Source organism: Nicotiana attenuata, unplaced genomic scaffold (assembly GCF_001879085.1).
Source record: "Nicotiana attenuata strain UT unplaced genomic scaffold, NIATTr2, whole genome shotgun sequence".
Classification (NCBI taxonomy): Eukaryota; Viridiplantae; Streptophyta; class Magnoliopsida; order Solanales; family Solanaceae; genus Nicotiana; species Nicotiana attenuata.
Window position 1 is genome coordinate 1,610 of NW_017675177.1, and position 72,089 is coordinate 73,698.

The 72,089-nt window shown below is 39.4% G+C and overlaps 2 protein-coding genes across 2 annotated transcripts; both read left to right on the top strand.

The window, feature by feature from the left end:
- Window positions 1-2,519: 2,519 nt before the first annotated feature.
- Window positions 2,520-31,426, top strand: LOC109219774 (putative ABC1 protein At2g40090). Its single transcript, XM_019384247.1, has 12 exons — window positions 2,520-2,833; window positions 9,867-10,021; window positions 10,133-10,258; window positions 10,420-10,515; window positions 10,594-10,694; window positions 24,300-24,336; window positions 25,900-26,118; window positions 26,594-26,705; window positions 29,129-29,220; window positions 29,305-29,484; window positions 30,068-30,181; window positions 30,820-31,426. The coding sequence occupies exons 1-12, from the start codon at window positions 2,650-2,652 to the stop codon at window positions 31,018-31,020; spliced, it is 1,617 nt and encodes a 538-aa protein (XP_019239792.1). The 5' UTR covers window positions 2,520-2,649; the 3' UTR covers window positions 31,021-31,426.
- A 22,210-nt stretch (window positions 31,427-53,636) lies between these two features.
- Window positions 53,637-58,122, top strand: LOC109219775 (GDSL esterase/lipase CPRD49). Its single transcript, XM_019384248.1, has 6 exons — window positions 53,637-53,926; window positions 55,508-55,585; window positions 56,050-56,190; window positions 56,433-56,509; window positions 56,638-56,787; window positions 57,730-58,122. Exons 1-6 carry the CDS (start codon window positions 53,816-53,818, stop codon window positions 57,941-57,943), a joined length of 771 nt encoding a protein of 256 aa, XP_019239793.1. The 5' UTR covers window positions 53,637-53,815; the 3' UTR covers window positions 57,944-58,122.
- Window positions 58,123-72,089: the final 13,967 nt, after the last annotated feature.

A 72,089-nucleotide genomic window follows, 5' to 3' on the forward strand; every position in this document is an offset into this window, starting at 1 on the left:
CATTTAATAAGAAAAATATTTTCATTATTAGATTAAAACGCAATTTGTGCAAATTACATGATAGAAATTAAAGAGTTGTCTTAGCTTCCAGGAAATGAATATGTTGATCAACTAAATAAAAGGTTGATTGCTAAGTTTTATGGTAAAAATAAAATATTTTTCAGTGTTGACTCAGCAGAAGATGATAGTAACAATAACTACCAAGAAGAATACTTAAATACTTTAATACAAAATAGTCTTCTACCGTACATGTTTGTTGTCAAGTTCATTATTATCTTATGTGTGTTAGTGTCACCATATATATAATAGACTAAGTTAAAGTTGATCTTCCATTGCATATAGGTTAATTTTGAAGAAAAATATGTCCGTCATGTTACTGAAAATTTAGATCCGCTGAATAGCTTATGTAATAGTACGCATATGGTATATAGACGTTTTGACAATAACGTCATGCATGCAGAACTTATGATACTGGTCAATGTGCTTCTAAGTATGTGTTTATCCCCGAATGCAACTTTCGTCTTCCGAAACTAAAGAATACCCTTTTAAATTTGTGTGAAAATAATTTTCAGTATGTTTATGTTTTATGGTTATAATAGATAAAGCACAAGGATAAACATCCTAAATATTGAACTATATTTACCACAATATGTTTTCTTACATGAATAACTATATGTTGCACTTTCAAGAGATTTATCAATATCGACAACTAGAGTTCTGGTTATGGTAGAGTATGTGGAATATGATGTTAAGCATGATTTATGCAACAATAAATAGCATGTTGTCAAGTATTTGCACATAAAAAACGATATATGCGGTATTTAAATAATTGAAAGACAGTTACAAAAGGAAAACAAGGAAACAAGTCAGTTTCAGGCAATAAAAGAAATCATAAATACTTGAAAAATAAGCAATTAAATCCACATAAGGGGAAAGGGAAAGGTCGTATCAACAAAAGAAAGCATGCTTGGAACTAATCCACAAAAACAAGTTCATTATGGTAAGAGCCTAAAATATCCCCAGCTAGGGGTGTGCATTCGATTTATCGATTCGATTTTGACCCTTATCGATAATTAATTATCGATTATCGATTTGTACATATGATTATCGTTATCGTTTCAATAAGGTTTCGATTTTTTCGATTTCGATTTATCGATTTTTGGGGCTTATCGATTCGGTTATCGATTACACCAATAAAAAAATTTGCGGGATTCAACGGAAAGTATATCGCTATAAACACGCCTAACTAATATGGACCAAAAGAAGCTAAAATAAGACGAACACCGTTTATAACATAAAAATTGTGTCAACAAGCACATGCAAACGAAACTAAAGTAAGGGATCAAATGTATGCCACCAACACTCCAACGATATAAAAAAAATATACATCATCAGGGCTAATTCTATTTTCCATTAATTTGAACTTCATTCCCTTGAGCTTTAAGTATGATCATTCCTTAAATGTGGTAGATGAAATAATAGGGTTAGGGACTTGGGGTAAAGGAAAGGGTATTATAGAATAAGGGTAAAAAAAAATTGAAAAAAATTAATTTTTTTTTTTAGTATTTCTTATCGGTTTATCGATAAACTGATAAACCGAAGAGGACAAAATCGAAATCGAAATCGATAACTCGATAAGGAAAATTTCGAAATCGAAATCGAAATCGATAAATCGATAAACCGATAACAAATAATCGATTCGATTTATCGATAAACCGATTCGAATGCACACCCCTATCCCCAGCAGAGTCGCCATGCTGTGGCACCGTCCTTTTTCCTCATGGAGTCCGGGTTTCAACATTCATTGGGAACAACTCGTTTCCTTTTGGGAATTGGGTATTTGAAGAGTCGCCACCTAACGGATTAAGGTGCGTTAGGGCACCTAGAGTAATTAACTCATATAGCTAGTTTGCATTACCAGAGATTAGGGTAAGGGCTCGAAATAACCCTGAGGGGAAGGTGTTAGGCACCCCTCGTGGTCCACAACGGTAGGTCCCGGCCGAACTCAATTATGTGAATTAGTCATTTAACAGATAGGTAGTCTAAGCACATATTTGCAAATAAAGGAAGTCTAACGGATAGGCAGTCTAAGCACACATATGTAAATAAGGTGAGGGAAGTCCTAGGTTTGTTGGCATATGGGATCATATCTGTATAATACCCGGTAAGCCTTCCTCAAATAGAGGGGTTACACGTGGCATTAGCGCACAGGTCATCATATCCTCTACTACCCAATTACCCTCCCCTTGATCATAACCTAAAGCGTTCTAGCAATCTTAAGATGTATCCTATGCGTGCACTATCCGTCCCTTTACTTATATAGTGTGGAGGTATTTGGGACTTCTAGTAAAATAAAAAGAGCGTAAGTAACTTCTAACAATTAAGAAAAAGAAAAAAAATAAGATCAAAACAGAGACACGTCACACGTAGGTTGGAGAAAAGGGCAGAAAAGAAAAGAAAGGAAAAAAGGAAGAAAAATATAGACGGGGAAGTTAGGCAGTTGGAGCGGGCATTAAAGCGTCGTAAAGACCAAAAAGCGCAAAAATAGCGGGGGCTAATGTTAGAAATAGAATATAGGAGAAGGTAACAGCAACATTTAGCATATTTTTCTGTTTACATTCTCCGTCGACAGGGGCCCCACCAAAAAAAATGGCTGGTAGGTCTCTGTGGCGCACCATAAACAAGCTGCTAGTGGCCAGCACCGCTCTAGGTGGCGGAGCTGCCGCCGCCACAATTGCCAGCTCCGACGACCCAGCCATGGCCCTCAAGCTTTGCACAATTGTCCCTCTCCGCCTCTATCGCGATGCCGTCACCGCTGCCACCATTGCTTTCGGTACGCTTCTCATTCAATCCTCACAATTTCTCCTTTTTTTTTCGTTTTCCGTCCTATGAAGCTTGTAGCCTTGGCTGGAAACATACAGCTTTGTTTATATTATGAAAATTTCTCCTTCTACAATTAATGCTGGATCGTATGCGAGTTTCTGAAAATTTGAAGCTCTGTATAGACACGCAAGCTGATGGGTTGCGCTTCATCCTAAAGTTTAAGAACGTGTAACTCTTAATTTTATTACTATCATGATGTTGGTGTGATCTTAGCGGCAAAATATGATTAAATTTGAGCTATTTTGTTTTTGTGGGTCCATAGTGCTTTGTCCCCCGCTAGTCGCTATATTGGCCTAGTCATGAACAGAATTAAGAGTTTATTGGAAGCGTGATTTTTGCAGAATTTGCTACTTCCGAGCCATTTGCTAATAGATAAAAGACAACTGGGGTGCACATTAGCTTCATAGCCTGTTGAATTTCTGTGGCTTTAATAACTTGCAAAGGACTGACCTATACAAAGAAAAATACTTGCGAAGGACTGTCGTTTCTTCACTCGGTCCCATTTATGTATTTAAGGTTGTAAGAAGAAGGACTCTGCAGTCTGTTCCATATGGCATGCGTTTCATTTGATTAAATGGTGTTTCTCTTATATGTGGATTCAACCCTTTCAGAATATACATGGAACCAGGATGTTAGGTCACTTAAATCAAGATTACAAAATTTGCTGCCATAAGAGGAATCAGGAGTATATGAAAGCACTGAGATTGCACTTTTGAGGCTCCGTTTCATGCTAAAGTTTATCCAAGGTGCCCAGCTAAAGTTTCCAGGAATATTTGGAAATGGATCACATCTCTATATGAAGCGCACATTTCACTCATGATATAAGTTGTATTTGGATCAAATGAGATGATTCATGGTGCCCAGCTATCGTGGGTAGAAGATCATTGAGTCAATTAATGTTTCTTTTTGTCGGTCAATAGTGTTTCACTTATGAGGAGCAGGTGAAATAAGTCATCTTTTAAGGAAACCTTGTGGAATAAGATGCATTTGGTGTTCCAGTTAATTTGGACATTAAATGATAATGATAGCGCATACGATATGATAAAATAGGTAGGAATGAGAACAATAACATCAGAAGTGGGGGCAAGAAGAACAATCAAATACATGCAGTTTTATTATTTGCTAGTATTATTTTTTATAATGGTGGTGTTCAAGCTTGTGTTTCCATTGATTGATCCATTGAGTAGACTATTATAACGTTCAAACATAGATATCAAAACTTCCCACTAAAGTTGGAGTAAATGGGCTCATACTGAACGTTGTAGTTGGTATTTGAATTTGAGTTCTCCAGATTTTTACTCATATCATATTATTCCTCAACCATTTAGCCAAGATATTAACAGAATTTGAAATGTACTTAAAAGATAAACGGAAGGAAAAGGATTATTTTTAGCCTTTATGGCTTTTGGGTTCTGCACATTACTTTCTTTAGTCTAATACTCGTTACCATTTTAAAAAAGATTTCTTTCATCATTAGTTTATGAATATAGGGTATGAACCACATATACCCACAAAAAAAGTGGTTGGATCACATAATTTAAAAGGGAGGAAGCTAGGGTTTAATCCTCTTCTGAAACTATTTTAGTTGGAAGCTGAGTTTGAACCTTTTTTAAGGGCCATTTGCTTCAGATCTAATTCGGTCTCATTTTAGAACCAAACATGGTCTTTCATAATGAGTTTGAATTCTTGCGGAAGGAATATGAAGGGTTTAGGAAGACCGTTATAAGTTTATGTACATTGTGTTTTATATTAATTATGGGAAAGAATTACATAAACCTCCAGTGAGGTTTGTACTTGTAACACGTCTCCCTTGTGATTCCAAATATTACATACAACTCTGCAGTCATGTGACCAGAAGGTCACAAGTTAGAGCCGTGGAAACAGTCTCTTGCAAAAATACAGGATAAGACTGCGTACAATAGACCCTTGTGGTCCGGTCTTTTCCCGGATCCCGCGCATAGCGGGAGCTTTGTGTACCGGACTGCCTTTTTTTTTTTTTTTTTTAAGTTATACTGTGATAAAAAACGGATAAGTCTTCCACCATGTGGTGATTTAGTTTTGTTCTATTACATGTATCAAGATTACTTTATTAGGCTGATATCATATTATTGGATGCATATATTTAATCCTCTTATGCCACTAAACTTTTCTATTACTCCCCCTGGTTCACTTTGTTTGGTTATGGTTCGGAGTGCGAGGGTCAAAGTACTTAATTTTCGATGTGAATTAAATTATTCAAGTTTCTTAAAATAAAATTACGCATTTTAAAACTACACAAAAGTAGGGCTGCTTATAGGGCGGATTGGGCGGTTATTTACTCTTAACGGTTTGGCTTATCGGTTATCGCTTTTAAATGTATTAATCCGCTAGCCACCCGATAAGCTATCGGGCGGATTGGTATCGGTTTAGCTCTTATTGGGCGGTTATCGGGCGGTTTATCAGCCTAATTCAATCTTGCGTGCATTAGCATACAAATTCAGAATAGGAAATTACACATTGAGTCCAGGCATACATGTCTGTTAACGCCATGTAGTGTGTCATGTGTTGTAGAGTGAAAAAAGCAGAACACATTGCATAGAGAGTGGCAACCATTTTTTGTTAGGCTGGACAAGAAAGTTCCGTTAACTTTTTGATAATTTTTCATCAGTCTAGCCATTTGTTTGCATGAGTTCATCTTTGTCTATCATTCTTTATGTAGAAATTATCAGCCAAGAAGAGATCTGACAACACGAATGAAAATACCATCAAGAAAATTAAAAGACTATTTCTGATATCTTCTCTTCTTGTTTCAAAAATCATGAGGAATAAAAGAACGAGGGGCAGAGAACTGTTTTCTGGTCTTTCTCATCAATACCACTTCTTTTGCTTACATGTAATTTCATCATAAACTACAAAAGAAAATGTTATGTTACAACAACCTATGGAAGAGCGTCTTGGTATACAAGATGACTCCCAATTTGGAGCTGGACAACAATGGAAATTTACATTGGCCTCAACAAAATCAAGCCATAGTATACAAAAGTAGTCACACTCTTCCTCAACATGGCCAAAAAATCTGAATATCGAAAATCAAGATAGCATTCTTACCCTGTGGAAGCAACGTTAAGCTCAGAACACATTGAGTCCAGACATACATGTCTTTTTGGCTTTAATCCAAGTGGGGAACTCTATCATTGATAACTAGATCGCTTGAGCATCTGTTGTTACGGTCCCTAGACTAGGGTTAGAGATAGAGTACTGGAAGTGGAAGGGTTTTTGATATTTAATATATATATGGATAAAAAAAATTTATATATATATATATATATATATATATATTCTTAACTGGTTAACGGATTATCCGTTAAGAAAATTGAATAATCCGCCCCCAAACCGATAAGCTGTTAATAAAAAAATTTCAATCCGTTCCCCGTCCGTTAAACCGTTAACCCGATACCAATAAGCCATTAAGCTTCGGTTTCGGTTCGGTTTTGAACACCCCTAACAAAAAGTACCATAAGTCGGACTGGTTAATAATCCAAAATGTTAGAAAAATACTTAAGAAAAGCATAGTCTAAGAAGAATCTCTTTGACTCTCCAAATAGTATATGTGTCAAACAAAGCGGAACAAAGAGAGTATATTCTTACATAATAACAATGAAAAAAATAGACTTAAAAAAAAAAGTAGAAAGAAATGCAGAATAATTTCATTCAAAAGAGAAAAGTGCAGAAGAAATTAGAAATAAACTTATTGCTTTTCTCTTTCTTGTCTATTTTATTTTGCAAATTTTAATAGTTTTGTTATTTATTTATCTTTTTAGTAATGCAAAATCATCTGAAGAAGTTGAATGGAGAATGGTTTGGTTAAATTCATGATCCAATAAAATATGATAATGTAGTTTTGTATGCAAAAGAATAATATTTAAGTATAAGGAACAAATTTGTCCGTTTATATGTTAAATTGTAGTTTGGGTACACAAAATCTGAAAGAAGAATTATTTTTTTATGAGTAAAAAGTTTCATTGATTGGCGTCAAGAAGATGCAAAGTAGTAGAAAAGAGGTTACAAAAGATATTAAGTTAGCTCCAAAACATAATTGGCTATTGTAAGGTCAGGGAGCTAAAAAAGTGCCTCTCGGAGGAATCTACAGGAGACATGTTATGCCAGCAAAAAAGTTACAAGAGACATCTAGCCTAATAGAGTGATTAGGAGTTAATAAACACATAAGAACATTTTCTGTTCCTTCCTGTCCATAGACACCAACAAATACTTGCAGGGATCATTTTTCAAATGTTCCTGATGGCTTTACCAACTTTCCAACAGCTCCAATGTTCAAAGGCTATAATGCTTTTGGCATGACCCTACTAACTCCAAAAATAAATAGAAACATGTTCCACAAATCAGCTGCAACTGTACAATGCAGAAACATGTGATTGTTGGTTTCTATACTCTAAAGACACATATACAATCTATTCACAACCTGTGTGCTTTTACTGAGATTATTTTGTTGTCCATATTAACTTCCGTGGCCAGCAGTCCCACCATTTTATTTTGTGCACAAAATGATGCATATCCAGCTTTGACCGAGTATCTCCCATCTTTGGAGTTGCCCCATTTTACTTGTCCATTGCCTGAAGATTGATAGCACAGCTTTCCAGTTTAGAGAGAAGGTTAAGTAGTTCTTCAAACGCCCAATCTTGTTTATTTCTCCTGAAAAGTACATTCCGGGTGCTACCTTATCTATCTTGGGGAATAGAGGAATCAGGATCACAAGAAAATCAGAACGGATTAGGATGATCATCCTTTAGCTTACAGCTACCTATCCATTTCCAAGTTCAAAGTGAGAAATTTTGGAAGAAATCTCCCCAAAGTCTGCATATGCCCTTCCAAAGGCCAACTCCATATGGGGCTCTCCATAACTTGGGACACCACTGATTCTAAATAACATGTTTAGTGTTGACTACCTCTTTCCATAGTACTTGATCCCTTGCGTATACCTCCACAGCAATTTCATTAATAGTGCTTTGTCATACATTGCCAAATTTTTAGTGCCCAGGGCCCCATTAATTTTTGGCCTTGCTCAGACCAATTCCCTAGATGAAATTTATGCCCCTTGCTGTTACCTTCCCACAGTAAGGATCTTCTGAACCTATCAATCTGCTACAGGACCTTGTTTGGAATGGGAAATAGAGTTGTATGTTTGAATGCTGTCCAGGACACTATTTATCAACCNNCCCCCCCCAAACCCCCAAAACCCCAACCTCCAAACCGGAGATATTGCATTTGCCAGGTAGCTAATCTTTTTTCAAATTTCTCAATCACACCATTCCAGATAGCAGCAGCTCTGTAGTTAGCACCTAATTGGCCAGATAAGTAGTTGGGAAGGAATCAATACAGCAGCAAAGTTTTTCAGCCAACTACTACGTAACATTTGAAACGTGGAATAGGCCCGCGCGTGAGGAGGCGTGTTGAAGACATAATTAATCAGTAGATGTGTGCTCTCTCTAATAGCTTAACCTTTTTGATGAGATGGTTATACACTTCAAGTTCCCATCCCACAACCGACGTGGAACAAACTCAATAAAAAGTAATACCTTCTCCTTTCTGCCTTGTTTCTAACAGATTGAAAAAGTTGACAAGGAGGGGAACCAAACTCCTCTCTGTCTTTATTTACTCTTTTGCTTCACTTAATCACCTCCTTGTATTTTCTTACAAACAAGAGGAGTCTACTGCTTCACTATACTTGTAATCTTTGCAACCCCTCCTCTTCCCTTAACCGAACGCAGAAAAAGTCCATATTAGCTAAGCAGGGAATGAAGGTATTCCTAGCTGACATATTGTTTGAAATTTACGTGATCCTTTTTCACATACCCAAGTCTGAGCTCAAAGCGCTCTACAAAGATAGGAAAAACATAATGTGAACACTTTCGGTCTCATACTCATGCTATTTTCTATATGCTTTTCGGCAGAAATCTTTAACCAAAGAATTAGTTCATCTCATCTTATTGTTGTACTTGCTTTTCTGAAAAATCTCATGACTAACTTTTCGTATGCATGATTGGTAGGGCACTCATTTTTGTGTTTCCGGTATGTAGGCTTTAAGTCTATTCTGTCAAACATGGTGAATAAACCCTTAGTTGTAGCAGGGAGGGAATAGTGGGAACGAAGGGTAAGTTCTATAGATGATGGCTTTTGTGTAAGTAATACATATAAATTATTTGGGTGTATTTTAGATGATCAAAATGGTTGCTTGTATTGACTTATACATCCTTGGAGTAAATTGTCCGTTTCATATTTAACAGCTTAACATGCATGATTTAGTAGGTTCATGAAGCGTTATTGAAGGCTTGATTGTCATTATGTGGTACCTTCATATGCTTTCCTTGCATATAAGTTAACGGTTGGTTTTAGACATTTGAGCAAATTAATGACAGACCATTTTTGGTGCTCATGAGGGAAGAAAATACTAAAATGCATCTTGAAGAAACTTGACTGGGATTGTGGCTTTTATTAACCATCATCTTACTTCGATCATTATTATGTAGCGCTCTTAGTTGAAAGTTCAGTGTGTTATTCGGAATGTCAAGTAATGGAGCTATGAGTTGGCAGTGCACATGCAGACTCATTCTGTATTTTAGCTGTTTTTCTTTTAAGACCTACCTGACAGTTAGACAGTTTGGATATACATGCTATGAGCTTCGTTGGAGAATTTCCTTGCCTTTTCCTTTAACCTCGTTAACTTGCTATCATAAAGCTACAGAGGGGATGAATTTTTTGCGTTCTTTTTGGCTTTGTGGGGTGATTATCTTTCAATATAAGCTATTGTAAGATTTTCAGGTCTCTGATGAGATCTTATGAAATAAACACGTGTACACATAATCATTGCTACCCCTTCATGTGATATTAGGATAAGCTTGATAGTTAAAAAGGTCTGCTTTAGGAATTTTGAAGGGGAAGTACTTTTTGATATACTAAGATATGATCCAATTGTGACTTTTTGTTAGATTATGAATATTCACTCTGGGGACTGCCAGAAGGTAGCGCAGAGAGAGCAAAAGTCAAACATGAAGTTCACATGAGGGGTGCACGCAGACTCGAAGAACTTTGTTTCAGAAATGGTGGAATTTACATTAAGCTTGGTCAACATTTAGGACAGCTGGTATGCTACTTCTCTCCTTAGGTTATTGTATAGATAACTGTATCATATTTATATTTATTCTGAGGCACTAGAGGCCTTGGGCTTATCCAACTTGACCTTTGGTTTGCTCAGGAATACTTAGTACCAGAAGAGTACGTTCATATAATGAGGGAATCCATGTTAAATAGATGTCCTCATTCATCTTTTGATCAAGTTCGTGAAGTTGTCAAAAAAGAGCTTGGAGGTGCACCTGACGAAGTATGTTTTAACTGTTAAATTATCAGATTCTCCTCAAAACGGATGTTATGGTTTAATCTACCAGCACAGTGAATCTGATATTTGGTGAATAAATGGCTTATAATTTCTTGGACTTCATTGCTTTATTGTGCACTCAACTAAGTTAAAACTTTTGTCTACAGATCTTTGATGAATTTGATCCGGTTCCAATAGCAAGTGCTTCTCTTGCTCAAGTTCATGTTGCTCGAACGCATGAAGGGCAAAAAGTTGCTGTCAAGGTCCTAAATGTTAATATTGTTATAAATTGGAGTGGAGAATTTTCAAAACTTATTGGGATCTCATTTCGCTAATTTCAGGTTCAGCACACACACATGACAGATACTGCTGCTGCAGATTATGCAACTGTGGAGTTGATAGTAAACACATTGCATCGATATTTTCCTTCCTTTGATTACAGGTTATAAATATTCTACTTTTTACTAAGTTTCATGTAACTCCTAATACGATTTGTTCCGGGGGAGAGTATTTTTTTGATAACCGAGAAATGTCACGAAACACTGGCACACGGTTTGTAACTCGATGGATAATGGGCCCCACCCCTTCACTTTTCGCATGGAGAGTATTAAGCACTTAGGATCATGTATGTCGAACAATCAATAGCAATCAACTATTCCTCAACCCCAACTACTCCATACCTTTATAGGGTATCTTTTTTTGATAAGATAAGTAAAGATTATTAAGGCTAGTACCAAGATGGTACTGTAAAAACAACTTTACAACAGTACAAAATCACCATATAGCAATTAAGTGCACTCATCTCAATGAATCTAAAAAGTCTATGAACATCAGAGAAGTCTTCTACTGTCCTCTCCTTACACCATTGAAACAGATTTTCTAAACAATTATACTCTACAACTGCTATATGTTTCCTCTCTCCATCAAAACACCTCCTATAGGGTATCATTTGAACCACATGTTTTTGTAACCTTTAAGAAAGTAGACCTTAGGCCTAATTCAACTTCAAAAGCTAGCTCGTGAGGTGAAGATCATCCAAGATTTATAAAGAGACAACAGCCCATTCCCTTAACCAATTTGAGGTAGTCCAACAATCGAGCATTGAACTTTTGGAGTGTGGACAACATAATATGAGGGTCCAACGTTTGGGAGACCAAGCATAGGAATGGGTCTGTCTTTGATTCCATGTTATGAAAATGCTCATGAGATACCCTTTGGGGAAGCAGGCATCGACCCTACTTTATGACTATTTGGACTATAACAGTTTCAGATCATCGAAACCATTTATGAAGACAACAACCATTCCCTTAACCAATGTGGGACAACTTAACACCTTTTGACACGCCCAGTGTTGAACATCAGAGCGTTGACAACATAGCATAGGGGCGTAATCAGGTAAACCACGGATCGGATTCGCTGGCTCTGATAGGATGTTAAGAAAATGGACTTTGGCCCTAACTGAACCTAAAAAAAACTTATTCATAAAGCAAGGATTGCCCAAGCCCAAAGCCATATAAAGAGACACCATCTTATTCTCTCATTCAATGCGGAACTGTCTAATAATCTTCACATTTTTCATGAAAACCTTTACTTAGATATAATTCCACGACCGTAGCAAAGGCAATTTGTCTGTCAATGATGTATGAAGGTTTGTAAACTTGTTCTCGAGATTTGTATTGGACAATTGATCAAAAGCATCTTCATCTCTCTTTTATCTCATTATTTCTTTCTCAGAACTTGGTGTAATAAAATCACTTGGTTTAGTTCTGTTCTTTGCCCTTCTACTCTCTTAATTGTGTTAGCTTATACATTTCACACTTTCCATTTTCTGTTCATAATATGGAATAAAACGTTTAAAGCTTACTCTGGGACTCGTTAAACGCCTCTTTAGCTTCTATCTTTGTTCTTTATTTTTTATAATGGTAACAAATTTTATAAATGAGTAAAATATTTACAAGAGATTGTGTGAGCCACAATCAGACCCCAAAAAATCTGAAACTGCCTAGCCTATTCTGTTCGATTACATTTCTTCAAGCAAATCTAATAAAGAATGTGCATCCTCCCTATAGCTCTCTTTGCACCAAAAATGAAATAACAAAAAACAATTAAGCTTAATTTTCTGGTAAGAGCTAGGCCTATCTTCAAAAACTTTGGCATTCCTTTCCTTACATATGACCCACCATAGCAGGCAGGAACAACCATACACCGAAGAAGTTGCCCCTCACCCTATCCCAAAAACCTTCAAGATGCCACCCTACTTGAGGGTATATGACGGAACAACAGATCCCGAGGATCATTTGATCCACTATGTCACTGCTGTAAAGGGCAACGACCTATCAAAAGAACAGGTACCATCGGTGCTGCTGAAGAAGTTTGGTGAGACGTTGACAGGAGGGGCCCTAACGTGGTACTCTCAGCTACCAGCTAAGGCGATATCAACGTTCGAGGAAATGGCGGATAAGTTCGTCACCGCCCATGCAGGTGCGAAGAAAGCGGAAGCAAGGGTCAACGACATCTTCGCTGTCAGGCAAACCGCAGGGGAGGGACTCAGGGACTTCCTAGCCAGGTTTAATAGGGTAAGGATGAGTCTACCAAACGTATCGGAAGGTATGGCAGTCGCCGCTTTCCAGAACGGGCTAAACAGGGATGGTTCGAGGGCAACCAAGAAGCTACTAAGCCGCCTCATGAAATATCCCCCTACCACATGGGAGGAAATCCACAACGCCTATTGCGCTGAGGTACGAGCGGACGAGGATGATCTTAATGGGCTGACCCAACGGCTAACAACGATACACTCAGAAACAAGGAGGGATCGACGCAATGAAGGACGGCGAGAACAACTCTCACGCTCCACAAAGACCGACACCAGCCATACACCAGATCCTCCCATCCACCACCAAGGCTTACGGACGCGCTACAGCGACACGTCGCCCCACTCCGAAACGAAAGAGGTACGCCTCCTTTATTATCCGCCCATAACTTTTGTGTGTCTCCTTCAGAAATAGTGTACGCACTGGAGAAGCTGAGCACCAAAGTGCAGTGGCCGCAGAAGATGAAATCAGACCCTGCCACGAGGAAATCAAGCGTCCTATGTGAGTTCCATCAGGAATGGGGACACAAAACCGAAGACTGCATAGGCCTACGGCACGAGGTGGTCAGGATGCTGAACCAGGGATACCTGAGGGAATTACTCATTGACAAAGGGAAAATCAACTTGGGACGCGGACGGGAACAACCCCACGGGTTGCCGAAGCCGCCCTCCCCAGCACGCACGATAAACATGATCGTCGGAGGCGGCGACGACTTATCGATCAATCACGTCAAGTTCGCCACCACGCACAAACTAAAGCGGACCATCGCCCATGAACGGTATGACGACTTCGAAGATAGTATCACCTTTGATAAGTCGGATGCGGACGGTTTGTCTTTCCCTCATTATGATGCTTTAGTTATCACTGTACGTATCGCTGATACGGATGTTAAAAGAGTCATGATCGATGACGGAAGTGGCGCCTGTATTATCCACCCAAGGGTCCTCGTACAAATGGGACTCGAGGATAAGGTAATACCGCGCTGCATAACACTAACCGGTTTTAACAATGCAGTGGAACGGACGTCCGGAGAAATAGCACTGCCCGTCTTAGCGGGAGGAGTCACACTGGAAACAACTTTCCACGTGATGAATCAAGAAACGACGTACAACGTCATCATAGGACGCCCGTGGATACACGCCATGCGAGCGGTCCCTTCAAGCCTCTACCAAGTGATCAAATTCCCTACCCCATGGGGAGTATTCAGTACTCAAGGCGAGCCACGCACCGCACAAGAATGCTACAAAATAGCCCAAGACTGCGCCCACACTCAACAGCTAAAGGGGGCGAGCGCGGAGGCATAGCAATTAGCTGTGTCGGGGACTAATGTCAACCCGACAACGGACGCCATCAAAGACCCGACGTCGTGGAGGCCTGTAAAGAAACGGTCGAAGATCTCGACCCAATCCAATTGGACGAAACCAATCTTACGAAGAAAGCCTATATCGGGCACGGTCTTGCCAACCCAAGTAAGTATTGTGAATTCTTAACTAACCATGCAGATTTGTTCGCTTTTTCCCATTCAGATATGCCGGGAATCCCGCGAGACATCGCCACCCACAAGCTGAATGTCGATCCACTACATCCGCCCGTGCGACAGATGAGGAGAAAATTCAACGCCGCTATCAATGAAGCGGTCAGTAAGGAAGTAGACGAGTTGCTGGCCAACGGCTCCATCAGAGAATCAAAGTACCCCCAGTGAGTCGCCAATGTCGTCATGGTCAAAAAGAAAAATGGGAAGTGGAGAATGTGTGTGGATTTCACTAATCTGAACAAAGCATGCCCAAAGGATTCATTCCCACTACCCCACATCGACCAACTAATCGACGCCACTGCAGGACATGAACTACTGAGCTTCCTAGACGCCTACTCCGGCTACAATCAAATCATGATGGCCGAGGAGGACCAAGAGAAGACAACTTTCATCACCCACCAAGGGACTTACTGCTACAAGGTAATGCCCTTCGGGCTCAAAAATGCAGGGGCTACGTACCAAAGGCTGGTCACCAAAATGTTCAAAGAGCAGCTTGGTAAGACTATGGAAGTCTATATTGACGATATGCTGGTGAAGTCGACAAGAAAAGAGGACCACATCGACCATCTGAAAGAAGCCTTCGGGATATTGAGAAGGTACGGGATGAAACTGAACCCCGAGAAATGCGCCTTCGGTGTGACCTCAGGAAAATTCTTAGGATTTCTCGTATCACAACGAGGTATCGAGGTCAACCCAGATCAGATCAAGGCGATAGACGCAATACCTGAGATGTTGAATAGTAAAAAGCAGGTGCAAAAGCTGACGGGGCGAATAGCCGCCTTGTCTAGGTTCATCTCACGGTCCTCCGACAGATGCCATAAGTTTTTCAATGTGCTGAGAAAGGACAACGGGTTACAGTGGAATGAGGAATGCGTCGAGGCCTTAAGAAAATTGAAAGCGTACCTATCCTCGCCGCCACTGCTGGCCAAAGCAAATCCAGGCGAGCCCCTGCTGGTATATTTGGCCGTATCCGAGGTCGCCGTCAGCGCAGTCCTAGTTCGTGAAAACGAAGGTACACAATCTCCTATTTACTATATTAGCAAAACCTTAGTGGACGCCGAAACACGGTATCCACACCTTGAAAAGTTAGCATTGGCATTGGTCGGAGCTTCACGGAAGCTCCGACCCTATTTCCAATGCCACCCCATAAAAGTAGTGACGACCTCCCCTTAAGAAGTATCCTACACAAGCCTGAGTTATTAGGCAGACTCGCCAGATGGGCCATAGAGCTCAGTGAGCACGATATCTCATATCATCCAAGAAACGCCATCAAGTCGCAAGTATTGCCGACTTTATAGCCGACTTCAGCGCAGAGATATTACCAAAGGCGGAACTAGAGGCACGTCGTGCCCCCTCCAACACCGACTATAGGACTCTTTACACTGATGGCGCCGCTAATGCCTCGGTTTCGGGACTGGGACTCGTTCTCGAGGTCCCACGGGCGAAATAATTCGCCAGTCCATACGATGCCCCGAGATGACTAACAACGAGGCACGAGTACGAGGCTGTTATTGCAGGGTATAAAACTAGCCATCAAGTATGAGCTCGACGACTCGTTCTCTCCATTGCGACTCCCAACTCGTGGTGAACCAGGTCACTGGGACTTACCAAATCAAGGAGCAGAGATTGCAAATATACCAGTCAGAAATCCACAGATTAATGACTGAGTTCGACGAGTGCCGCTTCGAACAAGTTCCGAGGGCACGGAACGTTGAAGCAGACGGTCTAGCAAAATTGGCCGCAGCCACTAAAAACTTCAACAAAGAAAGTGTGGTCACCCTCCTCCATTCAGCCATTGATCACCCTGAGGTACTCTCTTTAAATTTGACTTGGGACTGGCGCAACCAATTTGTATCCTATCTGCAGGATGGAACACTCCCACTCGACAAAAAAGAAGCCAAGAAGCTCCGCGTACAGGCCGCCCGGTATTGCCTGATAAACCACGAGCTCTACAAAAGGACGTTTGGCGGACCCCTAGCCAAGTGCTTAGGGCCGCACCAAACGAGGCTAGTGCTCGAAGAGGTACACGAAGGTCACTGCGGCGCCCACACAGGTAACCGCGCCCTCGTGCGCTGCATAATACGGGCCGACTATTATTGGCCCACTATGAAGAAAGACGCAGCGGAATATGTTCGCCGATGCGAACAATGCCAAAAGTATGTCCCCATGATACACCAACCAGGAGAACCACTTCACTCAGTCACTTCCCCATGGCCTTTCATCAAATGGGGAATGGACATAGTCGGTCCCCTACCAGCGGGACGAGGAAAGGTACGATTTCTATTAGTTTTAACTGACTATTTTTCCAAGTGGGTGGAAGCAGGTGCATACGCCCAAATACGCGAACAGGAAGTCATCGCCTTCATATGGAAGAATATCATCTGCCGTTTCGGCATCCCCAAGGAAATCAGCTGCGACAGCGGACGACAGTTCATCGGCCAAAAGACGACAGAGTTCTTCGACAAATGGCATATTAAGCGAATATTCTCCACGCCATATCACCCCGCCGCCCACGGCCAAGCAGAGTCTTCCAATAAAACAATACTGAACATACTGAAGAAGAAACTTGAGGAAGCCAAAGGGCTATGGCCCGAGCTACTACCGGAAGTGTTGTGGGCACACCAGACCACACCCAAATCCTCCACAGGAGAAACACCGTACTCACTGGTCTACGGAACCGACGCGGTCATACCAGTCGAAGTCGGCGAACCAAGCTTGAGGTATTCACATACCAGCGGAGCAGAGAACGACATAAACAGACTTCAAGACCTCGATGAGGCCGAGGAAAGAAGAGAAATGGCCCACATAAGAATGGTGGCTCAGAAACAACAAGTCGAAAGATACTACAACAAGAGAGCCAAAATAAGACCACTCAAAGTGGGAGACTACGTCCTCAAAGCCAAAACGTTGGCATCAAAAGACCCAAGCGAAGGAAAACTGGGCACCAACTGGGACGGACCCTACAAAATCACAGCAGCAGCAAGTAAAGGAGCATTTCAATTAGAAACAATGGAAGGAAAAACGCTCCAAAACAATTGGAACGTCGCCCACCTCAAGTATTTCCATTTCTGAAAGGCGTCTCCCGAGTCGCACTCTTTTTCCCTTACCCGAGTTCTGTCCCAATTGGGTTTTCTCGGGGAGGTTTTTACCGAGGCGGCAGAGGGGACACCTGGAGATATTTGTGGAACAAGTTTATCATACCAGCCACTCCATACGCTCTCCTGACTGACATGACAAAGGGACTGGACTAAGGCCATCTCCGATGTACGAACGGCTAAGGCCATCTCCAATGTACAAACGGCTAAGGCCATCTCCAATGTATGAACGAAAACGGCTAAGGCCATCTCCAATGTATGAACGGCTAAGGCTATCTCAAACGTGCAAACGGCTAAGGCTATCTCAAACGTGCAAACGGCTAAGGCCATCTCCAATGTATAAACGGCTAAGGCCATCTCCGATGTATGAACGACTAAGGCCATCTCCGATGTATGAACGGCTAAGGCCATCTCCAATGTACAAACGGCTAAGGCCATCTCCAATGTATAAACGGCCAAGGCCATCTCCAATGTATGAACGGCTAAGGCCCAGTGTTCAAAAAAGCGCTCGCTTAAGAAGCGAAGCGAAGCGTAGGGTCAGGCGCTTCCAGTACCAAAAGCGACTCAGGTGCTGAAAAGCGATCGCTACTACCTAAAAAGCGTGAAGCGGGCGAAGCGGAAGAAGCGGTCGCTTCTTGAAATAAAAGCCCAACCGTGTCTTTTTCAATTAAAAGACCCAAAATCCAGTTCTGTTTTTGTCATTCTTCAGCAGCAACGTGAACTAGGGTTTTGAAGCAGCCCTTTCTTCCTAAAAAAACCATCAAGNCTTTGTTCTTCTTCTTCAACATTACAACAAGTCAACAACAGCTTTCAAGTTTCAACAGGTATGTTTTTATTTTCATTCATTCTTCTTCTTCTTCTTCTAATCTTCTTCTTCTTTTTCTTTTTCTTTTTCTTTCTAAACGTCCAAAAAGCGCCGAAATGCTGGCGAATTTTTTCCAGAAAATTTCTGCCCCGTTTCTGCCCAAAATCTGCCCAGAATCTGCCCAGATTTCTGCCCAAATTTCTGCCAAATTATATATTTTTTATTCTTAGTTCTTATTGCCTTTCTTATGTGTTATGTAGAAGAATATGATGCTTATTTTTTGCTTTAATTGATGCTACTCTTTAGTTTTTTAATTCAAGTATTGAACATTTGCTCACAATTACATGTGTTGTCTATGCCGTATTTATTTTAATTTTTTTTAAAAAAAATTCCGCTTAACTTCAAAAAAGCGGGCGCTTCGCTTCTCGCTTTTTGTGAAATGGGGGTTGTCGCTTTTCCTCGCTTCACGCTATTTTTAACACTGCTAAGGCCATCTCCAATGTATGAACGGCTAAGGCCATCTCCAACGTGCAAACGGTTAAGGTCATCTCCAATGTATAAACGGCTAAGGCCATCGTCGTCGATAAGTCGACCCAGCTCGACTACGACAAACTAGTAATTCGACGACAATCGAAGTTACGTACATGGCTAAGGCCATCGACAGTATTATGGCTTAGGCCATCGTCGTCAATAAGTCGACCCAGCTCGACTACGACAAGCAAGTAATTTGACGACCACTGAAGTTACGTACACGGCTAAGGCCATCGACAATATTATGGCTAAGGCCATTGTCGTCAATAAATCGACCCAGCTCGACCACTACAAACAAGTAATTCGACGACAGTCGAAGTTACGTACATGGCTAAGGCCATCGACAGTATTATGGCTAAAGCCATCGTCGCCAACTGTCGCCAATCCTGTTCGACTACGACGAAAGGCACACAAATAACAATTGAAGTGATGCCATTATTAGCTAAAGCCACCACTATCTAGCGGCGAAGCCGCATCCTATCGGCGGATAACACAGACAACGTTCGAGAAACACACTGAGAATCCTACAAGTAAGTGAGCACCCGCTCTGCGGAGACGAGGTACCGAAAATAAAAGATACAAAAGGAAAAGAATGACAGCAAAAGTACGGCTTTCATTATCATTCAAAAAATGCATGTTCACTTGACCTTACAAAAGGTCCCATTTACATTCCAAAATACAACAAAACAAAATATATGTAAGTCCTAAGAGGCTTGGCCGCTTCGACCGTCGTCCCCCGCCTGACCGCCACCTTGTTCATCGCCGCTCCCGGGTTGATAAGTTGCAGAGATCCAAGAGCCGGATTCTAGACGGTTGACGTCTTCGGAGTTATAGCCCGCCTGGTCTGGGGAGTCAGAACTATACCCACAGGTTTCGCGGGCGACGCGGGCTACGCGCCGTTGCTCCTGAACCTCCGCCTCAGTGGCTCGACCCGCAGCCAAGAACTCCTCGAATACGACTAATCTGGCCTCGGCGTATACCCACATATCATGTGCCTCACGATGCGCATCCTCATGAGGCCTTGGTGCAGCAGTCCGCTTAAGGACTTCAATCTCAGCCGCCCTGGCATCGAGTTCGGCGATCAAAGCAGCGACCTTGGTCCGCAAATCAGCAGCTTCCGCCGCTACCCCACGGCTAACCTCCAATTCTTCTTCCTTCGACTGAAGAAGAGTCTCCAGCTCAATGTTCCGAGCCAGAGCAGTCATCAGCTGCTCATCGACCTGCTCCAGCTCGGCCACCCTCCGTTTCAGTTGGGCCTCCGACTGTTCAAGGCCCTCACGGAACACCCGAAATTCCGGGTCCTGCTTAAGTAGGTCCGCCAGCGCCCGATGCTTGGCACGGCACCGTTGGTACTTCTTCGCCATCTTGTTGAAAGTGGCTGCCTTCTTTTGCGCCCGCCGCCTCCTCTCCACCTCCAAAATGAGAGTCTAAAAAGGAGAAGAAAAAGAGGAAAGGCAAGTCAGTACGCATCAAAGTTAGCCTTACGGCACACAAAGAAAACTGAAAGCTACCTGCAAGGCCGCGCCAGCAACCCTCCGGGATAGATCCCCGTCACTAACACCCTTCAGCATTTCACGCTCAGCAGCCGCACATAACAGGGTCATATCCGTTGCGGCCTGCTCGCTGTGTTGTAACAGGTTATACCCTCCTGGGATCATAATTCGGCGGTTGGACCTACCCGCCGTCATCTCCACATGGGCTGGACCCCTCGTTAACCCATCTGCATCTCCACGGGCGGCCTCAGTGTCCGCCCTCTCGGCACCATCGCCCACTTCTCCAACAGCAGCCGACGAACCGCTCTCCGGAACACGGGCTGGGCTGGCGTCGGCAACAGCTCTCCTTTGGGGAACCGACCTCCCAGAACGGATAGCATCGGCCATAAAAACCGGCCTCGACACTTGACGGGGTTCACTTACCCTCTCGTCTTCAGTCGCTATCCCCTTGCCCGTTATCAACCGCCGTCTCTTTCTCTCTGGCGGCTCCTCACCTTCAGAAGTCTCCTCCATAGACCGCGGGGACGGCACTGAAGGAGTCGCTTCACTTGCGGACGCCGCCATGGGCGCAACCTCCTGCTGAGGAACCTCTAGAGCGCCATCACTGAACGAGCCGCAGGGTATGTCTCCGCCATCAGAGTCGGTCTCCGCCCTAGGCGAGGTAACGACAACCTTCTTCTTCTTGGGGGCGCTCCGACCTGCCAACACGAGTAAGACAGGTAACAAAACCTAAGGGAGCTTCCAAACCAAGGCCGAAGAATTACCTGACGGGCCGTACTGTTGAAGAAATGCAGCCCAGGTACGGCATTCCTCCGCATAAGGTATCAATCTTTCCACCCACGATTTAATACTGTCAATAAACTGGGGTGGAGAAGCCCTCGCTACAAAAAAAAAAAAAAAAAGAAATCACAGTGGCCGAATGGTCAAGGTCACGAACAGTCATGAATTCTGCAAATAAAGGTACTCACGTTCTGGGTTCCATCTTTCCGGGAATCCTTCAGGGTTAGACACCAGGTGCTCCGTTCTGATGTAGAAGTACCTACGCCAGAAGAGGCGGTTGGCCTTGTCGTCAGACTTAACTACCAAACCCTTCGTGCCACGGCTTTTCAATTGCAACATGGTACCCCTCAGGTAACCAGGGCTGAATAACTGTAAAAGATGATGAACTGAGACGCCGCACTCAGCCTTAGCTGCGTACGTGGTCAGAATCCTGCACACCTTCAAGGTGTAAGGAGTAAGCTGAGCCGGACACACATTGAAAAAACGGCAAAGCTCCTCCGCTAGAGGGTAAATCGGGAGACTATAACCGATCAAAAACGGGTACTCGTAAAATGTGCAGTACCCAGGCCTGTGCACATTGGCATAGTCCATCCCAGCCGGAGCCATTTCCACATGGTCAGGAATGTTGTGTGTCGCTCGAAGGTTGTCTAGATGAGATTGCAGTAAAACACTATGCTCCCAGGGAAGGGCTGGACTTTTCGTTTGAAAATCCTTTCGAATATGCATTTCCTTTGGGAGGACGTTGTCTACAGTAAGGGGAACGAGGGTCTTTTTCACTTCCTCCTCCTCACCGCCAGAGGAAGGCGGAACCCTAGATGGGTCAGTGTCCTTGGTCTTTTTACCACCTTGACGACGTTTTACCATGATGATTCTGTTGGGGAAATAAGGCACTAACGACGAGAAATATGACTTCAAAGAAGTGGAGGAGTCTCACACGAAATAACGGTTACAAGAAAGAAAGGCAAAGAAGTAAACCAGAAAATGTTTTCCAAAGGTTCGAAAGATGAATCGGATTGAACCTCTCCCCCATTTATAGGGTTAGGTTGCGCAGAAATCGAAGAGTCATGATTCAAAACGTGCGCGGGAAACCAAAATGTCACATCATCCTTTGAACCGCCTCGGGAGTAAGCATAATAGTGACGCATACAGGCGATGACGTCATTCCGAAAAGGAAGCCACGCGTCAGTGGCTCAACAACGTCATACATTTCACCTCATTCACGTTGCCGCCCCAGGTCGAGGTCAAATTCTCCTAAGACGAGGTTTGCATTTCCGCCCATTGAAGACGCCTACCAAATGCGTCTCCAACGAACGGAGGGACTAACTGCACAGGGTCAAATTTGACCGTCAACGTCTCTACGCCAATGGGTACGCCCAGTGAGTATACGTCAACTAACGTAAGGGTACGACTTGGACGTGGGGACAAAAGCGACATCGTTTAAGACTGAGTGTCTTCACTAGGAAAACTGTTTGGCTCAAAAGTTATCGATATACTTTGCAAGCTCAAGAACAATCAAAAGTGGGAAAGGGTAAATCGTAATCAAATATAATAGACCCAGAGATGAAAAATGAAGTTGTTGTTGTAGATCTAATAGTGTAAAATGATAATATGAACTCAAGAGAAAGTTTTCGTTAGAGATAGAGATAGAGAGAGAGTAGGAGAAAATGAGAGAGTTGTATTCTTTAAGAATCAGCCCTTTTTTCTTTTACAATGTGAAGGTCTCCCTTATATAGTAGGAGACCTCCCTCGAAATAATCAAAAAGATACAAAAATAGGTAACGTTTTCCTAGTGAAGACATTGAGTCTTAAACGATGTCGCTTTTGTCCCCACGTCCAAGTCGTACCCTTACGTTAGTTGACGTATACTCACTGGGCGTACCCATTGGCGTAGAGACGTTGACGGTCAAATTTGACCCTATACAATAATCTTTGCACGTTCTCATCCTACCACCATGATTCTAGTCATGAAGCCCTCGGACAGCCGGACTAACTTGTTACTTTTTTAATGTAACATGTCATTGCCTTCCACACGCTATTTGCATTAGCTTCTAAGCCTCGTGCTTCCCCTTCAATTGCTTGTCCTTAAATGCTTTGGTTTATGCCTTCTAGTGTCCACCAAATTGTGGTTGAATGTAACTCCCCTTTTTCCTCTCTAGTTTTTTACTTCACATCGAGGATTGCCAGTATGTGTTAGGTGATTACAGCTTCTCCTGGTATACCCTTGCAGTTTTTACTTGTGGCCCTTTTACTTTTTCTTGTAAGAATGAAGTTTGTCTGGCTGTTGCTGGCTATGGCTATCAACTCTTAAATGTGATCAAGTGTGATCCCCTGTAGTTAAAGTAGGTGGTACCTAAACTTAAATCATAAATTAAGTTTTTCTAAAATAGGCTTTCATTTTCCATTCCTAGCACCATAACTACATTCCCATGTATTTATCCAAAGCCATCCCTATATTTACCCACTTGTCCATTCTGATTCCTCAATAAAGACCTATTTGGTCATTCAGATCCTTTGGACCAGGATATCTGTATTTTTTCAGATTTTACTTTAAGTTGCCTCATCGTATCTTATTTGCAGAATAATAATTATGTCTTGTCTCCTATCTGCATAGTAGTCTTCACGAGATAATCCTATTCTGTTTACTGCTGCAACTTTATTCTTATGTTTTCACTTTACAATTATTCTCATCCTTTTCTGTTTTTATACCACATAATACCACAAATTGGAAACCGTATTGTAGATCTCTCTAGCCTTTTCCCTTTTGTCTCTTGTAGACATGCAGTATTAACTCTTCTCTTAGAGATATCCACCACAAATTGGGAACTATATTGTAGATCTCTCTAGCCTTTTCCCTTTTGTCTCTTGTAGACATGCAGTATTAACTCTTCTCTTAGAGATATCCACCAAGTCTATTGACTTCTTTGTCAACGAGCCTATGTTTCCACCTATCTGAATTTGACTCTCTTATATATACATATATATTGTGTACACCAATATCCAACTACTTCCTTTGCACGATATATTATACTGTTTGGTTTTGCCTTCGTATGCATATAAAAAAAATATAGTATGTTGCATTTATCAGATTAATGCTTCAAAGTAAAAACTAAACCCTTAATTCAAAAGGAGTTGAAGGACACTCATGATGCAATGCCTAGTTTGTTTTGTTTGACTATGATCTGCGGTTGTTTCTAACCAAGCTTCCTTGAAGAATGCAGGTGGTTGGTTGCTGAAGTTCGTGAAAGTATACCTAAGGTAGCTGCTGAAACTTAGTCAAATCTTCCTAGTATCAATTTGACTGATCTCCATTTCTCTTATTCATGACAGGTGCTTAATTCTGTGAGCACTGCATGTTTTAGGACAGACTTTTATTAAGTTTCCAACTTTAATTTCGTCTTTTAGCTCCTTTGATCTTGACGTCTTCTAAACCTGCATCTTGAGAAAACATTGAGAATTCTTGTCCCCATGTACTGGAGTCTTTTTGTTTTCTGAACATTTTTGGAGCAGTCATTAATTCCTATATACATATGATTGCTCCTTTTCAAAGTCAAAGATTTTAATATTTTTGTATACAATTTGCACACGGGGTTTCCCCTTTTCCTGAAATTATGGAGAAAGTATGCTCCTAGCGCAAGTAGGTACCAGCTGGTGCACTGATTTTGGTACTGTTTAATTTCTCTAGTGTTTCCTGTAAAATGGAAATTTTCTTTGGTAGGTCCCTTGAAAAGAAAATTAAAAAAATTTGGATAAATTTTGAAGATAATTGGAAAAAGAGTTCGTGGAAATGTGTTTGGATATTTGTAGCTTCCTTGAAGATTTGTGATTGTTTTGTCCGTGAGTTTTTTTTTTGGAAAAAATCTTTGGGGAACACTCTCAAAGCAGAACTTTTTTTTGCTTTGGTTAGTTACTTTCAAATCACAACTTCAAAAAACAGTTTCAATAAAGTTTTTGCTAAATAAGCTTCTGAAAACTTATTTGATGCACTTCTCTAATGTATGTACTACATTATTTAAACATCATAGGAAACTCAGATAGTGCTCTTTATCTTTAAGTATCAATTTTGAAATGCTTGGAGTCAACATTCTGAAAGCAGGCATAATCCTTCAAAAAGCCAGACGCATGACGAACTATACAAAACATATTAGCAGTTAATAACAATTATTACAATTTTGTAAGCTGAGTCCTGAGAATGCAAGTCAATATTTGCTGCAGATATGGATTTTTGATGTTTTTGAAAAATTACTTTGTGTTTCTTTAAGATATTACAGAAAAAATTAATCGACGGTGTGTTTCTGTTATTCCCTGAAAGTTGTCAGAGAACATTCATTTGCATGTTTAAATGTTATAACTATATGAGACTTCATTCTCATGTTATGAGGTCTTGAACTTTAGTAGGACCAAGTCGATGCTGTACATTTCTAACCTGTTTGATGCAAAATTTAAATTAGCATGTGTTCATGGATTAGTTGATCATACATAGTTGTTGAAAGGAAAGGCTGCAGCTACATGTAGAATTGTTCTGATGGTACATGAACATATCGTACTCCTTTAGTCTAGTCTGTGATTGCAAGTGCTATTCCCATGTTAGCAGAAATTATAAAGATTCAGGCATTCAGCAAACTATCTTCTTTTCCGCCACTCATGTCTCTTATGCTTGCTCTTTTAATTATCTTCTACTTATTATCAATAATCTGCTTTATACGTTCTCTTATTTTCTTTTGTTGTGATATTAATGTTTTTCATACCTTTTACTTTCATGAAGAATTTTCTTTTAAGGTTTTAACAAAATCTTGATAAGTTACAATGTTGTCTAATCAGGAACTGGACTTTTTGGTTGAGGCCAAAAACAGCGTAAAGTGTATGGATAACTTTCGGAAGCTATCTCCTCGTATTGCAGACTATGTTTATGCCCCAAGGGTATATTGGAATTTAAGCACATCAAAGCTGTTAACCATGGAATATATGGAGGCTGCGCAAATAAATGACTTGAAGAGCATCCAAAGATTTGGAATTCAGCCAATTGATGTTGTAAAGTTGGTAAGTTGTTTGATTTCACGTTAATGCATTATGATTATGATTTATGGCAAGCTTTCATAGATCCTTGGTCAAGATGCTTTATAGCTTTCATTTCTAGTATATTGCAATTTATGTATATTGGTCATGTTTTTTGGATGCATCATGTCCCAAGTGTATAGTTGCCTGCTTTTCAGTTTTCAATGTTCAAATAGATGACTTCTGAGGTACCTGGATTGACTTGGTCTCTCATTTAAACTATCATGCTATTTCGTATTTCTACTTTACTGGGGTATTTCATGACTTGATGCGAGGACCTTTACTTTTGGTTAATCATTATCCAAGATTCTGTTTAATTTCTGTTGATTTTTCTTTGATGTCTCTATCTCATGACATTCTTTTAAAAGATTAAATCAATAGGTGTACATCAGTTTCTCTGATACAGTTTATACTTTTCATTTGAAGTAATTATAAAAAGCTCATTATGCCACATATGCAGGTTAGTGAGACCTTTGCTGAAATGATGTTTAAACATGGTTTTGTGCATTGTGATCCACATGCTGCAAACTTGCTAGTCCGCCCTTTGCCTTCCGGCCGTAGGAGCATTTTTGGTAAGCCTTTCATCTCTCTCGTAATGTTATGTTTCTTGATGGAGTTGGATCGTATTTATACCTTCTGTCTACCCAAGGAATTTCAAGTTAAGTTCGATATTGCTGAAAGTTGTCTTTCCTTTTGCTTTAGTGAAAAGTCTGTAATTCAATTATCCAATGTCGAAATATCTTAAACATGTCATGCATTGAAGTTATGTGCACTTGTCTTACATTTTCTTTCTAATATTTTTCTTACCATTCAAACTCATTTCAAATTACTGGATTTAAGGAGATATAGTTTTGAGTCCCACAAAGTCTAGAGAGGCAAATTGGTGGCAGTTTTTGGGTTATATGTGTGGCAGCATACCTCAAAGGTGAATAAATTGCTGTTTGCTGTGGCTGCCTGCACATAGGTTAGGGAGGTAAAGCTTTGTCAATACGATGCATGTGAGCCATCTTGGAGAATGGAGATAAGGTGGATATGGATGGGTGTGGGGGGACTTATCTCCACCCACCACTCTGCCTACTGAAGATACTTCACCTCCAAAATTGCAGATGCAATTGTTCTAGGTCAAGCTATAGTTACTATGTGGACCTAAAAATGATCCCATTTGGATTTGGTTGAGATATTTGCTTGGAAAGAATTGATTTTGGATTTAGTTTCCGGAAAACAATTGTGTATCTGGATTTAATTTTAAAAAGATTTGGTTTTGAAAAACTTCTATATCTGGATTTCAGTTATAAACTTTTGGAACATTATGACTGAAGCCTTAAGACATTGTAGATGTTGGTTAAAAGATCACGAGAAATATCAACTGAATATCTCTATTTGCTAGCAACTTGGTCCTAAGTTGCGCGGACTCTTCGATTTTGGTGCCGTCCCCGTCCCGGTACTAGACGGGGACGGGAGCGGAAGCGGGAGCGGGATACGTCCCGGATATGGTCAACTGACTTCGGACACTTTGACCGGAGTCCATTGATAAATTTGGGAGAAAAATTGAGATTTTAATTTCTCAAAATAAAAAATAAAAGAGATTTAGGAGAATGAAAAAATAATGTCCGTCTTGGATGAAAGATTGAATTCTACAATATTCATGTAAGTTTTTCACAGAATATCTCTCAAAATTAATAATATTTTGTAGCTCTATTTTTTAATAGCTGAATCCCCTCATCCGTATCCATATCCGGATCCGCACCCCCGAATCTTAAAATTTAGGTTTTGCCGAATCCGATACTCAGATCCGTCCCCGTATCGGATACCCGCACCCGAGTCCGAGCAACTTAGAGTTGGTCAATAAACAAAAAAGAGAATCTCCTTGTTGGCCATATGAATTGAATAAAAGGGTAAGGAAAGAAAAGAGGAGAAAGGGACTGTCCGTAAAGTCTGGACAGCCAGTAGGAAAATTAACAAAAGATCACTTAAGAAATGTTTGGAGCTAAAGGATAAAAAAGATAGGGTTTTTTTTTTTAGGGTGGGGGTGGGGGGTGGGGGTCAAATTTTATCAGCTGTTGGGCGGATATCCAAAACTTAAAGCAATCGTGATACCAAATTGTGTTGTTTCACACCCCAAAAGTTGGTTTTAAGTTTGTTTATAAGCTTTTTGAATCCAATCACCATGTTAGGATATAAACAGGGCTTAACTGTTCATTACTATGAAAGGGTTAATATTTACAAATCTATGGAAAAGACATGGACCATCAACTCATCCATTCCTAGGTACCCTCAGAACTGTCAAACCTTACCTTTACTTAGGCCGAAGTAGATAATGCAAAATGGCATGAAAGATCAGTGAAAGAGGACTTGATCCTGATGTTTTCTGTTTGTTTTTTTGAGCACAATTCTCATGCCAACTTGTATAAATGACTTATGAGCATCGTGATTAGGAACTCTTAACCTCTTTGGTTGTTTTTTTCCTTCAAAATCTCTAGTATGCGGGTGTATCCTTTTTGTCCCTTTGCTTCAGTGAAACCCTTGTATTTTCATGCATGTATGCCATGTGTTTCCTTGTCCCCAACATGTATAAATGACTTATGAGCATCGTGATTGGGAACTCTTAACCTCTTTGGTTGCTTTTTTCCCTTCAAAATCTCTAGTATGCGGGTGTATCCTTTTTGTCCCTTTGCTTCAGTGAAACCCTTTAAGATCTCATAAAAAATGCGTATTTTCATGCATGTATGCCATGTGTTTCCTTGTCCCTCACCCTGAAAGTGTTCGGGCTAGGAGTAGTTCCAATTTAGGATCCAAAAATCTCCTTTTGCTCAGGAATGGGCAAGGTGGTTCTTCAGAATCCACTCTCCAGTTGCGCGTTTTAGTAGTCTTTCCGCTCTTTTAATCAGTCCTGAGATGAGCTTTAGTGGTTGCCAAAAAAAATTCAATGTCTGCTTGAGCAATAAAGCTGACATCGTGTAGTTTCTTTCTCTCAATATTTATCCATCTTGCACAGGAAGGAGAAAACCCCAGTTGATACTTTTGGACCACGGGTTATACAAAGAGCTTGATTACAACACCAGAATAAACTATGCTTCACTCTGGAAGGTGAATTGCATATCCTTGATAAGTTGTATATACAGCCGTTGATTTACTCATTCTATTAACATTACAATGTGGCATTTCCTGCAGGCTTTGGTATATTCTGATGCCAATGGAATAAAGGAAAATTGTGTAAAGCTGGGTGCTGGAGACGATCTTTATGCATTGTTTGCTGGGATTCTCACAATGAGGCCATGGAATAAAGTGATAGATCCTTCAGTTGATCATCTTGTTGTCAAAGGCACGGACAGTGACCGTTCAGAACTGCAGGTGACTTATTCTATCAGTACGGAGCTAGTTAAGATTATGAATCTCCTAAGAATCTCGTCCTAGATTCAGGGAGAAAATAAAATAAGCACTCCTTGAATCTAGGATGAGTGCTTGTTTCTCCTTAGCTTTGGTGGCTTAGCTTTATTATCTAGCAATGCAATATTTTCCTTAATTCCTTTTTACTTTTTCTGGATAGTCTGCATGGAATATTTTCAAAAAAAAGCCGGTAAGTAAAATGGGTTACAGAGGTATCCCTGTCATGCAGACTGATTCCTTTAGCTTTAGCTGTATTTTGTGGGGAAAACATAATATTATAGTACTGTATCATGTAATGCTTGTGTGAAAATTATAGTGCATTTACCTTAACTCTTGTAACTTCTTCCTGCCTGTGCTCCTCCTTTTTTGGGTCTATGCTGAAATAAAGTTAGGAAGAGAAAATGATTTGTGACAGAGGTCTTATTTACCTTGTAAAACACTAAGTATTCTCTTATTATTTAATTTTTCCTAGTATGCCTGCTGTCACTGAAGGTCTGAATCTCTCTAATTTCATTTGCTTTTATCAACTATTTCTGTTGTTCCGCAGATGTATGCTTCTCAATATTTTCCGCAAATCACTGAACTACTGAGGAGATTGCCCCGGGTTATTCTTCTAATGCTCAAGACAAATGACTGCTTACGAGCAGTTAACGGGTCATTGGTACGGGTTTATTTTTGCTGTTATTAGTATGGTTAGACTAGATTGAAAATCGTACAAACTCGGAGAACCTTCTCTTGTCAGATTCGTAAACCAACTTATTTGAAATAAGAAATTCAATGCTTCTCGACACTTATTTAGTTAACTGTCAACCTTCCTGAGACAGCAAATTGAGGAAAAAACTTTCATCCCTTCTCCAAAAGGTTTATGTTTTCTTTATATTTTTATTGTGATATGGTAAAGTCCATTACCCAAAACTGTGAGCCCAATAATGGCATGTTTCCACCTTGTTCCTTGGTGATTCGAAATCCCCACCTTAGAGGTGGAAGATCAATAGATCATAACCACTAGGCAATCCCTCCCTTGTCTTCCAAAAGGTTTCATTTTAATTGCATCTTAAAAACATATCAGGCATATTAGTTGCAACACCTTCATAACTAGAGCTACCAAAAAGCTGGTTTTAAAGAAACTAATAAATGAACGCATTCCCAAATTGTTTGTCCTCTCTTGAAAGAGTTTGTTCCGTTCATGTGCTTGTTGATCCAGTTTGTTATAAAGCATCTTGTGAATTCTTCTTCTTCCCTTCTCTAACCCGACTTCAGGAATTATCAACTGATATTTCTCTCATGCTTTATCAACAGGTTCAAGGGCCTTCTCTTGAGTCATTCTTGATCATTGGAAGGGTTTCATCTGAAGCCGTTCTTGAGTCTATGCTGTCGCAAAAGAGGTCGTTGTTATCTTGGATCAATTTTTGGGTACAGAAGATTTTGTTGGAAGGCCGACTTTGCACAATGCATATAGCAGTGTGGCTTTTGCAAGTTCAGAAAGCCTTGACATTGTGAAAGCAAGTATTGTCCAATTTTATTGGATGTCCTCGAGTGAACTGACATAGTGAAAGCAATTAACAATCAAGAGATGGTAAATCTGGATATTTGTTTTTTATAATTTAGAAAGTGGATGCATTGATTTTTTCCAACCCATCCTCTCGGCCTGATCTCCCAGTGGAGCAGAGCCTGGAAGATCGCAATTCTTTTGTAATAAGTTGCGTTTACATTTTTTTAAGCAGAATGATTCTTATACAATAGGCAAGGGAAACAGAAAAAATAGATTAGTCCAAAGAGCGGCTTCTGGTTGTACAATCCTTTAGGATACCCGTAAGATGAGAGCATATTTATTGGAATATTGTCGTGAGTTGGCAATAAAATGTGCAATTTTTTATGGAGAATTTAGCTCAGGACATTAACTTTTTGATTACTCCTACTCTTGATGTTTGTACCCTCACGTTTTGGGTGGCTAACTTCTAATCCTTGTATCATTTCGTATAGTTTCGTGGGCAATATTGGCCCTTTGCCGTTTAACAGTTGTACCCTTCAAACAAACAATAGTCAGTTTTAGCTCCCATTCCTCCCCATCTCAGAGAGATGCAATCACTGACTTGTCATCCTATGAGTTAAAAAGAGACGAACAATCATTAAACGTATTTGATAGCCCACGAGTTTTTCTTTTGTTTAAAACTTAGCTTAGTTATTTTAAAGAGCTGAAATGGCATCAAATATGAACCAACTAACCTCATGCAAAGTAGCTTTGCTACCAAACTCCTGCAACAACCACCTCTCTTGCTAAAGTCACGAACAATAAATACCTCACAAAGTATATATAAAAATGATAAAAACTGTTGCATGTTAACTGTGTGCTTACTATATTGGTGAATCAAATCTATATTGGTAGTTAGGGTGTACATAGGTCGGGTTGGTTCGGATTTTTTAATTACCGAACCAAACCAATTGTATCAGATTATTAAATTTAAAGATCAAACCAAATCAATAAAAGTCGGGTTTTTTAATCTCGGTTTTTTTCGGGTTTTTCGGGTTTTTTTTTCTTCATGAAGTCTTCATAGCACAAAACATAGAATTTGTGCTCCAAATATTTCTTTAATCCTAGTAAGATAGAAGTATATAAGGTGTTTTTCAATAAAATAACATAAATATGAGATGAGTCATGACATTGTACTAAAATATTCGACAATAAAGATAATAAAATTTCATAAAACAAATATTATTAATAAGCCATAATAAAAACAAACATAATTTAAAATTACTAATAAGTTGTATTACTATTATTTACATGACTAAATATTAAAAGAAAAAAAAGTTATGCATTTTATCTAAACAATGGAAAAACTAAACAATAGATATCCAACACTATTTTCATTCATAGTACAATCGAATTGATTACCTTTTATTAGCATTAGTATTAATTTGACTTTGGTTTAGGATTTATTTAAGTGCCTAATATTTATGGACTATAAACTTATTGGAGCATCCGAAACTTATAAGTACAAGCTTGAAATAATAAGTTAAAAGATAAAACTATGAAAAAGCTTAAGAAATATTTATAAACTACTCTACAATAAATATTTTTATGTATTGAATATATTTAAAACTTCTATACATATAATGTCGGGTTGGTTTGGTTTCGGTTTGACCTTTTTTAGTTAAAACCAAACCAAACCAAATATGGTCGGATTTTTATTTCTATTATAATATAGCATGTGCCATGCATGTGACAGAGTCAGTTAGTCAGTTAGGTTGTTAGGATTAGTTGAAGTTGTTAATGTAAGTTAATGGTAGATTAGTCATTTTTGTATTCATTAGTTTTTCTTCTTCTTTTGTTCCTGTATATAACGATGCAAAAAGGCAATAGAACAGCGGCTTGTTCATTCCTCTCAATTCACCGACTCTCTCCAAAATCCTTCTAGAACAATCCTCTATTAAAGCCCTTGGTTGTTCCTTGTATTTTAGCTTGGTATCAGAGTGGCGTGCCTGGATCGCACCGCGCTAGATCTCTGATTTCTCTTCTTGCATTTCTGTCCTTGATTAATCGAGATATGTTGAAGCTCGTCAAAATTTGTGAATGTCGAAGACTGATTCGTCAATGTTGGAGATGGCGACAATTGACCACAATCATCCGCTGTATATTGGACCTCCTGATACTCTTAACTCAGTCGTGGTGCCTGTAAAGCTCATAGGCTCAGAGAATTACAGGCTACAGAGTAGGTCGATGAGAATTGCACTTTTGGGGGAGAAGAAATTAGGTTTTGTTACTAGCACTTGCAGCAGGAATGTGTATGAAGGAGAACTGTTAGAGCAGTGGGAGACTCGCAATGCCATTGTTCTCTCATGGATTATGAACAATGTGGAACCAGAACTTCTAGGCGGAGTGGTGTATGCGTCTGATGCACACCTCGCGTGGGAAGATTTGCGAGAAAGGTTCAATAAGGTAAATCGTGTTAGGATTTTTCAATTACATCATGAAATTGCCACATTATCTCAAGGAACTAGTTCTGTTTCAGTGTATCTTTCAAAATTAAAGGAGTTATGGCATGAATATGATGTTTTGGTTTCATTTCCTAATTGCTGTGAGAAATCGAAAGATCATGCAGTAAATCTGCATCAACAAAGAGTTATGCAATTTTCGTTTGGTTTGAATGAGTCATATGATCAAGGTAGAAGGCAAGACCTCATGAAAACAAACGCACCTAGCCTAAATCAAGCTTATGCCATGATTATTCACGATGAAAGTCAACAAAAAATAGGAATGAATGTTGTAACTACTGATAAAATAGAGCCACTAGCTATGCAAGCAGGAAGAGGAAGAGGAAGGAGACAGTACCTTCAGTGTAAATTCTATCATTTAAAAGGACATACTAAGGAAAATTGTTACAAGATCATTGGATACCCTGTTGATTTTGTTCCAAAAAGGAGATATGGTGAAGGAGTAAGGACTCAAGGTGATTGGCAGTAGAGTCCTGGCACTGGGAATCAAAATGGTTGGAATGGCACTAATGCTGGTAAACCTTGATGGAATAATCCTAATGCTGGCAAGCATAATGGTAATGGTGTTGGTAAACCAGGGGTTGGAGAATAGAACCCATGTCTATGATCAATAATGCAGATGTAAGTACATCTTTTATGCAGGATAGAGGAGATAGTTCATCTGGCGCTGCTGAGCACAAGGGATATCATTACTTCACCAATGACCAATACAATCAAATTCTGAGTCTCTTGAACAAGGACTCTGGGGAGTATCAGTCAATATGCAGGTACAGGTGAGGTTAAGTATTTGATGAGCATCTTTACACAGAAATCACAGGAGAAGAAATAGGTTGTAGATTCAGGTGCCACCTATCACATTACTTCTGATTTAGAATTATTATCAGACATTAAGTGTAGAGGGAAAACTGATAGAGATAGGGTGCATCTTCCTACGGGAGAACATGCTGATATTACTCATATTGGTAGTACAACCTTATTAGATAAGAGAAAAATTAAAGATGTGATTTATGTTCCCAACTTCAAGTTCAATCTACTCTCAGTAGCAAAGCTAACAAAGGAGCTGCAATGTAATGCCAATTTCTTTCCTGATTTTTGTGTGTTTCAGGATCTTTAGAATCGCAAGGTGAAGGGGATTGGTAAAGAAAGAGGAGGCTTATATGTGCTTAGAGGACTGGCTAGCAAAATAAGGCACTTAATACTATAAGCAGGGCAAGCAAAGATTCATGTGAAGTATGGCATAACAGGCTAGGGCACCCATCCTTATAAGTATTGAAGCATGTAGTAGGTTTACATAACAATAAGATGTCACAAGAAAATTATTTGATATGTCCACTGTCAAAGCAGACTAGGTTGAAGTTTCCATTAAGCAATTCCACAGCAAAAGTAGTATTTCATCTTGTACATATGGATCTATGGGGGCCTTGTAAAATTGCTACATTTGATAAGAAACAATACTTCTTAACAATTGTGGATGATTACTCTAGATATACATGGGTGTTCTTTTTGTAGTTAAAATATGAAGCAGTAGTGGCAATAAAATAGTTCTTACCATGGTTCAAAACCAGTTTGGTATTGTGTTTAAAATGATAAGATCGGATAATGGATCTGAATTTTTTAATGCACAATGTTCAGGGCTGTTAACAGGTCTTGGTATAATTCACCAAAGCATCTGCCCTTATACTTCACATCACAATGGCATAGTGGAGAGAAGGCACAAATATATACTTGACACTGCAAGGGCCTTGAAATTTCAGGGAGCAATTCCAATCAGATACTGGGGAATGTGTGTTAAAACAACAGTATACCTGATTAATAGATTGCCATCTAGTGTTCTAGGGGGCAAAACTCGATATGAGCTGTTATATCACAAGAAGGCTAATGTTGCACATTTGAGAGTTGTGGGTTGTTTGTGTTATGCAACAAATTTGGTCAAGACACCTCTCTCGAGACCACATGACCCAAGAATGCCACAGAATCCAACCAAAACTTACATTTTGAGAACTTAGCATACAACTTCTTCTCTCTCAAGGTCTGGAGCACTGTCCTCAGGTGCTGCTCATGATCTTCCCGACTCCGGGAATATACCAGAATGTCATAAAAAAAACGATCACGAATGAATCAAGATATGGCCGGAAAACACTGTGCATCAGATGCATGAAGGCTGCTGGGGCATTAGTCAGCCCAAATGACATAACATGGAACTCGTAATGACCATACCGTGTCCTGAAGGTAGTCTTCGGGATATCTGGCTCCCGAATCTTCAACTGATGATAGCCAGAACGCAAGTCAATCTTAGAAAACACACAAGCACCCTGTAACTGGTCAAACATGTCATCAATACGAGGCAAAGGATAACGGTTCTTCACTGTCACCTTGTTCAGCTGGCGATAATCAATACACATAGAACCATCATTCTTCTTTACAAACAAGATAGGAGCACCCCAAGGTGATACACTGGGCCGAATGAAACCCTTATCAAGTAATTCCTGCAACTGCTCCTTCAACTCCTTCAACTCAGGAGGAGCCATATGGTACAGAGGGATAGAAATGGGCTTAGTGCCCGGCAACAGATCAATGCCAAAATCAATGTCTCTATCGGGTGGCATGCCCGGAAGATTAGCTGGAAACACATCAGGGAAATCCATACTACTGGGACTGAATCGATAGAAGGAGTATCCATACCGACATCTCTCACATAAGCTAAATAAGCATCACAACGTTTCTCAACCATACGCTGAGCCTTAAGGAAAGAAATAACTCTACTGGGAGTGTGACCTAAAGCACCCCTCCACTTAATACGCGGTACACCTGGTATGGCCGGTGTCGCGATTTTGGCGTGACAATCAAGAATAGCATAATGGTGTGACAACCAGTCCATGCCCAAGATAATATCAAAATCAACCATGCTGAGCAATAATAAGTCGGCTCTGGTCTCAAAACCACCAAGAACAACCAAACATGACCGATAAACGCGGTCCACAACAAGAGAATCTCCCACAAGGGTAGAAACATAAATTGGGGAACTCAAAGAATCCCGAGGTACACCCAAATGCAGAGCAAAATAAGAAGACACATAAGAATAAGTGGAGCCTGGATCGAATAGAACCGATGCATCTCTGTGACAGACCAAGATAGTACTGTGATGACAGAATCGAAGGCGACAGCCTCAGTACGGGCAGGGAGAGCATAATATCTAGTCTGGCCTCCCCCTCGAGGGCGACCTCTACCTCCCCGACCTCCAGCTTTGGCTGGTTGGGCCGATGGAGTAGCAACCGGTTCTGGGACCATTGCCTGTGAACTCTACGGGGCATGTTGTGGCTGAGGAGCCTACGGAGGTGCACCCCTCCTAAGTCTGGGGCAATCCCTCACCATATGGCGTGTGTCACCAAACTCAAAACAAGCTCTGGGAGGATGTGGCGGCTGTGACTGGATCGGGCCAGGTCTGCTGGACTGACCACTGGAAGCACCCCGTGCAGGAGGCGCACTAGATACTGGAGGTGCATAATAAGGCTCCTGAGGCCTAGGTGGGACTGGAATACCACTGGCTGCTGGAAGAGCTGAATGAACGGGGCGACCCATGTGACCCCTACCATGACGACCTGCAGCTGGGGCACGGGCACTAGAATAATGGCCCGACTCTCGAGACCTCTTGGCCTCCCTCTCCTCTCTGTCCCTAGCATGCATACCCTTAATCCTCCTAGCAATGCTCACCACCTGCTGATAAGATATATCCATCTCTAACTCACGAGCCATGCTAGATCTGATGCTGGGAATAAGCCCCTCAATGAACCGGCAAACCTTCTCGCGAACCGTAGAAACCAAAGCTGGAGCATGTCTAGCCAAGTCAGTGTAACGGACAGCATACTCCAAGACAGTCATGGTACCCTGGCGCAAATGCTCAAACTCCGCGCGCCAGGCGTCCCTAAGACTCTGGGGGACATACTCCCTCGTGAACATATCTGAAAACTGGGCCCAAGTCAGGGAAGCTGCCTTATCTGGACTGTCTAACTCATAAGCACGCCACCACTGATAGGCGGCTCCTCGAAGCTGGAAAGTAGTGAAAGAAACCCCGCTCGATCCTGATATGCCCATAGTACGGAGGATACGGTAGCACTCTTCAAGAAATCCAAGGGCATCCTCTGAGGCTAGTTCACTGAAAGTCGGAGGCTGATACTTCTTGAACCTCTCAAGCCTCTTCTGCTCCTCCTCTGAAGCTACTGCCCTCTCCTCGGGCTGAGCTGGGGCCACCGGCTGTACAGGAATAGCCTCTGGGACCTGATCAATATGCACTCGCTGCTCAGGAGTGCGGGCGGCGGGAGTCTGTGCTCCTCCCCCGGCCTAGGATGTAGCTGCAGCAAGGGGAAGCAACCCTGCCTGAGCTAGAGTGGTGTACATAGTCATGAACTGTGCTAAGGTCTCCAGAAGTGCTGGAGTAGTAGTGGCAGAAGCATCAGGTGTCTGGACTTCGGCTGGTACTGCTGGTGGTACCTCGGCGGTAGCTCTCGCGGGTGCTCTGGCTGCACCACGAGCGCGTCCTCGGCCTCTACCCCGGCCTCGGCCTTTGACCGCTCCAGTAGGGGGCACGGGTGCCTGGTCATCTCGAGTAGCACGTGTCCTCACCAGTGAAAGAATAGAAGACAGAAGTTTAGAATTGTGATATCAAAAATCTCGCACGACAAGGAAATCAAATGAAATGGAATTTTCCTAACAGTTACATAGCCTCTCGTAGATAAGTACAGATGTCTCCGTACCGATCAGCGAGACTCTAATAAACCGACTTGTGATTCATGACTCCTATGAACCTAGATCTCTGATACCAACTTGTCACGACCCCGGTACGCCCTCCGTGAACCATCGTGACGGCACCTAGTCTCTACGACTAGGTAAGCCTAAATTGCGGAAAAGAAACCAAAATTTGCGGAAGTAAAACAATTTAGAATAGAAATAAGAAATAACCAGTGTATAAATGTGCCGCTCGGCATATACCATATTTAACTCTCAAAACCAACACATAAATCCAAGACCCGGAAACCCATGAATCACAAGCTAAGAAATACTACATAGCCCTAACTCCAGAATGTCTAACAAGAACTGAAATACAGAAGGGCTAATACTAAACAACAAGAATAGAAAGAGACTCCTCGGTCTGCGGACGCGGCAGATATACCTCGAAGTCGCTATAGCAGTCGCCTCGCCTCAAGGGTGGTAGGAATGAGTCGAAGTACCTGGATCTGCACATGAAAAAAATGCGCAGGAAGGGCATGAGTACACCACAACGGTACTCAGTAAGTGCCAAGCCTAACCTCGGTTGGATAGTGACGAGGAATGTCAGGGCCCTACTGAGGTTAAATAGAATATAAAGTTTAACAGTGCGAAATAAACAGTGTAAATAAGTAACACAGAATATGAGGGACAGCAACAACTATTACAAAGGCAAGTAAAACACAGAAAGAGAATACAACTCAGCTCCGAGATAACAACCGGGGATCTCCCAGGATACCGTCCTGTAGTCCCCAAATATAAATATCATATCCAGTGGATCTCCCAGGTGCAGTCCCGTAGTTCAACTCATAAATGCGCGGGGATCTACCGGAATACCACATCCGTAGTCCCAAATGTAAATACTCAGTACTGGAGAATCTACCAGGTGCAATCCCGTAGTTCCAATGTAAAAGTGCAGGGGGATCTCCCGGAATGCAATTCCGTAGTCCCAAAGTAAACATACAGGGGAGCTCCCGGGATACCGTCCCGTAGTCCCAAAGTAAGTACACAGCAGCAACAAGAACTCAATTCAAACCATTTCATACCCAAGTCAGGCAGATAATTCTAACCTAGCATGCTTCACGTAATACAAATAAGGCAGTTAAGTCAAATAGAACAATTTAGTCAAGTAGACATACTTCTCTAGACTGACAGCAGGCTAAATTTCCAAGTAGTGTAAGCAAGAAAGAAGAACACAATTCAAGGCTATTTTTAATGAAATAAAACCGAATCTGCAACAATTAGCACAAGTACGCGCTCGTCACATCACGTACAAGGCATTTCTATTATCACAATATCAATCCTAAGGGGAAAAAGTCCCTGAAGAGATGGCCAAAATTCCGCTTCTGCGGCCGCTTAGCCGCTTCTGCGGCGCCGCACCTGCAGAACCCAAACCGCAGGTGTGGTTATGACAGCACCAGCAGCTGAAGCTGCAACTTAAACTCCAAAATTTCCTCCGTCAACCATCTGAATTCACCCTGAGGCCCTCGGGACCTCAACCAAAGGCACCAACAACTCACAAACCACAACCCAAACTTGTACCAATCCTTAAAACACCTAAAACAACATCGAAACCTCGAATTAACCATGGATTTAAGCCTAAGAACTCCAAAATCCTCAAAAATACGCTTACGATCAAAAGGTCTATCAAACCTCGTCCGAACGACCTGAAATTTTGCACACACGTCACATTCAACACTACGGAGCTACTCCAACTTCTAGAATTCCATTCCGACCCTCGGATCAAAATCTCACTATTGAATCGGAAACTTCAAAATTCGACCTTTCGGCATTTCAAGCCTAAATTAGCTACGGACCTCCAAAACACAATCCGACCACGCCCCTAAGCCCAAAATCACCTAACGGAGCTAACGGAACCATCGGATTTCCATTCCGAGGCCGTCTTCACACTGTTCCGAGTACGGTCAACTTTTCAAAACTTATGCTCTCATTTAGGGACTAAGTGTCCCAAAACTCTCCGAAATTCAAAACCGATGATCCCGGCAATTCAAAATAGCAGAAATAAACTTGGGGAAAGCAGTTAATAAGGGATCGGGACGTAAATTCTAAAAACGACTGGCCGGGTCGTTACAGGAACTCAGGCCCAAACAAGCCTTGTTGCATTTTCTGGAGGATCTGGTCGGCTAAAGCCGCATCTTTCAATTGCTAGGCCTACCTTCTTGAGGCCCAACCATTAGATTCTAGTGTTCTTTCCCTCATTTCTTTCGTTACTATTCATTGCTTCCATAGCATAGTTTACTGCTTCATTACTTTTGCCTACTGCCTTTGTCGTTTTATCGTATTTCATTATCATGTATTTAACGCTCATATATTAGATCATGTACTTTACCTTCATGATTTAATATCACCTGAAACATAGGCAAACTTTAAATAGTGTAGGATTTAAAGAGAATTAGTTAGTAGTTAATCTTACTCCACTACTTATAGTTTATTCATCTTGTTCACTTACCTACCTTAAAAGATTTTTTGAAGCCCAGAATTTAATAAAACAGCAGCCCCATTTTTTTTTATAGAAAGGAAATCAAAAAAGAATCGCTGGTTTTTACTAACAAGGAATGTAATCGGATTTTTCATAAAACAGCAAGGTACTGTTACCCCAAATGAATTTTCAAAGATAGCTCCTCTTCAGATTTTTAAATCTAGGTACATTTAGAATCACTCTCTTACAAACATCTTTTAGAATCATATAAACATCTATTCTCTAAGTTAATTACTTCCATAACTTAATCTCATTATCACAAGCATTATAAAATATGGACTACTTTCAGAACTCTTTTAACCTTCCATAGCTCTTTTATAATCTCACATCCTTCTTAAATACTACATCCCTTATATATACGAATCCAGAACCGAAATGTGGTTCTTTTGGACTCAAAACACTTTTTTAAGTTACATTTCTATATAAAACGCGGTTTATAACCGCGTTTTATATAGAACGCTGTAACAAACAGCGATTTAGATTGCAGCTGATAAGACAAGTATATAAAACACGGTGCATTACCGCATTTTATATACATAAATAATACATCCCTTCCCTTTCCCCCACGTTTCTGCCCAGATCCCCTTCCCCATTTCTCCATCTAAAAAACAGCGGTCCCCCCTCCATTAACTTCCAAAAAAGCTCATGTGGACCCCACCCGTCCCGTAAAAAGTCGATATTGTTGGTCCAACATCTTAGCCAAGCCTTCTATTGTTGCGGGTTGCTTGTTTCGGAGTCAAATTTTCAAATCTTCAACTTTCCGAAAAACATAATTCGAGGTATTCCGATTTAGTTTATGTCCAAACTCGTATAAATAATGCATATTAGTTGTTTTGAATGTGTTTTATGTTGTTTTGTGTTTTTTTTTTTTGCGATTAAATTGGTATGTTATTTTTATCCGGACTAAGATATTAATGTTGTAAAAAAATATGTAAAAATTGTGAAATCGTTATTATTTGTTAATAAAAATGTTAATAAATTACTATTACTGTTTTATATGTATTTTTGTGATTACAATGTATTTGTTATGTTTTATCTGGTTTAAATTATTTTTTTCTTAAAGACTAGTAAATCGAAATGCCTTTTAGGCTAGTAAAATGTAGTGCCTTTTAGCGTAGTAAAATGTAGTGCCTTTTAGCATAGTAAAATGTAGTGCCTTTTAGCGTAGTTTCCCTGTAGTTTAAGTATCTCTTATACTAAAAAATACTTTAAAATAACTGATAGATCAAACACAAACTCTGTCCAATTATAGTCAACATATATTTGGTGCTACTGGGCCGCAAATATCGAGCCTGGAACCCATATATGAATATTTGATAATTAAATATTATATAATTATAAAAATTAACTATTTAATTTACAAACAAACAAATAAAATTATAAAACTAACATGTAAAATAATAAAACTAATAAATAGAAGAATTCAGGATAAATTGGTGCTACTGGGCTCCAAATATCGAGCTTGGAACCCATTTGTGAATATTTAATTATAAAAATTAATTATTTAATTTACAAACTAACATATAAAATTATAATAAAACTAACACATACAAGAATTCAGGATAAATTAGTGCTACTGGGCTCCAAATATGGAGCCTGGAACCCATATGTGAATATTTATTTATAAAAATTTATAATTTAATTTACAAACTAACATGTAAAATATAAAACTAACAAACAGAAGAATTCAGGATAAATTGGTGCTACTGGGCTCCAAATATGGAGCCTGGAACCCATTATGTGAATATTTATTTATAAAAATTTATTATTTAATTTACAAACTAACATATAAAATTATAAAACTAATACATAGAAGAATTCATGATAAATTGGTGCTACTGGGCTTCAAATATTGAGTCCGGAACCCATATGTGAATATTTAATTATAAAACTAACGCATAAAAGAATTCAGGATAAAATAATAAATTGGTGCTACTGGGCTCCAAATATGGAGCCTGGAACCCATATGTGAATATTTATTTATAAAAATTTATAATTTAATTTACAAACTAACATATAAAATTATAAAACTAACACATAAAAGAATTCAGGATAAATTGGTGCTACTGGGCTCCAAATATGAAGCCTGGAACCCATATGTGAATATTTAACCATAAAAACTAATTATTTAATTTACAAACTAACATATAAAATTATACTAAAACTAACACATACAAGAATTCAGCTCAGGTTCAACATTCACTTCCTCCTCCTCATCACCCTCGTCAGGGAATGGTGCTTCATCTCCAGACTCATCGGCATTGTTGTCATAATCACTATTATCTTCCTGACTCGCGCATCTGCCAAATCATGAGTAAATACGTCGTCTATGGGCAACTGAGTGAGGTCAGGACCATCAAGTTGCTCGTTTTCACCGCACAAACAACAAAATGATAAGCTACTCAAATTGATAAATACTTTACATATAGCTATATCATTTCACTTACAAGTCGTAATGTGTTGACATTCCATGATGGATATTTTCCTGTTGGTGATGACTCCCGGATGGACCACGCGTGATCCAACACGCCAAAACTACGCATATTCCAACTAGGCGTGGGGTCATAACTTGGAAAATTCATATCCGGACGGTACCCCTGTGGAATATATGAGTGTTAATACAAATTCAATTCAACAAAACATAAACATCATAACACAAAGGATAATTGAAGTTTACCAGTCGTCTTGTGGATTATGTAAAGTAGGAGAGAAATTATTTCGTCGCTCCTCGTTCGCCCGCGGAAATAAGTTTAGATCCGGCCAAACTCTTTTAGCCGGAACCTGTTGGGCTAAAACTGCTCCAGAATAACCACCCGATGATTGAGGGTTATCCCTGCTTTGCGCAATATCATTATTGCAAACGTCTTCAGCCTTCACGTACATTGCTAACATTTTTATCAAAATAAGTTCCCGGTATTCATCCTGAGTCCCCAAAAAGTCTCTCAGAGTTTTATCATCCTCGATGTTAAACTCAACTTAACAAGCAACCCCTTGCGGATTCACAGAATACGGATATCTTCCGGTTATTTTAAGATTCACCGAACGTTTGCTCAAACTCATTTTATTGCATAACAACGATACCAGTCTATCGTACTCCATTGTAAGTGGCAACTTAACATGACTCTGTGGAGATAAACTATAGCTCCCTGAGTTATTCGCCACCACAACCTCACCCCCCACCCCACCCCAATATAATGAAACCCTTACTTTTCACTCTTCATACATTATGAAAAAAGCTTGAGAATTTAACAACAAGAAAAATTTATCACGAAGTTGGAGTATTTCTGAATAATTTTTCTCAAAACCCTTAACGCCTTTATATAAGGCAATGCCCACTCCGGGGGGGTCAAACTTTTGGAAGTAAAACGCGGTTTAAAAGGACGTTTTACATATTTGAATTATTGTTATGTCAGTTAAGCGCAAGAGAGTTATTAGTGGGCCCACTAAACATGTAAAACGCGGTCTAATACCACGTTTATATAAAATGCGGTTCTGAACCGCGCTTTGCATAGCTGTCTTTTCAGCTACTATATAAAACGCAGTTTGCTAAAGCGTTTTATATAAAATGCGGTATTAAACCGTGCTTTACCTTAACGTCCCAAACGGCCGTTATGGTAACCGCGTTTTATATAGAAATGCAACTTTTTTTACACTCAAAAAGGTATTTTGAGTCCAAAAGAATCACATTTCGGTTCTGGACTCTTATATATACCCTCTCTTAAATATATATAGTAAGCCATGCTCTAATAGCAATTAAGCATAGTATAAATAATTGGTACCGTAAAATTAGTCTAAGTCCTATGGAGCTACCTCAGGTAGATTTTTGAAGGGGTGCCTAACACCTTCCCCTTAGAAGAACAAGAATTCTTACCCATAATCTCACTGGTTTGCAGACCTATAAGGAACATGACTTAGTAATTAAATAGGTACCCTAGTATACCTTTAAATATTAGGTGGCGACTCTCTTTCATCAACAACAGAGAAATCACAAGTTGAATCCTGTCTTGACTAATGCAAAATAGAGTGTAACAACAGGTACTCCCTAGTACAAAAAGATGTTATTGAAAAAATAGTGCAAGAAATTATGAAACAAGGCATCACTCAATACAATTCCAGTCCTTATGCCTTACCAGTGGTACTTGTAGGTAAACTGGTACTTGTGGTAAGAAAGATAGTTCATGGAGGTTGTGTGTAGACTACAAATCCCTAAAAAAATGATAGTAAAGGATAAGTTTCCAATCCCTATCATTGAAGAATTATTGGATGAGTTAGGAGGATCACAAGTCTATTAAAGCGCCCCTTTAAGTTGTCCCCAACGATCAGTTGAACACTTTAACTTGGCATATGACCAGACAGACACTTATATTTAACACAGGTGTGTCTCGTGAACACTCGAGTTCAACAAGCCTCATGTGTGAGTTACACTCGCTGATGACATGTCAATCTGACAAATTATTGAATGACATGTGTATTTCTTGAATAAATTATAGTTTATATTAAAAAAATACTTGTAATTCCTTAATTAAAAAAACAGAAAAAGACTCTCCTTTCTCCCTCCCAGAAAAAGCTGAAAATCCCCCTCTTCATAAACCTCACGACCTTATCGCTTCACCGCACATTTTCCAATTCAAACACAGACTAAAAACAGAAGGAAACAGAGCTAAAAATGAAAGCAAATATGGCACCAAAGAAACGTGGAGGAAGGCCGCGCACGACGGTGGTCACCGCAAGGAAAGTGGTGGAAGAAACCGTCTCCGTCGTTGTAACACCAGCCGCCGGCGAAACTGAGACGGAGACTCAAACTCTAACCCAAAGCCAGAGTCAGCCACTGTTGAAATCCTTTCTTCTTCTACCAAAGAATCATTTGAAGCCCCAACTCAATTATTTGGTTGTATATTAACCCTTATGCCGCCGGCCACCAACGCCCGCTTCACTCTTTTTTCTCTTCTCAAAACCAAATCAAATCGTACCAATCCACTTGATTGATATTATCACCGTAAAGAAGCAATTGTCAGATTTAATTGTGGTGAAATTGGAAGGTTTTAGATGAGTTTTTTTTTCAAGATTTGGGGTCAATAAGGGAGATTGAAGGAATTAACAATGGTTCTGTGGTGATGTAACGGTGGAGACATATTATTTTTGGGTTTGTAACTTTGTTTAGTGGTTGAAATTGATTGTGGTGGTGATTAAAGTTGTGTCCTTGATATGCTTTTTTTCTAGCATGGAGGTGGAGGTGGAGAAAATAGTTTGGGGCAGAGGATGGTGGAGGAACATCGGAGCATAAACAGGAAATGAATTAGGTGGGGGTCCATATTGATTTTAGGGAGAAAAAAAGAAGATAGCTAATTTTAAAGAGATTCACGCGCTTAGATCTGAGTGTAACACACAAATTTTGTCATGTCAGCATGTGGGATTTAAGAGATACAGTTCTTCCAAGCAGAGGTGTCTATCTGGTCATAAGCCAAGTTAAAGTGTTCATCTGATTGTTGGGGACAACTTAAAGGGGCGCTTTATGTATTTCGCCTTTATAAAAGGATATGAAGTAATCAGTAAGACTTTTACAGATCTCTTGTACACGGATAACTTCAATTGGAATGAAAAGGCAAAAAAGGCCTTCTGCAAACTCAAGGCAGCTCTAACATCTGCCCCAGTTCTAGCTCTTCCTGATTTCAACCTTCCCTTCATTGTGGAGACTGATGCATGCAACCTGGGGATAGGGGTTGTTCTCATGCAAAAAGGGCAACCAATTGCCTACCTCAACAAACGTTTATCAGCACAACACCAAGCCTTGTCTGTCTATGATAAGGAACTGTTAGCTTTGGTAATGGCCATAATAAAATAGTCTCAGTATTTAACTGGAAGGCACTTCACTATGAAGACTGATAAAAAAGCTCTCAAGTTCCTACTAGAGCAGAAATTGCACACTGGTTCACAGCTCAAATGGATAGCCAAACTCATGCAGTATGATTTCTCTATAGAGTACAAGAAAGGAAGAGAAAACAAGGCAACCGATGCCCTCTCTAGACTACCAATAGTGGAGTTATCTGCTATGACCCTATCCACTATCAAAACTAACATACTAGAGCTGATTAGAAAGAGCTGGGAAGTTGATGATGAACTTAAGAAGATAATGAAAGCCATTGATGAAAAAGGAAAGGAAGAAAAGGGGTACAACTTCAAACATGGACAACTAAGGAAGTATGGCAAGTTAGTTGTTGGTCCAGATGTGCAACTGAGAACATCCATTATGCAGTTACGTCATGATTCTCAGGTTGGAGGCCACTCAAGGATAGACCACACCTTCAGGAAGATATCAGCCTTATTTCATTGGAAGGGATTGAGGAATGATGTGCATAAGTATGTCAAGAGCTGTGACATTTGACAAAGACATAAATATGACAATGCACCTTACCCTAGACTTCTACAATCTCTAAAGTTGCCTACATCAGCTTGGAGTAGCATTGGTATGGATTTCATAGAAGGACTACCTAAATCAAAAGGGAAGACAATTATATGGGTAGTAGTTGACAAGTTAACTAAATATACACATTTCATAGGTCTCTCCCTTACCTATTCAGTTGGAGATATTGCAAAGCTCTTCATAGATCACATACACAAACTGCATGGAATGCCTGAAGACATAGCCAGTGACAAGGATCCAATCTTCACTAGTAAAGTATGGAAAGAGTTGTTTTCCATGATGGGTGTGACCCTGAACACCTCAATAACTTATCACCCGCAAAATGGCCAAACAGAGGTGGTGAACAGATGTTTAGAGACTTATTTAAGGTGCTTTTTCTCAAAATCCCCAACTGATTGGTTTCTCTACCTGGCTGCAGTTGAATGGTGGTATAACACCACGTTCTATTTTTCCATTCAGACAACCCCTTTTGAAGCTCTATATGGTCAATGACCCCCATTACATCTTCCCTGTGTTGCTGGGGATTCTGGAGTGGAAGAGGTGGATAGAAGTCTGATCACAAGAGAGTTCAAGGTTCAGCTGCTCAAATATCAGTTGGAAAGGGATCAATAAAGAATCACTAATCTAGCCATCAAGCACGGATCAGATAGATAATTTAAAGAAGTTGATTGGATTTACCTTAAGGTACAACCTTATAGACATGTGACAATGGCAGGACATAATTTTTTTAAGCTCTTAGCAAGGTATTGTAGACCTTATCAGATCTTGCAGAAGATAGGAAATGTTGCTTACAAGTTATCCCTACTTCCGGAGTTGCTACTTTATCTTACCTTTCATGTGTCTCAATTAAAACAATGCCATAAACTACCTAACACTATCCTTCATCCTCTAGTTTCAGATCTCTCCAACCCTTACTGCCCATAGCCTCACAAGATACTTGACATGCGCATGATACAAAAGGGAAACAAAGCTGTCGCACAAGTTTTGGTTCAATGGTCACAAATGCGAGCTGAGCAGGCCACATGGGAAGAATACCATGTCCTAAAAGTAAGGTTTTCATCTTTCTTCCTTGAGGACAAGAGAGATTTTTACAGGGGAGAACTGATACGAATATGTAGTAGTGAAGCTTGCGGAGGTTGTACATCTTGTTGAGTTAGTAATACCGTGAGTTAAGTTAGTTAAGCTGGAGTGTTTTATTAAAGTTTGTTAGTCAGACACTAGAGTCCCTTAAGTTTACCCGTCCATAGTTATTATAGTTACACATAGGTCCCCTAATTTACTTTGTCTTATTCACATCTAGTCCAGATCATTTCAATTAGAATTTGACAAAGAGAATGTCAGGGGTGCTGAGTTCAGCAGCCTTATATATACTTGTAATTCCTTCATTTTGGGTATGAATTGAAACCCTATTTTACTTTCCTGCTTCGTCTTTCAATTTTCTTCCTTTCTTTGCATTTTTCTTCCTTGTTTCTGTTATTTCTTTTTACTGTTCCATTGCTTTTTTTTTTTTTTTGCTTCAGTCGTTCTTTTACGCTTTTCTATTTTATATTTATTGTTGCTTCTAAAGTAGTTTGATTTTTCTATTTATGACATGATATTTTATGTTTTTATTTTTTCCAACTTGTTTATAGTTCTCTTCCTCTCTTCTATTCCCTTCTTTGTCTTTTTTCAGCTTCCATTAACGTTTTCATTAATCTAGTGGGCGTTTGGACATAAGAATTGTAAAATTTCAAAATTCTTTTAAGTGAAAATGGTATTAGAAAATTAAAATCGTGTTTGGACATGAATATAATGTTGGGTTACTTTTGAATTTTTGTGAGTGATCTGAGTGAATTTTTTTTTTTTTACTTTTTTCGGAAATCAGTGTTTGGCCATAAAATTTTCAATTTTCACTTGAAGATGAATTTTGAAAATTTTCAAATTTTCAAAAATTTTGAAAAATTCCATAAAACTATTTTTCAAAATTTTCACTCAGGTCACTCACAAAAATAAAAATAACAACCCAAAATTATATTCATGTCCAAACACAACTCTAATTTTCAAAAACCATTTTTATTTTGAAAAAAGAATTCACTTTTTTCAAAATTTATAATTCTTATGTCCAAACGCCCACTTAGAGTTTTTCAAATTTTCGAATAATTCCAAAATTTATCTTCAAGTGAAAATTCCAAAATTTATGGCCAAACACTAACTTCGAAGAAAAAGAAAAAATTTTGATGGCCAAACGGGCTCCTAATCTTCTTCTTTATTCCATGCGGCACATAAAATCTTAAGCATGTCTTACAAAACTCTCCTAACTTTGGTGTTCAAAAACAGTAAAACCTCCAAATCAATCCAAACAGACAAATATTATTGGTTAGGTTCAAACATGTTGAAAACCAACTTAATTATATATATAGAGAAACTCTTTTAAAAGTTTCTCAGAATTCCATTTCCAATTTTGACCATTTTGGTAAAATATCCTGGGGAACATGACATAGTTATTAAATTTACCAGTTGTGGTTCAAGAATTTGGAAGTAGGGGTACGTTATATCCACCTGTTTTGTGCAGGTTGAGGATTGAACTATTTATTTATTGGGAGAGTGAAGTCATAGATATAGACATACACATTAAATGTTGATAGAATGGTAGTTGAGAAAATTAGATGCGTCTTATAATTTGGTGGTGGTGCCTGCTTACTAACTTCTCTACAATCCGTGCACTGCTTTTATGTTCTTTTTTATAGTATTATAATTATCAAGTATTTGAAATTTAGGGTGTGTTTGGTACGAAGGAAAATGTTTTCCATGGAAAATGTTTTCATGGAAAATGAGTGAGTTTTATCACATATATTCCCTGGTTTGGTTGGTGAGTGGAATACTTTTTCCGGAAAATATTTTTGTGTTTGGTTAGAGATTAAAATTTATATTTTATGATAGTCTCCTCACCCTCCCTCTTCTCCCAAGTCCACATGTTTCCTTGCTCCTCTCCCCCCTCCCCCCTCCCCCAAATACCTAACGTTTTTAGGACTCTATTTTCTTCAAGAATTTAATTATTCTTTTAAAAATTCACACAAAACCAACGGAACTAATGTGATACTTTATTTTTTTTAACGTAAAATAACGTTGAAATTTGTGCTCCATAGATAAAAAGAAAATACTCTCTTTTTGGTTGAAAAAATAGTACTCTTTCTATAACATGAAAATAAAGTACTCATTTTATTGAAATAAAAGAAAATACTTTTTCTACCTCATGAAAAGAAAAAATACTCATTTTTTTGAAATGAAAAAAAATACTTCGTTGAAACGAAAGAAAATACTTTTTCTACATCATGAAAAAAAAATACTCATTTTGTTGAAATGAAAGAAAATATTTATTCTACATCATTGAAAGAAAGTATTTTTTTGTTAAAATAAAAAAAAAATTATATTATGAAAAGAAAATACTCATTTGTTGAAATGGAAAAAAAAATTCTATCTATAACGAAAAAAAAAGTACTATTAATAATGTTTTTACTTAGGATGGGGGTGGGGGTGGGGTAGGTGTGGGGCCGGTAAATGGGGGGTGTGGGGGTGGGTTGGTAGAGACGGGGAATATGGTGGGGAAGGTTGAAAAAGAGTTTTGGAAAATGTTTTCCCTTCTCTTGATAGGAAAATATTTTCCTCCAATTGGAGGAAAATGAGTTGATGAGAAAAATATTTTTCAAAATATTAAGCCACCAAATATGAAAAAATTGGAAAATATTTTCTTTCATAGCAGACACACCCTTAGTGGCCTAATTAATTTAGATATGCGTTATGTAGGCCCATAGAAGGATAAAACTTTGTTTATCAAGAAAATTTTCATTTCTATTACTCAAACATATGGGTGTTTAACGGGTGGGTCGGGCCAGTCCGGGTTGGAAAAAAGGTGATCGGCCGGTTTTCAATCCAGGCCGGTTTACGGGCTATTCAAAACCGGGCTTAACGGATCCGGGTCCATCCGGGTAAAAAATGAACCGGAAGAGTTACGGGTCCAAGGGGCCGGGCCGGGCCGGGTTAGTATTTTTTTGTATTTTGTATAACTATCGTAATTTATATTAATATAAAGTAAAAATATAAAACAAAAAAATAATCTTATAAAAATGATGTTTGAATAAAAGGATGCAAAGACTTTAAAATCTTTATATTTGAAATTTTGAATATTTCATTAAGAATTTAAGATAATAGAATTCAATGAAGATGGAAAAAAATTGCACTTATAATTTGCAAGTTCCTTTTTTTTTTTTCAAACTTACTAATTAAAGTTTACATTTAACAACAACTAAATTAACGAAAAAATAGTAAAACTAAATTTTCATTGCATAGTAATACTTTAAATTAATCTAACAAACTAAAACATTAAGCATAAATACGTCTAATAATTTTAAAATAACACAAATTGTCTCAAATCAACTTAAATACGAATTTCTGGAGGACGCTCAAGACAACTCTCATATGCCTCCTTAAACAGCATGTGCCCACCCACTTTAGACGAAGATTTAAGACGAGATCACAGTTCTTGCACTTTACTTTGTGAACTTCTTCATTTTCTTCTACCACCTCAAAGTGTTCCCAAACATATGGGCGTACTCTAGAAGTACGGAGCATGATTTAACTTGAATTGAGAAGAGTTTGAGAAATGAGAGATGAGTGAAGAAATGAAGAAGATGGGGGTGTATTTATAGTTTTTCAAAGGACTAAATTAATAATTACTAAAAGTATTATTTTTTAAATAACATTGCCCAAAAAAGGACTATTCTTGCAATCAACCCGTTGTGTAACGGTCATATGACATTTAATTTTTTTTTCCAGATTTCTAGCTGTTAAACCGTTCCGGTTAACCGATTCAACAGTATTTTGTTGACCGAATTTGACCGATCCAGTTAACAGAATCTTTCTTGGTGACTAACCTAACCCCCCTAATCCAGCCCACCCGGCCCCCTAACTACCGGTCCGGCCGGTCAAGAAACGGGTCAACCCGGACCGTTTGACATGCTTACTCAAACATGAGGCTTTTGATTAAAAGTTAGTAGTAATAGATTTTAATCATCTTGTGATGATATTGCTTTTCCTCTTTGCTCCGACAATTGCTGCTATAAGGACTGGTGAACAGTTTCCTGTTGGCCTCATTACTCCTTATTTTGCCGTTTGAGAATATGTAACTGAAGTAGGTAGAAAATTCAACAAACTAATTAAAGACATTTAAGTATTATTGCATTTGTCACATTTTCTTATTTCAATCTTTGTCCATTTAAAACATATATTGAATAACCAAAGAACATATTTTCTCCTTTCATTATTTTCTTATTAGATCTCTTTAAAAAATGACATCCTTTTAAATTTAAATACAATTTAACGTTCATACATTTCATTTTTACCATTAATATCACACTTTATTATCCATAGAATTTTCAAGATAGTTTGAGATCATAAGTTTTAAAAATATTTATTTCCTTATTAAACTTGATGCCCAATTAAATTATGGTATATAAATTGAAACAAAAGGAGTACAAAATTAGATACTCCAAAAAGCCTGGCCAGAACCATAGGTACAAATTTCTCTACATAATGTATTACTCATCTGTGATAATTTTTTTTAAATTTTGGCGAACTAGATACTTAGGGAAAGTGAAGATATCAATCCCGAAATAAAATTTAAAATTATATTTATTCCATATTTGATTATGAGTATTAATTAATACAAGCATAAATTATATACCAAAATGATGGTACTAAAAGGTGGGATAACTAATATCCTTGTCTATCCACCAAATGATACTTTATTTTGAGCGACATTTTTTGCCATTTCCAATTTCAATATACACTCACATCATTTTTTATTTCCGGATTGATAGAATACTATTCCAAGTTGAAATTTCATGCCGACAATGTAGTATTTGTATAATAGAATTAAACTTATAACATAGTTACAAATAAATTTTCATGATAACATTAATTAGTAACTAGGTAAAAATAGTTATTAACCTACTAAATGAATAAGTTAAAATACATTGATGATAGGTGGTGAAATATGAATGCATTAATTATGGCAAACGGATGGGTCGGATCGGATGTGAGCAGGGTAATTGAAAAAACGGATAAATTATCCGACCCGACTCATATTTAATACAGATAAAAAACAGGTTATCCGTCGGATAATATAGTATATTATCTATGGCTTATTGAATATGATCACTCTTGGTAGAATTCCTAATCTTCCAACCTTGAAAAGGCCCCAATTTGAACCTTCATAAATAGAAAAGTTAAACACATTAGTTATCCGTTGGTTATCCATTTTTAAGTGGATAATATGGTTCTTATCCATATTTGATTCATTTTCAAAATGTTTATTATCTAACACAATTTTTTAATAAATAATATGGGTGGATAATCATTTTATTTTTAACCATTTTGCCATGTATATACAAAAATGGTAGAGAAGATCATAACAAAAATTAGAGAAGACAGACAAGGAGGGAAGAGTTTATTTGTAACGGAAAAGCCACAAAATCACCGTATTATAAGCACAATATACGGTGCTTTGAACTCTACCTAATAGCAAGACCACCGCCATTTTTCCCACTCAAAACTAAGATCACAGCAGAGAAATTGAGGTCGTGATGGTTGGACCACAGAGGCCACAATTCGTTCTATTTGGATCCTCCATTGTTCAGATCAGTTACAGCAATGGCGGTTGGGGTTCCATTCTCTCCGACATTTATGCTCGTAAAGTATGTTTCCCTTTTTGTGTGTGCCTTTTACGTGTTAATGTGTGTGTGCTGGTGTTTTGTTCGATTGTTTGTAAGTCATGATGATTCAGATGTTTGATCATTTCATGGTAATTACTCTGTGAATCAATTTACATCTCATTTTTGTTCAGTTTATACTTCTATTTGTGCATCCACATTCAAGAATTTTTTAGTTTATGGAAAGGTCCAAAAGAACTAGAGGGCGGAAAAGGGGAAAGAGGCTAAAAAGTTTTATGTTTAGCAATTTTGTTTAAATACACTTGTTTTCTGGTTTTAATGGTAGAGTTATTCCCATAGAACGCCATAGTAAGGGCTTTGAAAAAGTTCACATTTGGCTTGAAAAAACAACGTTACTATTTCAATAAAATTAATCTGAGATAAAAAGAAGAATACACCGATTATATTTATATGCACCAATTATAAAACTTAGAAATCAAAAGCATATCAATCTTCTTGCAAGTGAGGAAGGAGATTGCTTTATCAACAATGTCATCAGTCACCCCTGCTTGAGTTGCATAATTTTTGTTGCATTAAAAATGAAACGAATTTTTTGAAGCAGCTCTTCGACTGTTCGCCCTAAAAATGTGTGTTCTAACTGTGATTAGTCTTAGTAGATTATGGGCATTGATACCCACAATAAGTTGAAATTATGAGGTTGTAATTAATATGTCTTTGTGCTGCAGGGTGTGTATGTTTTCCAGTATACTCAAATATCTAAGATCCTTTTCTCAAGTGAATCAAGTACTTTTTCCATCAAAAGTAAACCTAGTTGTCTGTCAGTAAAGAGACACTATAGCAAATTATATTTCCAATGGCTAAATAACTCTATTACTAATGAAGAAACCCGGGATTATAGATATCCACAATGATTACCAAACTACTTCCACACTTTGTTTAAAATCTTACAATTCTTTCCTTTCATGATGTTAAGAAATTACTTTTGAAAAATGTCTTGTGCTTCTGACGTTTCTTACACTTAACTGAAGTCTTATATCAATTAGCCAGTAAGGTGCCACATTCTTTTTAACGAAATATCTGCCTGCAGAGGAAGACTACTACCCAAATCAAGCATCCTCATCTCATAATGTTTTTTTTCTTTTTACTGATCTGCAATAGTAGGTATTCTTGCTAGATAGTTCTTCTTTTGGTTATCATAGAATTTTGAATGTTAAATTATGCATATCTGGTTTTTCTTATCATTGGAATCTTAGCCTTTCCAGCATTGTCCGTTAAGTGATTTTCTTTGAAGTTATTACCCGAAATATAACAGATAATTTCAGATGATGTGAATCTTATGACTCCAAAACTGCTTTGTTTGTTTCGTTCTGATATAGACTACAAATTACCTAGGGAAATTTGAGTGCTCTGTTGTTGTGATCTTAACAGTGCTTATATTGAGGTTTTTCAGGTTCAACATTTACTGTAAAAGTACTTCTTTCACAAAGTTGTGTCTCATGCACTAACAAATTTTGGCAAGCTAGTTTATATCACAGTTATATTCACTTAAGCAGTGCGTCTTGGCTTTGTTGAGATTAGAGAGTAATACCTTCTAATCTACTGTAGGCAGACGTAATATTGCGAGGTTACTATGGTTGGAACTCCAGACGTGCTCTACAGGTCCTTGATCAAGTATTTCCAAAGGTATTGCTTCTCCCCAATATCTCTTCAGTGTGAAATTCACTTAAAACGTTAAGCATAGCTTGTTACATAAGTGCTTACGTGCTCCCTCTGCGTTATTTCTTCTTTTATTATCAGTGAAAAGGATGCTTAATACTGCTGTTCAAACAACCTTTTCTACGAAATGTATGCAAGAAATAGTGCTATTTGCATAGAACTTAGTAGTACCTTTTGGTTCACATCATCTACAAATCAAAAGCTCATCAAGGTCTCTTCTTGGATTGATATCGTGGAGTTTTTAAGAATTGACAATTTCCTATAGAAAATTACCTATCAAAAAAAAGGAAGAAGAAAGGAGAATAAGAATCTCCGATAGCAAACCCATCTATTTGTGCAATCACTCTAAGATCTCATCTGGATATCTGATATTGGGAGACACTTCCAGTATACTAACTTTTTACTTCTCGATGGTGTTTTTCCTCTTCCAGGATGCAGCTGTTCAGCCCACATTGGTGGTTGTTTACTTTGGCGGTAATGATTCAATGGGACCTCATTCATCTGGATTAGGTCCTCATGTACCTCTTCCAGAGTACATTGAGAACATGAGAAAAATTGCAACTCATCTTAAGGTAGCTTATTTTACTACAGGAGTTTCTTTTTTCTTTGTTTTCGACCCACAGTTTCTATTCTTATCTGGAAACACATGAATGGTTAGCTGGTTCAAGACAACACAAGACCTTAAAGATATAATGTTTTAGAAAGCTTTAAATTATTTCAGTTATATAAATTGGGTTTCACTTGTGTAAACGAACTACGGTGATTATTGATCCCTGGTTTCTTTTCTCGTTTTCTTTTTGGTGGGGATGATTAGAGCCTCTCAGAGAATATTCGCATTATCTTTCTCAGTTGTCCACCTGTTGATGAGGCCAGAGTTCGTGAAAATACAAGGTAATTCAATGGCCATCATCAGTGTCATCTTATCTTTTTATGTACTTGTTTCCAAGTTCCATTCTTTGAACAGCATTTTCCCCTTTTTCTTATTACTGGGACAAGTTTGTCATCTCTTTTGCAAACAGTTCATACTTCAGTGAGTTGGTTCGGACAAATGAGTTGTGTCGACAGTATTCGGAGGCCTGTATAGAGCTGTGTAATGAGATGAATCTGAAGGTTGTTGATCTTTGGACAGCACTTCAGAAAAGGGAAGATTGGTTGACTGCTTGCTTTACGTAAGTCCATCTATCTATCTGTTGTGCGCTTTGTTTATCTACCAAATTGAGAACATCTGCGTTAATCTAATCTGTTTTGTTTCCCTAAATTTCAGTTACTTTCATATCTTATTGTGTTTTATCAAGATGAAAATTAGCTTCCTTTTATATTTAATTGGCTTATCCTAGACTGCCCCTTGGGGTGCAGCCCTTCCCCGGACCCTGTGAGAACGCGGGATGCCCCTTTTTATGCCCTTGTCCTAGACTCAGATTTTCTTTTTTTATGCACCTTCAAATATGGTTTCTGCAATTGTTTGGAAGATCTGGTTTGATATCTTCCAGTGTGAGCTGAATTGCTGCTGTCACATGGGAAAATCTTTCCCCATTAGATGTGTGCTGTTTATTAGCATCACCCACGGAAACTGAACTTCCACTATTGTCTCATGGCTCTAGTTATGCTTTCTAAATTACTCCATAGGATATCCTGAATTAGTTTTTGAAAGTGCTATACATGATGGCTCTGGTATACAAGTTCTAGCTGGATCAGAGTATTTTATATTTGTAGTTTGTGCAGGAATGCTGAGTTATGTTCACTACACTACAGTATTTTTTTGGGTAGTCATCAATATCTGCGTCCTGGAATCTTGATTGACACACAAGGTAGAATATTGTCTCCGTGATTATAGGGCAATCGTTTCTCCATTGCCCGAATCACAAGTCTCTGATTGCTTCAATATTTCGATGTGCCTTGATCCCCATTTTTCTGAATGCACGGAAGAAACACTGGTGTGTGTAGCATAGTTTTACTAAAATAACTCTATATCTCAGTATCATGTAGAGACTCAAAAATTATGAAGGAAGAGGCTTTTGCAAATTCCATCCTATCATGTTTAAATACGTCCTCAGCTAGTTGTTGTTGTTGTTGTTTTTTTTTTTCTTTTTTTTTTTAAAAAAATTAAATAGGGATGGGATTCACTTGGCGGAGGCAGGGAGTAAAATAGTTGTTGAAGAGATCATCAAGGTATTGAAGGAAGCTGAGTGGACACCTAGTTTATACTGGAAATCCATGCCAACAGAATTTGCAGAAGACTCACCTTATGATTTAGTTCTTGCGGATGGCAAAACCACAATAAACCCATCCGAGTGGACATACCATCGAGAAATTCAATGGGATTAGATTTCCCTTTGTAAGCTTTTGCATTATTGAAACATAAAGAATGTATATGCATAAAACTTGGGAGTGAAGTTCAGAATTTACTTTTTTTTTTGGCTAATAGAACTTACCTTGTAATGGTGTAATTGCAGTTTCTCTTGTCTCTAAGAAGATATAGACATATAGTGGTAGTTTCTTTCTCATTCGAATGGTAAACTTTTAGATTTTTTTCCTTCTTAATTCTTTATTCATAGTAAATTACATTAGGTTAATAAATTTAATTTTTGAGCTGCTAGTTGTAAATATATTGTGAGATCGTGTGATTATAACTAGGGCGAATGAGTTTTGTTCCTCAAGTTGCCTGCAGTAACGCATACTCAAAGGAGGTTATATTCCTTGTAAAATGTTTTGGAAAAAGGTGTTGAGTTGAAATAGTTCTACTAAACGAGAATCTTTTCAGTGGTTTTCTCCCCTAGGACTTAAATTTTTAAATATTATACAACAACAACCCAGTGACTTCCCACAAGTAGGGTCTGGGGAAGGTAGAGTATATGTAGACCTTACCCGTACCCCGGAAAGTAAAGAGGCTGTTTCCGAAAGATCCTCGGCTCAAGAAGTCAGTACTTTCAATAGAACCATAGGAACAATAGCAACATCATAAGAACCAAAAAATATATGATAAACAATAACAAAACCTAGTGAATAAGGCTCGGTACTATGAAAAACGGAAGGATAGAGTGGACACAATAATAATCGCTAGCAGCCTAGGACAAAACCTTATCAGACCAGCCCTCCCACCCGGAACGAAGTAGAAAAATGCTCAGCTACCTCCTAACCTACTATCCTAATGCTCGACCTCCACACCTTCCAATCAAGGGCCATGTCCTCGGAAATCTGAAGTCACGCCATGTCCTGCCTGATCACCTCTCCCCAATACTTCTTACGTCGTCCTCTCCCTCTTCTCGAAACCCGCCAAATCCAACCGCTCGCACCTCCTGACCGGGGCATCTAGGCTTCTACTTCGCACGTGCCCGAATCATCTAAGCCTCGCTTCCCGCATCTTATGATCCATAGGGCCACACCCACCTTCTCCCGAATATCTTCATTCCTAATCTTATCCATCCTAGTGTGCCCGCACATCCACCTCAACATCCGCATCTTTGCTTACTTTCATCTTTTAGATATGTGAGTTCTTAACTAGCCAACACTCTGCCCCATACAACATGGTCAGTCTGACCACCACTCTATAAAACTTACCTTTGAGTTCGGTGGCACTTTCTTGTCACACAGGACTCTAGATGCTAACCTCCATTTCATCCACCCCACCCCTATACGGTGTGTGACATTCTCGTCGATCTCCCCATCCCCTTGGATAACCGACCCAAAGTACTTGAAACTGCCTCTCTTGGGGATGACCTGTGATCCAAGCCTCACGTCCAAGCCCGCTTCTCTCGGCTCAATGCTGAATTTGCACTCCAGGTATTCTGTCTTAGTCCTGCTCAACTTGAAACCCTTAGACTCAAGGGCCTGTCTCCAAACCTCCAGCCTCTCGTTTATGCTGCCTCGCATCTCATCAATCAGTACTATACCATCAGCAAACAACATACACCATGGCACCTCCCCTTGAATATGTCGTGTCAGTATGTCCATCACCAGAGCAAATAAGAACGGGCTGAGCGCAGATCCTTGGTGTAAATCCATACAACCGGAAAGTGCTCCGAGTCGCCTCCCGCAATCCTAACTCGAGTTTTAGCTCCAACATTCATGTCCTTAATCTCCCTAATATAGGCAACCGACACTCCTTTTGCCTTCAGGCATCTCCAAAGAATCTCCCTAGGGACCTTGTCTTACGCTTTCTCTAGGTCAATAAATACCATGTGCAGATCCTTCTTCCTATCCCTGTACTGTTCCACCAGCCTCCTAATAAGGTGGATCACGTCCGTAGTCGAACGACCCGACATGAACCCGAACTGGTTGTCGGATATAGACACCGCCTCCTCACCCTCACTTCCACCACCCTCTCCCATACTTTCATAGTATGACTTACTAACTTGATACCCCTATAATTGTTGCAACTCTAGATATCACCTTTGTTCTTGTACAACGGTACCACCGTACTCTCACTTCACTCACTTCACTCATCCGGCATCCTCTTCGTCCTGAAAATAACATTAGATAGCTCGTTCAGCCATTCCAAGCCTACTCTACCCACACACCTCCAGAATTCCACCGGAATTTCGTATGGCCCGGTTGCTCTGCCCCTACTCATCTTATGCATAGCCCGCACGATCTCCACAACCTTAATGCGCCTACAGTACCCAAAGTCCCGGTGACCCTCGGAATGCCCAAATTCACCTAGCACAATATCCCCGTCCCCTCATTCTAGCTAATAGAAAGAAACTAGAGTGAGCAATTTTATGTGCTAAAGCTGTAAACAGTGGAGAAACAAAAAGAAATAAATAGTCAGATTTTTGAACGTCAACTAATTCTTTTTTGAGTTAATACTACATGGTATTTTTTTCATCAGAAAAAGAAGTACCAAGAGATCATTTGTCGTTCCTTTCCTGAGTATTATAAAACACTAACTGCTCAACCTCTTTGGTCATTCAATGTAGTAGCTTAGTCTGTCCATTTGAATGTCAAGCTCCCATTGTTACATTACCACTTATCAGCCAGTGTGGTAAATCAGTGTTGCGTTGATGGTCTAAGTCTAGGATTTGATTCCTGTTCAGATTCAGAGCAGACTATATATCTGAAATTTTCTTACTGAAATTATTTAATGCCAATGTGGATAGACTAAAACGTGTTTGTTCTAGTAAGAGTGCTAAACAAATGTATGATAGGAGAATATGGATACGTCCAGCTATATATATATATATATATATATATATATATATATATATTATTATATATAATTTATCATATAATATATATATATATATGTCACGATTGGATTTTCCACCCTCGGGAGTCGTGATGGCGCCTACTCGTAGAAGCTAGGCAAGCCACGATCTTAGGAAATCATCAACACCTTTTTGTTTTTAGTTCCTTTTTAACCAATTAAATTAACAGGGAATAAACAATTAATAACAGCGGAATATGAATTTAGCGGAAGTCTTAATTAAAAATATAAAACTAAAATATCCTGAAGACCAAACACATGCCTCTAACCAGAACCTAGTGTCACAACATCCACGGACTATCTAGGATTACAACAAATAAGTGTTTGAAGAAAAGAGCATAGTCTGTCTCGAGTACAAATGACAACAGAACATAAAAACTGATAGAAGAAGACGCCGGGCCTGCGGACGCCCAGCGGGCTACCTCGGAGTCTCGGTGAACTGAAGGATAGCTCCCAATCTACTGCTGATAGATCAAATGCCTGCCCGGATTCTTGCACCCACAGTTGACAGAGTGTAGTATCAGCACAACCGACCCCATGTGCTGGTAAGTGCCTGGCCTAACCCCGGCGAGGTAGTGACGAGGCTAGGACCAGACTCCAGATAAACCTGTGCAGTTATATATATATACAGCGGAAAAATAAACAAGAATAAACAGTTTAAGTGGGAGGGGAACATGCTTCGGGGGAATAACAGATAAAGCAAAATCTCAAGAGAATTAAGGAAACCAAAATCCACTCTTAACAAGAATAAGGAAAACAAAAACAGATTTCACTTTCTTTTCAAATCTCGTTGCAGGCGTGCAACCCGATCCCATTTCTCATATCTTGCGGTAGGCGTGCCACCCGCTCCCATTTCATTATATCTCGTGGTAGGCGTACCACCCCCTCCCATTTCACTATAACTTGTGGTAGGCGTACCACCCGCTCCCATTTCATCATAACTCGTGGTAGGCGTACCACCCGCTCCCATTTCATCATAACTCGTGGTAGGCGTACCACCCGCTCCCATTTCAAGTCAACAGAAAGTCACAATAAAATTCCGGCAAGGGAACCAAAAGCAACATAATAATAATTTCCCGGCAATGGAACAACAATATCAAAACAACCATCCCGGCAAGGGAGAATCAGCTATAACCAATCCTAGCTCAACTCTTACTCAGCTCAATTAATACCAGTACTCAAGCATAAATAAAGTCCACGAGAATAAACTAAATCTTTACTCAATATCAAGAGTCATCAATTTAAAGCATCCGAAGTGTCATTTAAGAACACAACAACTATCAATTTAAGACTCACGGTCATGCTCGATAGCAACGTATAGATACTCATCACCATGCCTATACGTCATACTCAACAAGAAGCAATTAACAAATATGACTCAACTCCAAATGAAAATTCTTTTAAAGAAAGAGTTAGACCGGACACTTACCTCAATGCCATGAACACAACTCAAGTCTCAATTATAACTTTACCCCTTGATTCCACCGCCAATTCGTTCGTATCTAATCACAAATTACTTTCTTACATCAATAAACGCTAAATGAATCAACCCCAATGCATGAAAATGAGTTTTTCAAAGTTTTACCCAAAAAGTCTGTTGGCCCAAGTTCAGGTGAAGTTTTGAAGAATGACAAATGAACTTAGTCATGGACCAGGTCCATCATGTGAGGCATAGTGTTTATCAACCTATACATGTGAGATACACGTGAAGGAGATAAGTCAGTGATCAAGCAGCAATATCTCCTGAACTGATCGAAAAGGTTGCATATTGGATAAGGAGTGAAAGTCTCCTTATGAGAAGAGAACACAATCCGGATAAAGGATAGGGTTGGAGTTTGTGTTGTTCAAGGACTCAACTTCGATGGAAGATCAGCAATTGAGTTTTAATCAAACTCTAATTACTAACTCATTAAATAACTGTGATTGTTCTCTTTTACAGGATTGCACAAACGCAGAAGTTAAACTAAATTGAGAGCAAAAGAGCGAGGCAATTTTGCAAGCAATTTATGTGAGATTCAAGTGTGCATTCCTGAAGCTAATTGGACAAGATAGAAGAACCAATTCCATTGTGTCTTTCTTTTATTCTAGTTCAATTGTAGTAGGTGATTTAAACTTGTACCTTTCAGCTTTCATAGAAGCAATTGTATTAGGTACTTTGAGTATTCAAGTTAGAGTTAACTTGAAGTTGTCGCAAACAGCTGAGGCTGTGTGCCACAACGGGATTAGAGTTTAATCCTTAGGTTTACAAGAGTTTTGTAAATGCTGTTTTGGCTCAGTGATTTTAGTAGAAGTTTGGAAAAATCCTACTGAGTAGTAGGCCGTGGGTTTTTCACCTTTTGAGCCAGGTGTTTTCCACGTAAAAATCTCTGTGTTCTTTATTTTATGTACTTTTAATTCCGCAAACAGTAGTAGAAAGTATACCTAGAAGAACCAGGTCCTTCTAAAGTGAAAATTGGGTACCACACAAATCACCCCCCTCTTGTGTGGTATTGACTTTTAGAACATCAATTGGTATCAGAGCAGGTTATCCTTGAAGAGGCTAACACAATAGGAGAAGATCAACATGAGTGCACCATCTGGGAACTGGGAAGGGCAGTCCACTACTAGGCCTCCACTTTTCAATGGTCAGTACTATTCTTGGTGGAAGAACAGGATGAGGAATCACATCATAGGAGAAGACTATGAACTCTGGGACATAGTCACTGATGGCCCTCTAGCAACTACAAAGAAGAATGCTGAAGGAGAAGATGTGCCAAAGACAAGAGCTGACTGCATTGCTGAAGACCTGAAGAAGTGGGAGAAAAATGCTAAGGCCAAGAAATGGCTTGTGTGTGGACTAGGTCCAGATGAGTACAGTAGAATTCAAAGCTGTACCATTGCTAAGGAAATCTGGGACGCCCTGCAAGTGGCTCATGAAGGAACACCTCAAGTGAAGAGGTCTAGAGGAACACTGCTGTATTCTCAATATGAGAATTTTACTATGAAGGAAGGAGAAACTATCCAAGAGATGTATACTAGGTTCACTACACTGACAAATGAACTTAAATCTCTTGGAAGAATTATCCTTGAAGAAGACAAGGTTGAGAAAATCTTGACAAGGGTTCTACCAGTTTCATGGGAAAGCAAAATCACTGCTATTCAGGAATCTAAGAATATTGCTACCCTCAAGCTGGATGAACTAATTGGAAACCTTACTGCTTATGAACTGAGAAGGCAAACTATGAAGATGGATACACCCAAGAAGGAGAGAAGTCTAGCTCTCAGAATTGCTGAAGGTTCAGATTTGGAGGATGATGAGATGGCTATGATCACTAGAGATTTCAAAAAGTACCTGATGAGAGGAAAGGGTTCTTCAAGAGGTACAACCTTCAACAAGCCAAAGGCTCCTGAGAAACAGACCAATGAGGGTTGCTACAAGTGTGGTAAGACTGATCACATGATCAAGAACTGCCCTCAATGGGAAATTGAGTGGAAGAAAGAAAGGGCTGAACGAAGGAACAGGAAGAAGGAACAGGTTCAACCAAAAAGGAATAAAGGATCAACAAAGGCTATGGTTGCTGCCTGGGGAGAAACATTAGATGAGGACTCAGGAGGTGAAGCTGAAGAAGAATAGGCTCTTATGGCTATTTGAGAATCAGATGATGAACAAGAGGTAAGTATTCTTCATCTCAAAGACAAGATTAAATTTCTGTCTAAAGAAAGTTTATCTGAGTTGTTACTAGACTTCATTGATGAGTCTGAAATAATCAACAATGAAAAGGAAGATCTGTCTAGGGAATGTGTGATCCTAAAAGCAAAATGCAAAAGTCTAGAGTCTAGGGCTAATGAGTGTGATTGCAAAACTACTGAGTTGAAGAACCAGGTTCTTGAACTTGACACTAGTGTCCTAGAACTTAGGTTTGAAAACCTAAAACTGAAACTAGGAACAGGAAAGAAGAAAGCTAATCTTACCTATCTCACTCTAGAGGAAAACTTAGGAAAAATGAAGGATGAATTGTATAAGAAGAATGAATTGATTAAAGTCCTAAAAGAAGATCTAGGAAAAGTGAAACATGAACTAGACAGAACTTGCAAATGGAACAAGGCCTCTGATGCACTCTCTTGGTTGCAAGAGCATCACAGTAGCAGCAAAAGAGGACTTGGCTATGGGACTCAAGCACCAAAGTGGGACCCTAAAAGCAAGTACCTCACACTTCTTGAGAATAAAATATGCACACACTGTGGCAAGGCTGGCCATTACAAAAATGAATGTAATGCAAAAGTAAAGGCCAGGCAAAAGAACAAAGCTTTTGTTCAAGAGAAAAGTAAGCTGCCTCGGCGGGCAAAAAGGAATTTGATTCATCCTTTTGCCTATAGAAAGGGACCCAAACTAGTTTGGGTTCCTAAGACTAACCCCTAATTTCTTTTGTAGGTCCAAGTGAAAGGAAGCAGCCAAATATGGTATATGGATAGTGGCTGCTCAAAACATATGACTGGGAGCAAGGACCAGTTCATTTCACTTGAGAACTTAAAAGGAGGTAATGTCTCCTTTGGTAATGGAAAGAAAGGTGAGATCATTGGGGTTGGAAAGGTAGGTAAGACTGATTCTCATTCCATAGAGAATGTCTACTTGATAGATGGCTTGAAATATAGCCTAATAAGTGTGTCACAACTGTGTGACAGAGGTAATCTTGTAGCTTTCACCTTTACCAAGTGCTTTGTGATTAACCTTACCACTGACAAGCTTGTTTTGCAGGGAAAAAGAGTTAACAATATTTACATTGTAGATTTGTCCACTCTGTCAGAAAATGAACTCACTTGCCTAAGTGTGTTGGTTAATGATACCCTCCTATGGCACAAAAGACTTCGTCATGCAAGTCTGAATCAGCTAAACAAATTAGTCTCCAAGGACTTGGTGATAGGATTACCCAACATCAAGTTCAAGGAAGACAAAGTTTGTGAGGCATGTGCAAGGGGGAAGCAGGTAAGATCATCCTTCAAAACCAAGAAAATGGTAAGCACGTCCAAGTCGTTGGAACTGGTTCATATGGATCTTTGTATTCCAATGAGAATAATGAGCAGAGGTGGAAAGAAATATGTAATGGTACTTGTTGATGATTATTCTAGATTTACCTGGGTACTCTTTTTAACATCTAAAGATGAAGCATTTGATATGTTTACTACTTTTGTTAGAAAAACTCAAAAACAGTTAGGAAATCAACTTGCATCCATTAGGTCTGATCATGGAACTGAATTTGAAAATGCAAAGTTTGCTGAATACCGTGATGAAAACGGTATAGATCATAATTTCTCTGCCCTAGGACTCCTCAGCAAAATGGAGTAGTTGAAAGAAAGAATAGGACCCTTGAGGACATGGCTAGGACCATGCTACTTTCTAGTAAACTGCCTCACAGCTTCTGGGCAGAGGCTGTAAACACTGCATGTTACATAATCAATAGATGCATGACTAGACCTCTTGTAGGGAAGACTCCCTATGAGTTACTTAAAGGGAGAAAACCAAATATATCCCATCTTAGGGCATTTGGTTGTAAGTGCTATGTGCACAACAATGGAAAAGACTCCCTAGGCAAGTTTGATCCCAAAAGTGATGAGGGAGTATTCTTGGGATATTCTTCACATAGCAAAGCATATAAAGTGTTAAACAAAAGAACTTTGTGTGTAGAAGAAAGTGTGCATGTAGTATTTGATGAAACTAACATTCTTTCTGAGAGACAGGAACATGAAGATGAAGCCATTGGATTGGTAAAGTACTTGACTGAAGCATCAGCTCAGGTCAAAGTGGCACCAACAGAAGGAACAGGTGATGGAACAGGTTCTTCCATACAGGGCAACCTGACAAGGGGAACTAATCAAAGAGGAATTGAAATAAATCCCTTAAAGGAACCTGTTCGTGATCCTGTTCCTCAGCAACAGAACATGGGAGAAACATCTAGTAGAAACCAGTTGGTTGTGAAACCTCACAAGTATCAAAGTTCTCATCCCATTGAGAACATTATCAATGATCCAACATCTGGAGTTAAAACTAGATCACAATTAAAGAATCTGTGTGCTTTTGATGCTTTTCTATCCATCATTGAACCTAAAAATGTTGTTGAGGCTTTGCAGGATGCAGATTGGGTGAATGCAATGTAGGATGAACTTAACCAGTTTGAAAGAAGTCAAGTTTGACATCTAGTACCAAGACCCAAGGACAGATCAGTCATTGGTACAAAATGGGTCTTCAGAAACAAACTTGATGAAGATGGAACAATTACAAGAAACAAGGCAAGATTGGTGGTCCAAGGTTATAGCCAAGAGGAGGGCATAGACTATGATGAGACTTTTGCTCCAGTTGCAGGACTAGAGGCAATCAGACTTCTTACAGCCTTTGCAGCACATATGGAATTCACTCTTCATCAAAGGATGTTAAAAGTGCCTTCCTGAATGGCTACCTGAAAGAAGAAGTTTTTGTAAAACAACCTCCAGGGTTTGAAAGCAAGGAATGTCCTGAGTATGTGTACAAATTAGACAAGGCTCTCTATGGACTCAAGCAGGCCCCAAGAGCATGGTATGAAAGATTGTCCAAATTCCTGCTGGAGCATGGGTACAAAAGAGGTAAAATTGATAGTACCTTATTCTTAAGAGAAAAAGGCAAGGATATCCTTGTTGTACAAATATATGTCGATGATATAATCTTTGGGGCCACCACTGATAAGCTAAGTAAGGACTTTGCAAAATTAATGGGGAGTGAGTTTGAAATGAGCATGATGGGTAAGCTTAACTTCTTCTTAGGCTTGCAGATCAAACAAAGTCCAAATGGAACCATGATCCATCAGCAGAAGTATACAAAAGAGCTAATCAAAAAGTTTAAAATGGAGGAATCTAAAGAAATAGATACACCTATTGCAACTGCTACTAAATTAGATGTTGATGAACCTGGTTCATCAGTTGATCAAAAGTTGTATAGGGGTAAGATTGGTTCACTCCTGTATCTTACTGCCAGCAGACCTGACATTGTTTTCAGTGTAGGGCTTTGTGCTCGTTTCAGGCAAATCCAAAAGAGTCTCACTTGACTGCTGTCAAGAGGATACTAAGATATCTGAAAGGCACCACTGCTCTGTGTCTTTGGTATCCCAAAGGTAGCAATTTCAATTTAGTTGGATATGCTGATGCTGATTATGCAGGTTTTCTAGTGGATAGGAAGAGCACCTCAGGTATGGCACACGTCCTTGGTTCATGTCTTGTGTCATGGGCTACCAAAAAGCAAAATTCAGTGGCCCTATCTACTGCTGAAGCTGAGTATGTTGCTGCTGCTTCTTGTTGTGCTCAATTACTATAGATCAAACAACAGTTGGTAGATTTTGGAATTGAAGTGGGATGTATTCCGATATTCTGTGATAACACTAGTGCTATAAGTATGACAAAGAACCCTGTTCATCATAAGAGGACTAAGCACATAGATGTTAGACACCACTTCTTAAGAGATAACTATGAGAAAGGATTGATTTCAATAGAATTCTGTGCTACTGATAAACAAATAGCTGACATCTTCACTAAAGCACTGAGTAGAGAAAACTTTGAGAGGAACAGGTTGGAATTAGGGATGATTAAGATTACCTAATAGGTCCAGTTCAGAATGCACAATGAAAAAAATTATGAAAAAAAATTGGAAAAAAAAAATTTATTTTGGTTAGGAGTTCTAACTTTGTGTAAATATCTAGATCAATTCTTACTCAGTTTCATACTTTAATACTCCTGTGACATGTGTATATATGACTCACTGATCTCTTACAAAGTTTTTCTATTATGGCATTTGAGGCATGTTCAAGAGAATTCTATATGAAGAACCTGGTTCATCAGTATGTGTTCATATGAAAGCTCAGGTATGTTTTCTATACTCTGCACAATTAGAAAGATTAATTATTCAATCATGAGCAGAAGTCCTACATTTGTAAAATTCCCAGAAATTCTATCCGTTGAGCATTGAACTAGTTTCGTTATCCTAGAACTCTAAAAATCGGGATTTTTGCCTAAAATCTAGCGATGCCTAATAATTACTAAGAGGCTGGAATTACACCTTGATTAGACCTCTAATTGACCCCTGAAAAAGCTGCCGTTACTGCACTTATTACTAATTGCCTTTAAATACACACCACACCTCTTCTTCATAATCCCATAACCGTCAAAATTGTATCTCCAGTTCTAATTGATTTTCCTCTCCAGAAATCCGAAATCGCCTTTCTTCTCAGAAATTCCCAAAACACTTCCATAGTCGAAGAACCATGTCTTACCCCCAAGATAATCCTGGCACTCCCCCACCAGCATCCCTCTCTAACACATCCTCATCTACTCCTCCTAGTGAATCCCCAAAACTAGGTTTCATAGGCAGAAAATGTTGGCTAGAAAAACTGTAGCATTTGGAGCCCTAAGGAAAGTTCTAAATGAGAGATTGAAGGCTAGCCAAAAGAAAGAAAGCCCTGTTCACGAATCTGACTCCAGCTCTAAGTCTGAAGCTTTTATTTCTGCCAACAAAGGTGAAGAACATGGGCCTTCTGACACTGAGAAAATTCAAGAAACCCCTGGTGAGGTAAGTTCTTGTGTGGTATTTTCTACTGTGGTTGAAAGCACTGAAAATAGGTTTGTTCTAGTTGGTCCTATTAAAGATGTAAAGGTGGATGAATCAAGTAGGAAAGGAGGTAAAAAGAAAGGAAAAGAGAGAGAGGGAGCAAGAGGTGATAAGAGGGGAAATGTGAAAGAAAAAGTTCTTGCTATCTATGGGAGTATTGATAAAAGCGGCATCAAGTCAGGGGGAAGTGGTTCTGGGGAGGCGGCTGAAGGGCTTGTTCATCTAAGCAAGCAACAAGAAGAACCTGTTTCATCAGCTGAGGAAACCCTGGCTGATCTTTTGAAGAAGGTTGGGGCTAGTTATGATCCAAAGAAGCGCAAAGCTTCTTCACAAAAGGCTCCACCTGCCTCCAAGCCAACCAAGAAAAGCAAAACTTCATCCCCAAAAACTACTGTCCCTTCAGTGCCTAAGGGAAGAGCTACTAGAAGCAGGGTCAAACAAAGTGAAGCAGAGTTACAGAAAGCTCTGGAAGAAAGCAGGAAGAAAAAGAGGAAGAAGGGAAAAGGAAAGGTTGTAGAAAGCTCTGAAGTAGTAGTAGAAGAAGAAGCGGAGATGGATCTGGTCCATCAAGAAAGAGGAACAACTGAAGAGGTTCCAACACCCAAACCAAAAAGAACCAAGACTTCTTCAAAGAAGTCTTCCTCTGTACCTGTACCTGCTGAACCTTCTTTGGCCAAAAGAACAAGATCTGCAGTGAAAGGCAAGCAGGTGAAAATTACTGAGGAAGATGAAGAATGGAGTGGTGAAGAAGAAGAGGAGGAATCTGAGAAAGAACAAGACAGGTTTGCCATCTTTGGCAAAAGAAAAATTCTGAAAGGAAGGCTGCTGAAAGACCTGGATGAACCAGGAATGAGGAGGTTGGTGGATGCTCTTACTGCACAAGGATGGAAGGACATGGTCCTTGAAATGGATGGAAGGCTGGCGAGGAAAGAACTGATTGAGTTTATGGCAAATGCAACTATGAAGAATGGGGTAGTCACCAGCCTGGTGAAAGGAGTAAAAGTGGAGTTTGATGCACTCAAACTGGATGAGATTCTGGACATACCTAGTGAAGGGTATGATGACTATACAAGGCAAAGGTGGCCATGTCTGGAATCTCTCCCTACTGCTCTTCAAATCACTAGGAATTTCTGTGATGCTAAAGCTGCTGAAGATGTGCCTGAAGCTAGGTTTGTGCAGAAAAGTGAGATGAGGCCTGAGCACAAGGTCCTGTTTGAGTTTGTCAACAAGTGTCTACTGCCCAGACAGGAGAGAAGGCACACTACCAACTACATGTACCTGGTTCTTATGGAGTGCTGATCGCAGTGGACTCAACCTTAGGAAGAGTGGGCGCTAATACTTTTACCCAATAGTGGTATCGGGGTCAATTTCCACAGGGAGCTAGAAAGGGAGTTGGATATTTGCTTAGCCTAGAAATGCGTGTTTGCTTCTAATTGATCTTCTAACATTTTTGGGCTTTTATGATTATCAACTACAATTTAACAACTACTAATTATAACTAAATTATGCTAAGATATTAATTCTAGGTTGTATGCAAGATAGAGAAAGACACTAGGGTCGTGGCATTTACCTAGGTGGTCAACTAACGGGTAGAGATTTCTAATATAAGAATGATGATTATGGGGCTTATGCTATAACCGTTGCACGATTGCACTCACTCTCACACCTCTCGGTAGAAAGAGTGATTTTTCCCAATTGACTCTCTCGAGACCAACTGGGTAGGCCAACAAGCCAAGCAACTTAGGGTTCAAGTTGGGTAATTACTCTCTCGAGGTTTTACCCGTTAATTGGGACTACCATTCTCATGGGTCCATCCCAATTCCTTGTTGGGTTAATTTGGAGTCATAGACACTCTTTCTCAAGAAGAGTCAAGACCCACTAGGCTAGGCTTAGTGTTTGCAACCACCAAATCCAAGTGAAAACATAAAATTAACCCAAATATCAAACACCCAACATCATTCAAGCATTAAACAATCACACCCATTAATTACCCACACTAGGGTTGAGCCACAACCCTAGCTAATGGGTTTAGCTAGCCATAATAACAATAGAAATTGAAGAAGAAATAGATAAAATAAACATATTAATTAACTAGAATGTAAATCTACAAGAATCCTCGTTAATACAAGATGAAAATGCCCAAAATAGGCTAAAACTTTTGTCTCACGAGTGCAGCAGCTCTCTGGTATCTAATTCGTACCCTAAAAATGGCAAATATTCTATTTATACTAAGTTAAGAAAAATCGGACAAAAATACCCCTGCGGGGTCCGTGCGGTCCGCACGAAGTTGACACGCGGCCGCACTGGGTTGCTTGACTTCTGAGACTTGCCTTCTGAAGATGTTGACGCGAACCGCACAATGATGGAGTGCAGCCGCATGATGACTGGCACGGACCGCGTGAACTTGTAGTGCGGCCGCATGAGTGGCTTGTGATGGTCTCTGGACTTTTGTGGTGCGGACCGCGTGAGCTTGTAGTGCGGCCGCATGAGTGGCTTGTGATGGTCTCTGGACTTTTGTGGTGCGGACCGCGTGAGCTTGTAGTGCGGCCGCATTGGCTGGAACTGAGAATGCCAACTCTCTGAACTCCTATGGTGCGGCCGCATGACATGATGGTGCGGTCCGCACCAAGTTCTGAATATCCTTGCTTTCATGATCTTTGACA

Bases quoted from the DNA above. Each gene is read 5' to 3' on its own strand.
- LOC109219774 (XM_019384247.1), top strand. From the start codon at position 2,650: ATGGCTGGTAGGTCTCTGTGGCGCACCATAAACAAGCTGCTAGTGGCC. The intron at 10,022-10,132 runs GTATGCTACTTC...TGGTTTGCTCAG, and splicing joins GTCAACATTTAGGACAGCTG to GAATACTTAGTACCAGAAGA. The intron at 29,221-29,304 runs GTGAATTGCATA...CATTTCCTGCAG, and splicing joins ACTATGCTTCACTCTGGAAG to GCTTTGGTATATTCTGATGC.
- LOC109219775 (XM_019384248.1), top strand. From the start codon at position 53,816: ATGGTTGGACCACAGAGGCCACAATTCGTTCTATTTGGATCCTCCATT. The intron at 53,927-55,507 runs GTATGTTTCCCT...AATCTACTGTAG, and splicing joins CCGACATTTATGCTCGTAAA to GCAGACGTAATATTGCGAGG. The intron at 55,586-56,049 runs GTATTGCTTCTC...TTCCTCTTCCAG, and splicing joins TTGATCAAGTATTTCCAAAG to GATGCAGCTGTTCAGCCCAC.